At 33.0% G+C, this 68,292-nt stretch overlaps 13 protein-coding genes across 19 annotated transcripts in view; 6 read left to right on the forward strand and 7 right to left on the reverse strand.

The window, feature by feature from the left end:
* Positions 1–8,295: 8,295 nt before the first annotated feature.
* Positions 8,296–9,325, reverse strand: LOC116338826 (exosome complex component RRP46). The gene is made up of 3 exons (XM_031764324.1): positions 9,076–9,325; positions 8,781–9,016; positions 8,296–8,707 (listed from the first exon to the last, which is right to left on the reverse strand). The coding sequence occupies exons 1-3, from the start codon at positions 9,182–9,184 to the stop codon at positions 8,339–8,341; spliced, it is 714 nt and encodes a 237-aa protein (XP_031620184.1). The 5' UTR covers positions 9,185–9,325; the 3' UTR covers positions 8,296–8,338.
* A 187-nt stretch (positions 9,326–9,512) lies between these two features.
* LOC116338825 (E3 ubiquitin-protein ligase RNF4-like) lies at positions 9,513–11,778 on the forward strand. Its single transcript, XM_031764323.1, has 5 exons — positions 9,513–9,832; positions 9,935–10,060; positions 10,707–10,835; positions 10,907–11,107; positions 11,198–11,778. Exons 1-5 carry the CDS (start codon positions 9,706–9,708, stop codon positions 11,650–11,652), a joined length of 1,038 nt encoding a protein of 345 aa, XP_031620183.1. The 5' UTR covers positions 9,513–9,705; the 3' UTR covers positions 11,653–11,778.
* Positions 11,779–12,491: 713 nt separating this feature from the next.
* Positions 12,492–15,277, forward strand: LOC116338699 (L-threonine dehydratase catabolic TdcB). The gene is made up of 16 exons (XM_031764115.1): positions 12,492–12,775; positions 12,854–12,921; positions 13,104–13,317; positions 13,384–13,438; positions 13,507–13,620; positions 13,682–13,749; positions 13,815–13,863; positions 13,931–13,987; positions 14,050–14,160; positions 14,245–14,256; positions 14,359–14,394; positions 14,465–14,492; positions 14,564–14,656; positions 14,725–14,854; positions 14,920–15,054; positions 15,115–15,277. The coding sequence occupies exons 1-15, from the start codon at positions 12,623–12,625 to the stop codon at positions 15,052–15,054; spliced, it is 1,323 nt and encodes a 440-aa protein (XP_031619975.1). The 5' UTR covers positions 12,492–12,622; the 3' UTR covers positions 15,115–15,277.
* A 144-nt stretch (positions 15,278–15,421) lies between these two features.
* On the forward strand, positions 15,422–20,352 carry LOC116338700. Of its 2 annotated transcripts, none has more exons than XM_031764116.1 (7): positions 15,422–16,454; positions 18,092–18,472; positions 18,547–18,735; positions 18,799–18,983; positions 19,055–19,282; positions 19,637–19,896; positions 19,956–20,352. In XM_031764116.1, exons 1-5 carry the CDS (start codon positions 16,304–16,306, stop codon positions 19,106–19,108), a joined length of 960 nt encoding a protein of 319 aa, XP_031619976.1. In that variant the 5' UTR covers positions 15,422–16,303; the 3' UTR covers positions 19,109–19,282; positions 19,637–19,896; positions 19,956–20,352. The 2 variants fall into 2 exon arrangements, with proteins under 2 accessions (XP_031619976.1, XP_031619977.1); XM_031764117.1 differs by having other exon boundaries at positions 15,426–16,454; positions 18,116–18,472.
* A 484-nt stretch (positions 20,353–20,836) lies between these two features.
* Positions 20,837–23,254, forward strand: LOC116338633 (myoneurin). The gene is made up of 8 exons (XM_031764028.1): positions 20,837–21,461; positions 21,561–21,719; positions 21,815–22,048; positions 22,123–22,399; positions 22,498–22,610; positions 22,690–22,810; positions 22,873–23,123; positions 23,206–23,254. The coding sequence occupies exons 1-8, from the start codon at positions 21,282–21,284 to the stop codon at positions 23,209–23,211; spliced, it is 1,341 nt and encodes a 446-aa protein (XP_031619888.1). The 5' UTR covers positions 20,837–21,281; the 3' UTR covers positions 23,212–23,254.
* A 783-nt stretch (positions 23,255–24,037) lies between these two features.
* On the reverse strand, positions 24,038–25,868 carry LOC116338637 (electron transfer flavoprotein subunit alpha, mitochondrial). The gene is made up of 6 exons (XM_031764037.1): positions 25,737–25,868; positions 25,339–25,482; positions 25,007–25,271; positions 24,723–24,935; positions 24,510–24,661; positions 24,038–24,416 (listed from the first exon to the last, which is right to left on the reverse strand). Exons 1-6 carry the CDS (start codon positions 25,773–25,775, stop codon positions 24,240–24,242), a joined length of 990 nt encoding a protein of 329 aa, XP_031619897.1. The 5' UTR covers positions 25,776–25,868; the 3' UTR covers positions 24,038–24,239.
* Positions 25,869–26,131: 263 nt separating this feature from the next.
* Positions 26,132–27,471, forward strand: LOC116338638. Its single transcript, XM_031764038.1, has 2 exons — positions 26,132–26,617; positions 26,701–27,471. The coding sequence occupies exons 1-2, from the start codon at positions 26,355–26,357 to the stop codon at positions 26,861–26,863; spliced, it is 426 nt and encodes a 141-aa protein (XP_031619898.1). The 5' UTR covers positions 26,132–26,354; the 3' UTR covers positions 26,864–27,471.
* A 672-nt stretch (positions 27,472–28,143) lies between these two features.
* On the reverse strand, positions 28,144–32,621 carry LOC116338632 (mediator of RNA polymerase II transcription subunit 24). The gene is made up of 8 exons (XM_031764027.1): positions 32,225–32,621; positions 31,601–32,048; positions 31,283–31,527; positions 30,550–31,214; positions 29,238–30,484; positions 29,033–29,145; positions 28,459–28,950; positions 28,144–28,390 (listed from the first exon to the last, which is right to left on the reverse strand). The coding sequence occupies exons 2-8, from the start codon at positions 31,736–31,738 to the stop codon at positions 28,288–28,290; spliced, it is 3,003 nt and encodes a 1,000-aa protein (XP_031619887.1). The 5' UTR covers positions 31,739–32,048; positions 32,225–32,621; the 3' UTR covers positions 28,144–28,287.
* Positions 32,486–46,020, forward strand: LOC116338634 (zinc transporter 1). Of its 4 annotated transcripts, none has more exons than XM_031764032.1 (10): positions 32,486–32,715; positions 38,238–38,536; positions 38,653–38,777; positions 44,237–44,334; positions 44,430–44,542; positions 44,627–44,905; positions 44,989–45,229; positions 45,336–45,448; positions 45,631–45,715; positions 45,790–46,020. In XM_031764032.1, exons 2-10 carry the CDS (start codon positions 38,360–38,362, stop codon positions 45,870–45,872), a joined length of 1,314 nt encoding a protein of 437 aa, XP_031619892.1. In that variant the 5' UTR covers positions 32,486–32,715; positions 38,238–38,359; the 3' UTR covers positions 45,873–46,020. The 4 variants fall into 4 exon arrangements, with proteins under 4 accessions (XP_031619892.1, XP_031619889.1, XP_031619891.1 ...); XM_031764029.1 differs by lacking the exon at positions 32,486–32,715 and adding an exon at positions 32,727–33,349; XM_031764031.1 differs by lacking the exon at positions 32,486–32,715 and adding an exon at positions 36,908–37,028.
* LOC116338636 (MAP kinase-activated protein kinase 2) lies at positions 39,240–43,972 on the reverse strand. 3 transcript variants are annotated; one of them, XM_031764033.1, is made up of 8 exons: positions 43,567–43,972; positions 41,651–41,763; positions 41,223–41,589; positions 40,899–40,966; positions 40,498–40,780; positions 40,199–40,409; positions 40,000–40,128; positions 39,240–39,930 (listed from the first exon to the last, which is right to left on the reverse strand). In XM_031764033.1, exons 3-8 carry the CDS (start codon positions 41,516–41,518, stop codon positions 39,850–39,852), a joined length of 1,068 nt encoding a protein of 355 aa, XP_031619893.1. In that variant the 5' UTR covers positions 41,519–41,589; positions 41,651–41,763; positions 43,567–43,972; the 3' UTR covers positions 39,240–39,849. The 3 variants fall into 3 exon arrangements, with proteins under 3 accessions (XP_031619893.1, XP_031619896.1, XP_031619895.1); XM_031764036.1 differs by lacking the exon at positions 43,567–43,972 and adding an exon at positions 43,417–43,527; XM_031764035.1 differs by lacking the exon at positions 43,567–43,972 and adding an exon at positions 41,906–42,219.
* A 1,763-nt stretch (positions 46,021–47,783) lies between the features above and the next one.
* LOC116338645 (cohesin subunit SA-1) lies at positions 47,784–52,781 on the reverse strand. The gene is made up of 15 exons (XM_031764048.1): positions 52,604–52,781; positions 52,370–52,456; positions 52,055–52,290; positions 51,837–51,961; positions 51,590–51,760; positions 50,953–51,507; positions 50,700–50,878; positions 50,179–50,623; positions 49,925–50,107; positions 49,281–49,850; positions 49,060–49,216; positions 48,863–48,993; positions 48,620–48,796; positions 48,210–48,421; positions 47,784–48,137 (listed from the first exon to the last, which is right to left on the reverse strand). Exons 1-15 carry the CDS (start codon positions 52,606–52,608, stop codon positions 47,912–47,914), a joined length of 3,459 nt encoding a protein of 1,152 aa, XP_031619908.1. The 5' UTR covers positions 52,609–52,781; the 3' UTR covers positions 47,784–47,911.
* A 1,038-nt stretch (positions 52,782–53,819) lies between these two features.
* LOC116338661 (histone-lysine N-methyltransferase SETMAR-like) lies at positions 53,820–54,812 on the reverse strand. The gene is made up of 2 exons (XM_031764071.1): positions 54,308–54,812; positions 53,820–54,079 (listed from the first exon to the last, which is right to left on the reverse strand). Exons 1-2 carry the CDS (start codon positions 54,810–54,812, stop codon positions 53,820–53,822), a joined length of 765 nt encoding a protein of 254 aa, XP_031619931.1.
* A 6,785-nt stretch (positions 54,813–61,597) lies between these two features.
* The window catches only part of LOC116338831 (paired box protein Pax-1), an 11,992-nt gene continuing 5,297 nt past the window's right edge, over positions 61,598–68,292 (reverse strand). The window contains exons 2-4 of the mRNA XM_031764338.1: positions 67,279–67,583; positions 63,046–63,526; positions 61,598–62,976 (exon numbers count right to left, since the gene is read on the reverse strand). Coding sequence (XP_031620198.1) covers positions 62,933–62,976; positions 63,046–63,526; positions 67,279–67,583 — 830 coding nt within the window. The 3' untranslated portion in view covers positions 61,598–62,932. The remainder of the gene's footprint in view (positions 62,977–63,045; positions 63,527–67,278; positions 67,584–68,292) is intronic.

Raw genomic sequence — 68,292 nt, forward strand, 5'->3', positions numbered from 1 at the left:
AAATAATGGGAAGAATGATATTGTGTTGGAAATTTGTTCTCTTTTAAAATGAATATGAATTATTTGGGTTCACACAGGCTAAAGGAAAATGCAAATTATATTTTTGTATAACAATAAACAATGTTTGTGTGCAAACGTATTTTTTTTCTTGTAACAAAGGATGTCTCTTTTTTTTTGAATGGATAGACTAAAGTCGTTAAATCGAATGAAAATGGTCTAATAACAGTTACAATAATAAAGAAAAATACTTCCTTAATAGGTTTTCGCTTGTTGATACGCAATGTGTATGTGTGTGCGCGCAAAATTGAAAGCCGTTTTTTGCCATTTTCTTCGTCTCTTTAGATCTATTGCATGTGTCAATATAAACTTTTAGTGCGGATGGATTCGTTTTTGTGATCCATTTTTATTCGTTTATTTCCTCTTCGACTATAGTTGTAGATGTAATCACAATTTGTGATTGCAATCGCTAGCTGCACATAAATATTGCCGAAAAATTAGACCAAATATGCATTTGCTTGGTATTCAATTTAATAGCTATTGAAATTTTGGCTCGTTTGCATGTTTATACATCTTAACATTATGATCTCTAGACCGGGTGAGATGTGCCATAACGGTAATGTTTATTGCACATCATCATTTCATACGGGCTGATTTTATGGAGCGTGATAGATATGAGCGTGAGTTGCTTCAATACCTTCCGTTAAATACCTACATTTTATTGAGTTCTATGTGTCTTTCTTCGCCACATTACCGCCCAAGTCATGAAGTGTCAAATGAAAATTACTCATGCACAGCAACACGACACACACACAAAAAAACACAAACACACCAACATCGTTGAAATTGATGTTCGGCATTGATTGTTTGAAAGAGAGAAAACCCATTATAGGGCGGTTTGGGGGTGATTCATATGTTAGCGTGTGAGAAAACACAACGATATTTTATGCGCAATGCCGATTTGAGTACTCAATGAACAATGTTTATTGCCACATTAAAAAATGGCTCTCTCTATCTTTATCTCCATCTCTTGTTTGCTCGTGCAAAATCAGGCAAAAAAATTTCATGTTATTTCCAACATTAAAAATTACATGCAAAATTAATTCCCGCTCAAATATGATCATTTTTGAAAAGAACTAATAAATGAAACATTTCCATGTTTTTATTCGAAAAAAAGAAGAGAAGACAACAACAACAAAAATGTGATTTCATCATCACAATAGAAATGCGAGGGAAAAAAGCAAAAACCGTATGATTGGAATGTGAATGAAAAGTTGAATACACTTGAATCCATGCCATATCATTTCATGAAAAATCAACATGCAAAATAAAATGAAACGGAAATTTATTGGTGACGGTACAAAGGAGTTTTGTGAGGGAGAGAAACCACATGCCATGGCTACTTTCCGAGTGTGTGAATCTAAATGTAGTCGAGATGCCGAGACGGATATTAAACATATCGAATAAAATTTCATTTTGAAATGAGCTTATCGGAGCTTCAAATGATTGGTTTTGGCTGCTTTTCGCATGGATATTTCTTTGTTGTGTGGTATGCTTTGTGATTTGACATACAAGGAAATAATATCATTTTTCCTTTGTGTTTTTGTTTTAAAAATAATAATAATAGTAAAAAAAACATATCGAGTTTTGTGCATTCATCTGAAATGGACATGGTTTCACAAAATGTGCTTAGCATTCGCTTTTATTTGGTCTGGTTTTCCTCTCTTCAGATTTTCAATTGGCTACGGATGAAAATAAAGAAACCCAAAGCCATTTTTTAATCGCCTATTGTTAAAAGAAAAACAACAACATAAAACGGTAGCTGTTACGTGTTTGTTTTATTCCATTCACAGTCTATGTGAATGTGTGGGGAAAAACTGCTGTGCACAGAGAAAGACAAAAAAAATACTGATGCGACTAGGCATCGTGCATACGTGTGCATAAATGAAAAGTGTCATTTCACCGTCTGTATTTTATTGATGCCACTTTTCATTGAAAGTGAATTGTTTTAGTGTTAGAATGATATACAAGATCCACTTTTCATATTCAGATTTATCGGCTTTTTCTTGGGCAAATATTAAATTATTTTCTTGTGCATTCGCTATTTTCACCTGATGTTGTGTTATGAGAATTGCCATTTTCATTCGGTTTTCATATTGTGTCAATGGAATGGAACTGTTATTCAATTTTTGTTTTTGTTATTATTGCTGTTTACTTTCTGCATGTCTAACTTTCCACAAAGCCAGCTTTCTTTTATATCCGTTTCCGGTTTTCGCCACATATCACAGGATATTCATATAACACACATTCATTCTACTTTTACGTATCACATCTTTACTCGTTCGATTACTCTCTTTCTCTAACTTTGTCGCAACCAGTCGATTAACAATATTTTAAATCCCATGTATATGGTATGGCGCCAGATTTGTCTGAAGTACTGCATCAATACCTTTTAATTTTTCATGGATGTCTTTTTTATGTTTTCATCAGACAGTGTGTATTTTTTATTCGTTTGTTTCTTCAGCGTGAAAAATAAGTTTTCGATAAAAACTTGGAAATGGGATTTGCTTTGTGAACAGTTGACATTTTTTTTATTGTAATCAATTTATTTATTTTAAATTGATGTTATATATTGCATAGAAGCATAAAATGGTAACAGTTAGGCAATCTTGTCTAAAATATTTCAATAAGAATATTGTTTGTGTTTCTTTTTGTTAAATGTCATTAGAATCAAATCCATAGAATTATGACTGCACGTGAAAATGAATGATATTCATATCGATCAATTGACTTTATTGGCACTAAATATAATATTATGGCCGAATCGAGTATGCATTTTGTTTATTAGACTCCGATAAATGCACTCAAGAGAACACAAAAAATACATTTCCATTTTGACTGATTTTGTATTAATTTTAGCTGTACGTACGTGTGCCGTTTTCTTCTCTCTCCTTTCGCTTTCTCTCGCTCTCTCTCTCTCTATCTTTCTCTTCATCTGTTTCATCGTCCTTTTTGACATCTCGTTCGTTCAAGTGCATTGCTTCCCATGCCAGTCTAAAAAGAGACTTGCATATGTCGTTCTTATGTTGTTGTTTTTTGTGTACGATTGCCAACAAACTGATCCAGCCAATCAAAATATCGACGAAAACAATCAAATTAAATTGTATGTTTTGAAGCGTAAAAGTAAAAAAAAAAATGTATATATAGTTTTCATTTCGCTTATCGTTGTTTTTACGCTGGCCGTTGTTTTGCCTCGCTGTGCGAATCGTTCTCTTCTCGAGTTTGACTGTAATTTCCTTCGGAATTATTTGCTTTGAGCTGTTTGTTACAAGATGAAAGTCCATATGAAATGAAATAATAACACAACAACAACAACAACGAAAAACGCCAGCAACAACAACATCGACCATGCCTTTAAATACCATTTTAAACGATGATCGAGTTGTTGTGTTCTGTTGTGTGTGTAGTTTTTTTTTTATTTCATTTTTTCCATTTCTGTTTTCCTCTTTGGTTCGGTTTTCTGTGGATATTTAATATCCGTTTAAGGTGTGGCCATTTCATTGGATTTAAGCGAGCAAAAAAAAAAAAAACAACTAAAACAGCGAATTATTCATGTTCACTTGCACACACTTATAAGTCTATAGACATATACATAGGATCAAAAATAATAGGAAAATTCAAACGAACAGGAATTGCAGGGAAACAAATATACAATATACAATTTTTTCTCTTTCTGCCAAATAACATATGATTATTATGATGTGGTAGCGTTCGTATGTTCGCGCTAAGTTAGCATAATAAAAACGGTTCGATGTAGAAGTACATTGTATTGAGATTGAAGCTGTTGGTGTTCGGCGATCGTTTGCCGTGCAATGCACCATGATCAGAGCAGCAACAATACTAAGTAAAGACCGATTTGATAAGAACGTGCATCGGAATGCAATCGGTGAATGATATTGCACTGAATCTCTCTCAATTCTCCATCGCTCTATCTATCTCTCGCTCTTTTATTCTTTCTTCCATTTTTCGCTATCGCAACCATACATTCACTATTCATATATCCTATAATTTTGTGTTTAACGTAAATACAGATTCCGCTCACTTAATTACATATTATTTACCACTTGAATTTCTCTTTGTTGTGGTTGCCATTTCAGTGTTTCCCCTTTTTTTTATAACTTAGTTCAATGCTATTATTTTTGTCTGTTTTACTTCGATGCATTCACCAATGCCATAGGCCTTTAGTTTGTACCAATCAGCCGATTGGTTTCATTTACAGTATTCGCGGGCCCACTATTATTGTTATTATCATCACCCGAAATTAGCAATTGCAGGTTACTCAAACGTTTTATAATTTTATGTTTCTTTCATTTTGTAGCTCGTTGTATTTCGTCTTTCTTTCTCTCTCTTCATATTCGTCTTTGTTTTCAGTGTTTTGTTCTAATATCACTGTGAATGTGGACGGGTGATGATGAAAAGTTGTCTTAAATAAAATAAAACAAAAAAATTATCAAAATGTTTCGATATTGCTGCTAATATTGTCTTGCGAAACAAACAACGACAAACAAAAACCGATGAAAAGAGAAACAACAAAGGAGGTGCACAAAATGCACATGGCACCAAGTTCAATGTTCAATGGTTTGCCACATTTCGTATGAAAAAGAAACGAAATTGCGACAATACATATTTTATTGTGATATCAACTGTTAAGAATTATTAAACAGTTTAAACAGTTTCGTTTTGTTTGTGTTCACTCAATGGTTAGTTTGCCATGTGGTTAGTTTCCTTCGCACGAATTTGATGAATGAATGAATTTTCACTGAATGCAATCACCTTCCATGGTTATGTGATATATAATTTGATTTTTTTTTTTTTTGATGGACATGTGTCCATCAAATATGAGCAAATTGTAATTTAAAATCACTTTAACCAATGAAATTAACTTGATTCTTTCAAGCAAAACACAATTATATGCACAGACCATTGCAGGTCTTAAATTGCTGCCATCATTATGGCATCACCACAATTCAAGTGAATCGTACTCATTCATAATTTTTTTGGCTTTTTTTTACAACGCATTGTATTGCAATTTGACAATAAAATTGTTGAATGAATTTAAAATAATAATAAAAATATATAAACATATACATTGTAACAAATTTAAATTACACTATGCAAAATTTACAGTTGATTTTGCTGTTATGCGCACAACTTATTATATATAGATTGAGCGGATTTTTTTTATGACGAACCAAAAAAAGCATCAATGATACAAGCTTGGAATCGATTCATAATAAAACCATTCTTTTCTAACGAAAGCAAAGTAAAAGTAGAACAATTTCCGAACACGAATTGGAAATAAGGCAAATCCATAAAGCTTTATCGAATCACTGACTATATCAATGCATTGTACGATTTTTTTTTCTTAATATTTCCAGTTCAAATAGTAAATTGAGAGATTACCATTCTCTATGATTATTTTATTAATTTTCTTAGCGAATCAAATAGTTACACAACAGTTTATTCCTTTGTTTTTGAAGATGACGAAAAAAGAGGATCATGAACACATTATAGAAGATTTGTCATGAATGAAAAATTGTCCTTTGTTTTTCGTCTTGATAAAGTTACGTAAACTTAACATTCATTTAACATAAGCTCATAAAAAAGAATTGAAAGAAAAAAACAAATGAATAAAAATGAAGTAATATATGCAAGACGGAAATGTTACGTATGAAATTTGAATCTGGCATCGTTTTGGAATCATGATGATTCAAATAAACGAAAATCGCTCGAAGGATGTGACTAGTCTTCATTAAAGCAAATGCACAACCTACACAAAACTCAATCAAAAACTTGAAAAAAAGAGAAAAAAATTGAAAACAAAAAAATTCACAAGAATAAAGACCATAACGAAATTGCACGAAAAGCAGGTAAGAAGCACGAGGAGAAGATAACACAATGCAACGAAATGAGAGAGATAGAGAGAGAAACCACATCGAAAATGAAATCGCCGTGTAATCAAATGAACAGGAATTCGATATGTGAGTGCATTTTGAATACATATTATATTTATTTTTCGCTCATTTTACGGTGGACTAAAATACGAATGCACTATAGAACGTAACAGAATCATAGCGTCGATTTAGCAATATCTGTTATCCTCGAACGATGCACACGAGTTATTTATGAACGCACACCAATGAATTTTCCCAATAGAAACAGATAAACGCGACTACATGCTTAAGTAATATTCACCCGAAAAAATAAGAAATGCAAATTGCAAAATTGGTTTTTCTCTCTTTCTCTGATAGAGGCACTATGCTCGCTTCATTTTGTTGATATTTTGTGCATATTGCTGGTGCCCATATTAGCAGCCGATATCAAGAATTTCACAAATTATACGACACACGATGTCTGCGGGATATCATGAAATAAATGCATCGAAATAAAATTAGTTCCAACGCAATTACTGCATTTCAATAAATTGTTCCGTTGATAATTTATTGATAAATATTCTTGCTGATTGTTATTTTGTTTGCCTCAATTTTATTCTGAATGATTGTTTCTTCGTTGTTGTTGTTTTTTTTTTGTTCCCGTGCCTTTTTTCTCTCTTTCGCTCGGCATTGGCCGTTCAGAATTTGTCGGCTTAAAAGCTATTTTCTGGGCCGTTCTTTGGGCCGCTCATTCTTTCAACAGAGTCAATTATTCTATTGAGACGGAGTCACCTTTTTGAATGCAAAACGTTGAATGTACATTGGCATAATGTAATATCGAACGTCCAAATCACAAATTTGTTTTAGATCTATCGATATAATCGGCAGTTTGTTGTATTGAAAATGTTCTGTTCCGAAATGTGCATGTGGAAATGCGGCGTAGAAAATTCCTTCATTCAATTTGCACACGATTTTAATTCGACATTTACATCATAAGCTCATCAAATGTCGAATCCGATTGTGCAACCAATGAGCGACAAACAGCATAAGAAATGTGTCTATCGTGGCAGGCGTGTCTCTCATTAATATACCATATTATGTTGTCCGTTCACTCTGGCTATTCTCGACTCGTTGAACGGTTTTTTTTTTCTCGTCTTCTTCTATACATTTTTTTCTCCTCTTTTCTGCGTCATGGTAAGATGAATGGTTTAAAAAGGACAAACAACGAATCAAACATGCAAAACAGTGGAAACTTAAATTGTGGAAACCACCGGGCGACATGACAAAATCAGCAACGGCAGCACTGACCAAAATGTAAAGACTGGCAAGTAAACATGCAATTACATTTACACGTTAATACTTGCACATTCGCTGTTCGTCTTTGGTACGCATTCATTTCATTCGTCGCTCAACGTTCAAATGGTTTCTTTTTTATTCTCTATTGTGTTGCACTCTTCATTTTCTATATTTTCTCTCCCTCTCTATCTTCGCCTTCTCTTTTTATTTCTTCTTGTTTGTGTGTTGGCTGCTTGTTTTCTTCCTTTTTTTTTAGATGAGTGTGCGGTGAAACGAAGCAGAACCTATTCGCGTGTTTAGTTGTCGGGTATCAATTTGCACGTAAAACGAATCGCGTAGGTCAGCCTATGTCCATGCATAAATTGGTATTTAGCACAGCGCAATTGCATTTGTTTTTTGTTGTTGTTGTTGTTCGTTTCTATTTTATTTTTACTCGCTTTCTTCACGTTCAAAGAAAATGGTATAGCTAATGATTGGTGCAATACATAATCTGCCATTTCACTATACACCACAGCATTTCATTTGGTGAATATATCCGTTGAATTGGCCCAAGCTGCGCACACAACCATTTTAAAGTCGATGTGTGATGTGTACATGAGTAATTGCGTGCCTATTTGATGATGGCCGCATGACAAATAAAGTATGAAGCCATCGCCGACCGACAACCACGACGACGACGACGGAAGAAACAAATGGAAATAATTTTTTGACGGCCATACATTTCATAAAGAACAAAAACGAACACTTTAGTTGGGGCTTATGCAATTCATTCGCCGGTCGCTCGTTGTATAGCGTGCAATGGATTTATAATTATTACCTCAACACAACAAATTATGCATACCAACCAATTCTTCTGTTGAAAATCTACAAAAAAAAGTGCATGACAATAACCAAACAGAAATGTAACATTTGAATCATATTTCTTGGTGCTTGGCATATTACGCACGTCATAACTACTTAAAGTAATAGTATTGGACTTTCTCTTCCTTTTTCCCGCTTTGTAACACAGTCAGTCCATATGCTCTTGCAAAAGAAAAAATGAAAAAAAGAAAAAAAAAGTTGAACGAAATGGTTTTCCTCCAAAAAGGTCAATTTAAATTATTATTCAACGTTCAGGCTTGACATATAATAGGATTTTCTGAATCGATTTTTGTATTCGTCGCATGAGTTGCAAATTTTTGGATTATTTCTCTGTAAAACTTAAAAATTATATCGCTGGCATGTCGACATTTTATCACTGCATCATTATATTGACCGATTGTAAATCGTCCGGTTGTGTAAACGGCAACGACATTCCGATTTATGCTTTCAAATACAAATGTTAGACTTGCAACAGCATGTTCGCAAACTAATTGATCGGGATCCAATACTAGTTCATTGTCGCTATTAATTGCACAATGTACACCAGCCAAAAGTGATTTCATTGATAATCCACTATTTAAAAGTGCCAAACAGGAAGCATTCACCGCACAGGCAAGCAACTGCAATAAGAAAGTAGCCAAATATAGGTTAGAATATTATTTCTTCAAAATCACTTAATAAAATATCACTTACACCGCCAGCATTTTCCATTTCATGGATTTGCAAAAATATCGATGATCTTGGATAGAGTACAGTGAGGAGCGCCGATTCACAAGTGTCTCGGATGATTTTTTCGCGTAACTTATCGGCAATACTGGGTAGACCGGATTTTGAGCGATAGTACACCTCCACATGAGCCTTGTCAATTTGTAGATTGTGCAATTTCACTTCCATGGGACCGCTTACAGTTACTGTCACCGCCGTATCCCCTAAAATAATTTTGAAATAGCTCATTTCTCCTCGGTATTTTATGATTAAAATAGTTTACCTTGTGTTAGCATTGCTGAACCATCGGATCGTGTATGAGGATTTAATCGGCAATTCATAGGACGTAATAAAACATCACTATATTCGGTTGGGTTCGTATCTATTTCCATAGTCACTTTTATTGTTTGTCTTTTTTGTTTCGAATACCGCCGAATAGAATATTATTGGCAATTTGTTCTTTTCTATACGTTAGCATCAAAAGATACAAGTAAATAAAGCATGTTTATTGAATTGAATTGTCACAATGAAACTTCAGAATTCGAAGCGAATTCATGGCGAATTTACACTACCGCCACAACGTAAAGCTCCGAAAATATATATTGAATGAATTAAACAGTGCCATCTGTTAATCGATAACCATATCTTTATATCGGTTGTTCGGTGAAAACAAAACAAAATACGATGGTGGATTGACAGATTAAAACATGCACTGACATTTCACAACACGACTGTTCAACAACAAAGAGTAAGCAACAACCGAATTCGCAGAAACACCGATACAATTTTCGGTGTGCACAATAAACAATTTCACAAATTTATTAAATATCATCGATTCGTTTTATTGATTTGGTTTCACGTTGAGTTTCGTTTGGTTATTTTTTTTTGCGGGTGCAAAAAAGAAATAGATAATATGAATACACGTAAACGTAATCGGAAAATGAATGTCACAGAAATAGCAAGTACGCAACAAATTGAGTCAAAAATTTGTAGAACCAATGAAACTACACACACAGATGCGTTGGACACAGACAATTCAAGTAAGACGTTTTTTATTTCATTAGCAACTAAACGAATCGGTTGAATGGTTTTCTTAGAATATTCCGTTAAATTTCTTTGTATTTTGATAATTTACTTATTAGATGAAGATAAAATTGACACAAGCGTTGAAATAATGAACGTCGATGAAAATGATTTAGCGACTGGTTCTGCCGAACAAGTGAATGATGATGCTATGGTTAATTCCCCGGAATTAGAACAAAATTCTAGTGAGTATAATGTTTTGACATCAATTATTGATATAGATCATGAGTTTTAAAAATTATTATTGCGTAAATGAAGTTAAAATCTCAGCCATATATTATCTGGACAGAGAATGACTAATCGATTTTACTTGTTTGCATGTTTGTTTTCGAATTATGTACAAAAAATTCAATTGATATGGATTTTTCTGATCGGACGGAAAATGATGAAATATTTACCGTTTGTACGTTAAATAGTTTATTGTTTAAAAAGAATTTGACATACAATGCAAAGCACTGTTTATACATCTCAGTGTATGGTATTGGTTACTTATCCAATCAAAGTAACACTTCAATATTCGGCATCGACTTGCTGCTCTGTGCCACAATAAACCCATTGAAAAAATGTTTGGGAAGAAAATAAAGAAGAGGAATTTTCATCTCAATATTTAATTGAATGCATAGAAATTGTTTGGAAAATCTTTAACAAATATCACATAACCTTAAATATGAATTTCTCATTTGATTTATGTGTTTTTCCTTTTGTTCTTTTCAATAATCAAATTGCTTATAATCATAAAAAAACAACATTGGATTTCAAAATTCACATCGATAAATTAAAAAAAATAAATTTGATTAACATTCTGTGTACTCTATCGTTTTCTATTTATAGACTCGGGCGATCAATTGTGTCAAGAAGAAAATACTAACAGAGACGAAGAAACAGACAGACTGCAACGCGAAGTTGATATTTTGCTTGCGGCAATTTCCGAATCACAACGTCCAAGAAATGCCAATATCCGTAAATATTTAGTTACATAGATCTAAATAATTTCAATGTAACTAATTTATCATTTGCTTTATTGTTTTTAGATGACAGTGTCAGCGAAAATGTTAATGACAGCGATGCCACCATCATTATTGATACAATTGATTTTGAACACCGTTATGCTGCTTCTGCCACTGCCCAGAGAGAAGCCACAGAAGTGGCAAGTAATATTGCACCTACAGCCAGTACATCGGCACAAGCCGCAGCCAATGAGCTGCAAGCTTCAGCCAACAACAATGTCGATGGTAAAAATATTTTTGATAAAAATAAAAATCACAAAATGCTGTTATTGGCCAAATAAAATAAAATTAATCATATTGATGTTGAAATTACAGATAGCGTAGTGCTGATTGATGACACAAGTCCACGTACAGTTCGACCCACTGCAAATGATGACGAAGAAGATGTAATTTTTGTGACCGAGTCACGTGGTTCACAACGATTTCGTACGATTGCAACAATTGATTTGTGCGATACACCAGATACTTCATACACACGCCCACCAGATGCCAATCAATTGAATGAACCCGAAACGTCGTCGTCGTCGTCGTCGAACAATCAATCAAATGCCGTTGCCGCTGTCGCCGATGCTCCAGCAGCACCCAGTCACAAAACAAAGTGCCCAATTTGCTTGGAAACATATGGTTTCGATGAAATTCTCTCTACAATGTGTGGTCACTTGTACTGTGGTCCATGCATTCGAAACGTGATCAAAACGCGCAAGAAATGTCCAATGTGCAATCGAGCGCTGAAACAGAATCAAGTTCATCGACTTTTTTTCGAACCATAAAAATTGAAAACTCTCAAATGTAAATGTTAAGTAATACACTCATCCGAATGAAAGCGAACAAATCTATACAACAGAATCACTTTCTAGTTTCCTTCTGATATCAAAAAAAAAAAAAAACATTGAATAAATATTAAGTTTTGCAAAACCAAATAATGTCAGTATTAAATGATTTAATTGAAAGAAAAAAAAACATTCTGTTTCTTGAGGAGGTTGTGTCTTTATTGGAATCATTAACATTTTGATTTTGTTTCAGAATTCTGAAAAGTATGGCTATTGTATAGTTCAATTTGTTTTATGCACTCTTGTGTCATAATATCAGTGTCAATGGTTGTAATTAATTAAAATGTCAATAATAATAATAAATTCGGTCATAAAATTGGAATTATTTTCAATGTAAAATATTCAGACGCTGGTAATTAGTAAAAATGAACATAAACGTCAAACGTATGCAAAAAAAAACCGTTGAAGATATTTGAAAAATGTGCACGAATCAAAACGTATTTGATGTTTTATGTTTTCTTATAAAATAGTAATGTTCTTCGTGCATTTTTATTTGAATATAATTTCTTGACTATATACAATATTAATATTGAGAACGTCCAAGAACAAACGTAATCAGATTCGTCGTAGATAGCTCAGCTTACTTTAAATTTTTATTTTTGTTAATATACCGATTGAACTGAATATGGTATTGGTAATACATTGTCTGAGTTTTATCAGTAACTGTATGGTCGTCTCAAGCATATATAACTTACTTCGTAATATGGATCGATAACGATTTTGAGATAATTAAAAAAAAATTATCACAAAATTTGCAGCGATTAAAATGAAGAGTGGTCGCCAGACTGACCGACATTCAGTGAATTCCTCTGGCACAAATAATATCGTTTGACAGAAGCTGATCGTGGCATATTTTTTATTTATTTAAATTTATTTTTGGATGAATTAAAAATTTTAAAGAACGAAAAAAATGGCTGATTCTCAGGATACGGTAAAATGTAATGGTGACATTGAAGTTGTTGATCCAAATTGTGTGGCCGAAAAACCAGTGAAAATTACATTTCAAGATATCACATCCGCTTCTTATCTGATTAAATCAGGAATTGAATACACACCATGCACGGTAATAATAGATTTAACACAGTTCCATACATCTATTTAAAGTTCTTCAATTTAAAAAAAAATCGGATTTTTTCTATAGAAATCTAGAGCATCGTACAACAACATGGATTTATATTTGAAAAAAGATCTCCTCCAATTTACTGGAAGGTAAAACGATTATACTTTTATTTGGATTTGATTTTGATTTCTTGAGTCATAATAAACGATGCAACAACATTTTATAGTTTTTTTTAAATCAATATTTCATAAAGTAAAGTTCATTATTTCGAAATATGGCCGATTGGCTACATTCCACTTGATATTATCGATAATTCGAAATTGATTTGTAGTTTCAAAGAGCGCGGTGCACGCTATGCCTTGTTAAAATTGAGTGATGAAGAAAGGAAGAATGGAGTTATATCGGCATCATTGGGTAATCATGCACAAGGTTTGAGTTATCATGCTTATAAATTGGGTATTGCATGCACTGTGGTGATGCCAGTAACAGCGCCCATCATGAAAATTCAAAAATGTCGTAATTTCAAAGCAGAAGTCCTTGTTAATGTATGTATCAAAGACAAACCATTTGGATGATCGATTGCAATTTTATTGTATTGATTTGTATTTAAGGGAGCATCAATGGCAGAGGCAAAACGTTATGCATTATCAATATCAAAAGAGCGTGGTATGATTTATACATCGCATTTTGCTATTTCTGGTACAAATATAAATAGTTTTTCGTAATTTGAATAGGACTCACTTACATAAATGGATATGATCATCCCCACATCATATCCGGTCAAGGTACTATCGGACTGGAGATATGTGAACAAGTTCCGTATCCCGATGCTGTCGTCATTCCTGTTGGTTTGTATAGACAAATTGAACTTCATTGATTCATAATCATTGATCAAAAATCATATAACAGGAGGTGGTGGTTTGATCGCTGGAGTCGCAACTGCAGTCAAATCAATGAGTCCAACAACTAAAATTATTGTAAATATTCATTCTCTTTCAATTGCATGTCTGTTTGAAATTAACTTTGAATATTCATCATTTAGGGCGTTGAATCCGAGAAATGTCCAAGTTTTTCGAAAGCATTGGAGCGCGGTTTGGATAAAAAATAATCTCACTAGCAATTGAATAGCTTCTCGAATTTCACAATTCCTTTTTTTAGGTCAACCAATTGGTGTTAAAATTGAACCAACATTGGCCGATGGATTGGCTGTTCCAAGTAAATTTCATAAATTAATGGACAATGGAGTGAGAAATGTCTAAATATTTATTGAATTTCAGTGGTTGGATTTAACAGTTTCAAAACGGCTCGTTCATTGATAGACAAAATGATTGTTGTGAAAGAAGAGTGGATTGCTTTAGCTATACTTCGTCTTGTGGAGCAAGAAAAAAGTAATTTTATTTTGTCTCAGCATATGTAAAATGTACATTTATGGATATTGATTTATTTTCAAAACAAAAAATCTTTATTTTCAGTGGTCGTGGAAGGTGCAGTACATGAAGTTGAACATTATCACTTCACATATCTACTCTGAGTGTTCACAAATTGTTTTTACTTGAAAAATATTCTGTTGTTTTTTTCTTAAATAGGCGCTGGGGCAGCCGGTTTAGCTGCAATATTGGCAGGTAAAAATATTAGCCATAAATTAAAATATTTCAAATAAAATCGTTATTCTTTTTTTTTTTTACTTTGCAGGCGAGTTGAACGAATTCGAAAATAAAAAGTAATTAAAAATTATTCGAATTCATGGCATTTGATATAATCTTATTGTGCTTTGTTTATTTCATAATTTAGAGTTGTGTTGCTTTTGTGTGGTGGAAATATTGATACCACAACATTTGGGCGATGTCTAGAACGAGGCCTAGCATCTGAAGGTCGTCTTCTGAGGTTTGGCAACTTTCTCCAAACGAAATTCAAATATCAAAATACTCGGTTTTTTTTTAATTGTCCAACAGATTCAACGTTACATTGGATGATTGTCCGGGTGGCATAGCACAATTGTGTAGACTCTTGGCAAATATTGGTGTAACGATTAAAGATATAATGCACGAACGGGCTTGGCTCAAAGATATTTACAGCGTTGAGGTAATAAGTCTTTGCGTTTTTTTTTAAATTAAGAATTGAAGATTTTATTGGGAGGCTATTTGCAGGTTAAAGTAGTATGCGAAACAAGAGATTGGGCACATGCACAAGAACTTCGAAGTGTTTTGCATGAGAATTATCGATTCGTTGTTTTCAATGATACTCCATTGGCTTTATCAAGTGAAACAGCAACACCGCAATAAGTTCACATTGCACCATTTTATATCGAAATTTTTATATATATATTTATATTTTTTTCGTAGAATAAACCTTGATTTCCTCTGGAAAACAGTAAACAAAATCAACCAAATATATATATGATATGTATAACCGTTGTGCAATTTACCTTGAATTAATTAGTTAATAATGCGGATAGATAACAATTCCAAAAGCTGTTACAAAAAATAAACACCTTTTTTCTCCTTTGTCATTTGTTTACAGCTACCATTTTATATCGATTCGTAGCGGTATTTGATTTTTTATGATCATTTTAGTAGCCGCATTTCAAAAAAGTCGCGTAAAATGCACGTGTCTTATTATTATAATTTTTAATTGTTTTGCTATCGTTGAAAAGCAGAACAGTAACAAAAATAAATGGTATTTTATTTTAAATAGCTAAATAGTTTGAAAAACGAATTTATCGCCGCAGTGTATGAGATAGGAAGGAATGAACATGAATTCAAACGCATTCAACAATGCACGCATATTTCTGAAACTGGCGAACGTCTTCATGATGGCAATTATTGAAATCAAAATCCAGATGACCTCCAACTCTAGCCAAGCACATGTTACACATATGTATACTCAATACATGGTGTTGAAGCGTTGCCGTTCAGCATTTTCACAAGTTACAGCACTTTACGTGCACACAACCAACGAAACCACACCAATTTCGAATGAATGAAAGAGATTATTGGCGTCTGTTTGTGCGCTGCTCACATATGCTCAGTGCCCATTCACACATACAAATTACCACTGGTTTGCATTGTAATAAACATCGAAACTGAAGAGCGACCAACATGATCATTGTTTGATGCCTGTTGTTTCATATAATATAAATCGGATTTTTTTTGTCGTTCATTCTCATTTTGCATTTTGAGTAGTAAAAATGCTTTGGACGGAATATGTCGCATGTAACTGTGTCACATATTTATGTTTTTGTTATTGCTAGTGCAACATTCGAAGCGATCACATCATGATTCGTGGCTCTTCTTTCTAAAATCCAATTAATCATGGTGGCAAATGGAAAAGTTCAAAATTCGGAAAAAAATCAACTAAAAACTCACTAAGTGATTTCAATGAACGAAAAAACAAGCAAAAAATATCCAAAATTATATCAGAGTTTTTTTTTCTCATGTGTGGCGAACATTAAAAATATATACGAAAAAATCCCAAATAAATATTCATAATTGTGCATTGATCAATTCTAAATCGATCAATTTCGAACTGAAAATGAAAGTCTTTTTTAAAGTGTTTTGTATATTAGTTGCTATTAATGGCAATGGCATTTCGGGTGATAATATTCAAAAAGAGCTGACTATTCGTTCAATTGAAACAAATTCAAAATCAAACAGTGATCAACCGTTTCGAGTTAATTTAACGTGTAAGTAGTTTATATGTTCATATCATCAAATCTAGGTTAAATTGATAAAGGGTTCTGCTCAATTGTGACTGCCAAACTATTACTATTTCAAGAGTTCGTTGTGAAGAAACAAAAACAATATTGCAAAAAATTTGCTTCGATGTTACGATTGCGATGAGTGTGAACATTGAAATAAACACACACACAAATGTTATATAATAATGAATGAATAACCCGGTCACAAACTACTGCCCAAACAAATTCAAACAGCCAAAGTATATTTTGGCAAATTTGTGTATGTGGATAAAACGACTTGAATGCGCCATTTAATTTGAATGTAATCGATATTTGAATGCTTATACTTCTTTAACAATCATGTACATCTGTTTGCATAAACTATATTCGGTCGTTGTTGTTGAAGGTAAGCATTTGGCAATCTCTATCACTCTCTTTTCTCTTTCTCTATTGAGGTGCTTGCAGTCGATAAACATTCATAATAAATTATGCCAAATTACAACTGTGACTTTATTTTTTTTTTAAATGTATACACACTGCCCAAATGAAATAAATCTTGATATTTTAACAAAATTATGAATAAAAATTATGCAGTCAACTTCTGTGTATCACTCTCGATCATATGAATCCAAAAGGTCAAACTTCGTTGTGACGGAATAAAACAGAGTGTGTTTGAATGTGAGTGTATTTGTGTCAGAGCGAAAGAAGGTGTGCGGTTTGATTGCAAGTTAGTGAATTTAACACCTTTCTTTGACTACCATTTTTTTCTTTGCAGCCAATTGGTTAAATTAATATGAAGTAAGAGACAAGTGTATGGAGTTGAAATGTGGTTGGTCCAATTGTTGCATTTTATCGTTCGATAAATTTGGTTTCAAACTCAAATTTTTTTGCAATCTTTTTCTTAAATCCAAAGAACAAATACTATCAATAATATAAATGCGTAAATAATATTTACTAAATATGTTAAGGTCCAGACTTTGGTTCTAAGATGACAAGGTGATACATGAAGCCTTTAAAATTCACTATTACATGATCTACTTTTGTTTTCGAAGTGGAAATTTACAATCAGACTTTGTACACATGTGCAAGGTCGCGTGAAAGTGATATTGTGATTTAATTCGGCTTAAAATCGAACTCATAAAAACATGTTTTTTTTGTTATGACGTTTTTCTGAGTATGCTCAATCAACTGATAGAATACAATGGTATTTAAAAAATACTAATTTGACCATTTAACCCTTTTGTGAACATCAATCAACATTCGATTGTGTGTGTGTGTTTTTTTTTTTAAAAAAAGGTCAATGATATTTTTTTTGCAAGTCACGTCAAGACACATTTATTTTCTGCGACGCGGTGTTTTACTTTGCCCGTATTGGGAATTTACTACGTACATATGTGTCGTTGCATTTGCTTTCACAATCAGTAGATGATTCGTCCATTCTCTAATGCAGCTGAATCTCGTACAAATTGAGAAGAGCGTACAGCAGTTACAAAATGCACAAACTTATGTATTTGGGGCAAACGATTGATCAATTGACCAATAGATTTTTTATATGATCTTTTTTTGTTGATTAGCTTTTGCTAATTCATATTTTTGTATATATCATTTTGTCACAAGCAGACTTTTTTCTATAATAATTTTAGCCTTTTTAAATTATTATCAACTAGCACTGAATGTTTTACCGATCGAAACGAAGACAACACTTGAAGATAAGGTGTCGAATGACGCAAATATTAAAGTGATCGGTGATGTCATTGAATCATCGTCACAAACATCATCACAAAAATCGTCAAATATTCAAGCGGCTGGAAAATTAACGACAACACCAGCACCAAAAGTGCGAAAAGAAAAATCAGATCCATATGAATGCCCAAATACATCGGAATTTGCATTTTTTCCACACTATTGTTCGAGGCACGCGAATTGTGTAAGCATTGGTAAAGAATACCGCTGTTGCAGACAATTCAATAGCAAACGATGTGTCAAAGGTGTACCGAAGCCATTGAAAGAGCAACGCCATGAACGTAAGTCATTGATGATTCTTTCATATCTTTTTGTTTCTACATTAAATGTGATTCAATTTAATAAATATTTTCAGCGATACTCGGTCTGATTCCAAGAAAATGTCCTAAAGAACCATTGGCCGAATTATTTTGGGAATTGAAAACATGTAATTCGGATCATGATTGTTGGCCCCGCATTTGCTGTCCCGATGGTCTGAACAAGTATTGCCGTACATCACGTCCAGAGCTAGATACTTTGCCCGTTGGAAAACAACTAGCATATCGTAAGCATTAAATGTGATATCACATGTGATCGCATCAGTAATAATTAAATTTGATTTTTTTAGCCATCGATATGCTGTCGAGCTATTTACAATGTACACCAGCACCGCCAACCGTTTACGATTTATATCCAAAACCTTGTAACAATACATTGGACTGCTTTCCAAATGTGTGTTGCCAAGAAGCCGGCAAAAAATATTGCCGACCACCAAAACGATCGTTGCTGGCATTTATTACCACCTTTGCTCAGGTATCCTGATATGTTTACCATACATTTATAATCGACTATTGCTAACTATCCAAATGTTGGTCTATTTTTAGCGATTCAATACCGGCGTTGTTCGACAGTGGACCGATAACATTGTTTTCAATTGATAGAAAACATGTACAATATGTTACAATTCAAGTCAAACCGGAACAAAACTCTTTGAGATATAAATGTGATATAATTTTTTAGATGTTGGCATTGTTTTTGTGGATTTTCAATAGTTATTTGTTAAGTTTTTTCAAATGTTTTATTTTTAAGTAAGCATTAGCCGAAACCCCATTGTGAGTTTTTTTTTTTTTCGAAATAAAATTATAATGTTATTTCAATGGGACCACACAACGTTTTTTTATTCAATTATTATTCAATTTTATTAACTAATTTTTTGGTTGATTAAAGAATAACAGCTATCGTTCAATATCGGCTGTAATACCAAGTATTTATTATCGTCTAAATATTTTGAAATATTTTACGCATATTTCAGGCACACGCGTATTCGTGTATTAAGCAATGTTATTCGCAAACTACGTAATAACGTTTCTAATTGTTTCTATCCTGCAATATTGAAGAAATATGAAAACATCTATATTACTTATGAAAATATTCCAAAAAATAAAAAAAATTGAATTTATCTTCAGTTGAATAAATAATTGCTGTCTCGAAAACAACACGTGGAGTATTGGATTGTTTGTATAGTTCGGCACATGGAGTGTTGGATTCACCGTAAAAAGCATATATAAACTCCATTCGATGAAAATGATCATTAAGCAGTGAGGTTTTCAATATTGAAGTCACATTTTTTTTTTTGACGAAATTCCCCAAATTAAAATCTATCTTTTTAAAGATGTTGAATCGAAACATTTTTGTTCTACTTTTCATTGGAGTCATCGTTTGCCAGGTATACATGTATTTTAGATAAATAAAAAAGGATTTTTTTCTTATTTATATTTTTAACAGGCAATTTCTAACGTTGGAGCAGCCCCCAAACCCAAAGGCAATGGAAAAAAACTTGACAGATCAACTTCAATGATATCTTGGGAAAAAGTTAAGAAAGCTTATGAGGTAGCTAAGAAGTACATTTGGATTTCAGAGGAAGATGTAGAGAAAATCAATGCAGAAAAACCGGTGAATCAAGAAGATGTCCAATATTTCATCGAAAAGTTCCACAATTGGATGGGACCGGAATTGGATTATGATACCTTCGATCATGGCCAGAGTAGCAAAAAATGAATAACAAAAAAGTCAATAATGACAATTGCTGAATTAAATTTACAATGTGTATACGATTCACACAGTTGAATAAACACCTGTTTGTGCAAAAGAAAAACAGAATTGTTTTTAACATTTTATCATAGTTTTTTTTTCGTTTTTATTCCAATATTTTATCATCCTACGCTTGTATCTTCAAAACTGTGTCAACCAGCCCCCAATTCATCGATATTCAAAGTCTTTTGGTTTGCTAGTTCAACCATTTTATTATTTGTTAACTAAATTATCTAACTCATAAATGATATCAAATGAAAAAAGAATGTATATTTAAAAGGTGAAATATGATAATCAATTCAAAACACTTTGTTGTTGATTTTTTTTGTTGTTGTTATATGCATAAAATGCGAAAACAAAAGCACATTAAATATCCTCACATAACGAAACATTTAAAAAAAAATCCGAGTTAAAATTGTTGGCGTCACCATCTAAACCAATGTTAAACACTTAAATATGTCGGCAACACTGTAGATAGAAGTGAACAGCAGCAAGCGGCGTCTAAATGTTGCGCGATAAAGAGAATAAAATCTGGGTGGCGGCGCCCTTTAGTTTTTTATTTCTAATCCAAATAATCAACAAAGCCGGACTGTATCGAAAGGAATTTGACTTTCTTTTCATTATTAAATTCCTTACCTGAACATGAATTGTTCAGGAAGAAAAAAAATTCAAAGCGATAATAAATGTGTTATGAACTTTTGAAAAAAGTAAATTGTTTTCAATTTGTGTGCTATCAGTTTTAAAGATTCATATGTGTGGTACGTTATCATCATTTAGTTGGGGTGATGCAAAATATTGATTTTTCCCATTCATACTCTTGTCGAACGAAAGATAGAATAACTATACAGACTATGAATAACTAGTGTGATGGCAAAAAATCTTTCGAGTGCTAAAACTGTCTATAATGACTAAAACATTTCGATTAAGTTTGATAAAATTGTGTGTGTGTGTGTGTTTATGTGATATTTAAAACAAAACCAAACCAAGCAAAACAAACGAATTTAAAGAAAATTTCAAAAAATGGCGGTCATGCTAAACAATACACAAACAGACAGCGATGCAAATGAGATGAATTTTACCGCTTTCACCGATCTATGTCGATTCTGTTCATTAAGACACGGAGCCAAAATTAATTTATTTGAAAAAGAAGCCGAACAACGACAAATACTCTACAAAGTGCGCTCATTTCTTCCAATAGCGGTAAATACTATATAAATATCAGATATAATAAATAGAAACCATCCGATATGTCTGACTTATGTTAGCAATGTCAAATGATTGATATATAATCATTTGTAGATATCCAAAGACGACTTTCTTCCGAAGAAAATTTGCGAACGATGCGTTTTGCGATTGGAACAGTTTTATGAATGGAAAGCGATATGTGTACAGAGTGATACAGTGCTTCGAAACTATTCGGAATCAATGCGAGCCGTTACAGCAACAATTAATTTTACGGTAACTTCTATTTTGTTTTATACTCAATACATTTCTATAATTCGACGATGATTGACAATTTATACTTTTTGTACAAACAAATTTACTGATACCAGAACGGAACTGTTAACGTTGAGAAAATGACTACAGAGCAAAAAAATTCATACTTAGAAGCGCATATGGAAGTTCAACAGCACATGCATCATGTATCAATACAATTGAATAAGCATGCACAAAACCATTCCACAGCCAACAATCAAAGTATGGTGAATAATCAAAATCACAGCGGATCACATCCAAGCAATTCGGTTAATATTTCAAATCCATATTTAAATACGAATCCAATAAAGGTACGATTGAAAATTTTGTTTTTGGTGAAATTGTTTGGGTGCATTGAAATAACGTCGATGTTTTATTAAATTAGGGACCACAAATACCAACACCAACAACTGCATCGTCCGTTGTAGAGAACACATTTACCGTTCCTGATGATGTTGGAATGGGCTATGAAAGTGGAGTTCGGGTCTTACAAAGTCTGGGCAATTGGTCGCCCTCTGACATTCCGCCGAATGTTCCGCGACCGAATCTAATACCGTTCATTGAACCATATATCGAAGGCGGTTCGATGCATCCAGCCAGCCGACTTAAGGCACTACAACAAGTTCAACAAGCATCACAAAATACACGAAAACCAGCCAAAAGTTAGTGTAGATTGGCACAATTCCGATTTTCTTTAATGAGATAATTTGATATAGTAGTAAAAATCGAACAAAATCCAAAAATTAACCTTTATTTACAGCATCATCAACGAAAGCTTTTGAGTGTACAGTGTGTGGCAAAGCGTTAGCTAGAAAAGATAAATTGACAATTCACATGCGAATTCACACCGGAGAGAAGCCCTATATTTGCGAGGTTTGTGTTATCAATTTGTAGTGAATTTGTTACATTTCACATCAAACGTTTATTACTTTTGATTTTTTTTTTGTTTCAGGTTTGCGATAAGGCTTTCGCTCGTCGGGATAAATTAGTTATTCACATGAACAAATTCAAACATGTCACACCGACAAATATAGCTCCGCTAGGAAAAAGACTGAATAATTTGAATTCAGAAGGTAAAAAATCTCAATAAGTTTTGTTTTACCGTCAAAATATCGTTCAAAAATGTTTTTCTTAGATGTAAAAAAGAAACCTGGAAATAATGAAAATAAACAGAATTTAATGCATACACATTTGCATCAAGAATCGGCATCAAATAATCTTCTTCATGGAGGCATGCACAATCAGCAACCGATAAACCAACAAAGTAGTAATGCCTCAATTCAAAATCATGGCACGAATCAGCCGCTATCATGGTCATGTGAACTATGTGGAAGGATGTTTGCGACACGAGACGAATGGTCGATTCACGCAAAGAGCCATTTGGAGGTTTGTATTTGCATATCGTCCACATGTTTGTTTTTGTATTTCATTTGATTAAATTACATTTTTTTTTTCATTCCAATTCCAGTATTGACATGAGGGAAAAAGTAGCTTGTCGATAGCAGAAGCTACGAAGTCAAAAACAGCATCAAACATTAAATGTGAATTTAGTGCATCGGACGATGCACGAGAACATCCACAGGTAAACAATTAGGCAAAAATGTTTAATTTTTGAAGGAATTTTAAGTCATGGATATAAATGAATATGAAAAAAACTTGTTTTATTGCAGACACCATCTTCAGCGGCTGGTTCGAATAATTCTCAGTCACAAAATATTTCACTTATTCCACTGAATACAACCAACTACTGTTTCATATGTCAGAAAAATTTCTCAACTAGTTCAGAGTTCATCGTTCATATTCGCAGTCATTTTATAACCGATCGAGTTGGAAATTTGGTGGGTGAAGAATTGACCTCATCGGAATTATTCAATCGCAATTCAATGGATTGCACCTCTGAAGAGCTGTGGACCTAAAAGCGTACATCGTCATCATTTTAATTTTTATTTCAATGGTAGTCATGTAAACGTACTAATACGATATATGTCACGATAACGAATCTTCTTTTTTTTTTGATAAGAATATCAGTGAACAAAAAAAAAAACAAATTGTCTGTGTGTAATAAAAATGCGATTATATACTGAATGTCGATTATCGACGCAAAAAACAGTAAAAAGTAAAACAAAACTTGAAAAATTATTATACTTTTGATGTGATCTTTACTCGTTCCCCCATTGACAATGTCAATATGAATTTTTAATTGATGGAAATGATTAGAATTTAAGACAATTTCTGAATATTCTTCTCTGTAATCAATTGCAATGGACGATGATTTTTCCCACGATGTATTTAAATAATCATTATTATTGAACGAATTTCATTCGTATTTTTTTTATTGAAAATATATAGCAATGTGCTTACAAAACATCTTTGATTTTATGCAAGTATCTAAATTTTCAAGCCATTTCTTTGTATTGGAAATGTAAAACAATAAAAAAGAACTCAATTTAATTAAGAATTAACGTTGTTTTAAACAAAATAATTTTAGCTCCATTGATTGATTTACAATTTTTCAGTGAGCTCTGGAACAGCTTTGAACAAATCGGCAACAAGCCCGTGATCAGACACTTGGAAAATTGGTGCTTCTGGATCTTTGTTTATAGCTACAATGGTCTTTGAGTCTTTCATACCAGCCAAATGTTGGATTGCACCCGAAATACCGACAGCGATGTATAGGTCCTTGAATTCAATTGGGATATATTTTTTTTAATTACAATTAAATATTCAATTCGGAAATGTGTTCGATAGCACGGAATCGAGAATTGTACATACCGGTGCAACAATTTTTCCAGTTTGTCCAATTTGTAAGTCATTTGGTACGTAGCCCGCATCAACGGCGGCACGTGAAGCACCAACAGCAGCACCAAATTTATCAGCCAAGTCATACAACAATTTAAAGTTGTCACCGGATTTGAGGCCACGACCTATTCGATTATTTGGTTAAAATCTCTTCGATAGATTATTGTAGAATTACACAAAAAATACCTCCAGAAATGATGACTTTGGCGCTTGTCAATTCCGGTCGATCGGATTTGGAAATTTCTTGGCCGAGGAAAGTCGATAGACCTTCGGTTACTTTAATTTCTGGTGCATTTTCAACCGCAGCATTACCACCATCGGCAGCTGCCTCAAAATTTGTTCCACGAATTGTCAACACTTTAACTGCATCTTTGGCTTTGAGTGTTTGAATCGCATTTCCTATGTCATCAAAAAAATATAAAACATTTAAATCACTGAAATGTGACGATGCAAAATATTTGTGATTTTACCAGCATAAATTGTCCGCACGAATGTATCCTGCGATTTAACGCCGATGATATCAGAGATAGGTGATACATCAAGCTTGGCCGCAATTCGTGGTGTTACATTTTTACCAAATGCCGATGCACCCGCCAAAATATGTGTAAATTTCAATTGATTTTGCAGCGATACTACTGCATCGGTAACGGTTTCAGCCGTATGCCCCTTGAATGCTGCATTCTGAGCCAATAGCACCTTTGATACTCCCTTTAACTTTGACACTTGTTCGGCCACCTGAGACACAGACAATTTTTCCGATCAAAATAAAAAAGATCATAAATGAATTCAATTGGTAACATACCGCTGCACAATCAGTGCCAGCAACTAAAACTGTGACATCGCCACCGATTTTTTGCGCCGCTGTGACAGCATTTTGCGTAATTGCTGTTAGATTCTTTTCATTATGCTCAGCAATAACGAGTGTACTTTGGAAGCGACGGTTTAACTAAATATATTGAGAGAGAAAAAAGAAATAAATTGATTTTATAATATGAAATGCACATCGCTGAATTCGAAATTATTTTTAATCGAGAAGATCTACATTTTATGGACTTTGATCTGGAGATGAGATACATTTAAAAAATATAATGAACATCAAGATTTTTCTCAAAGTCATTGATTATCAATTTCATTGAAATAAAAAACAAATTTCGAAAGGAAAATTTTCCAAATTATTGTTTTTCATTTAATTTTATTTACCCGGTTGGCTCCAATTAAAAGATTTTTTGATTTGAACATTTTTCTAGTTGAATAGATAAGCCCGACTGTATGTGTTAGCAAATATTTTGTTCACATTGAACCTTATACACTTGTGACAGTTCTGTCACATATAGCATAATGGCGAAGAGTTCGTTTATTGCACATTTCTTTCCATTGATATGAAACCAACCATAATCATTCAATAATAATTTGATAATCTCTTGAAGAAATTCAAAACCATATGTTGTATGGAATTTTCTTGAAAATCGAATAAAATTTTCCACATTTATTAATTGTGAAAAGTTATTAAACGGCTTTTTTATCGACTTGCGGCAACTTTTCGAACTAACAATCAAAACAACACAAACATAATGAATACGTAGTTGTATCGAATACGTCTGTTTATTTCATTTGTGATTCAGTGATTTAACAAAGTCAAGATAATAAAGACCTAGATAAAGACGTAGAAAACAAAACATGAAGATTAAATTCATAAGGAAAAGCAAAAATGTCCAGAAGATCATGATTCGATTTGTCAAATTTGCTTGGATATGGTGAAACAGGAGCGCGACCAATTGTGCAGCAATGAAACTCAACCAAATCTAAAAACTGGAAATCATGTTATCGGTATGTGGTCAAATGCCGTCGCTAAGTGATGGATGTTCGGCTATTGTTTTATCGTATTTCAATGAAGTCTACGATCATCTTAAAGACAATTTGAATACGGAAAATATTTGTCATATGGCTGGCGTTTGTGTTGCACAATTTCATCAACACGAGGATGATATTGAGGTGATTGAAGATTCACAAATTGAATTCATTGATCATGTAAGCGATGACGTTCCATGCGATCTCTGCAAACAACTCGTTGTGCATTTGAGGTAAGCCATTTCATTTAATTATGCATTTTTCAGTATTAACGGTAATATGATTTTTTTTCATTTATTTTGTTAATTGGACACAGAAATTTACTGGTTGCCAATACGACCGAAGCCGAATTTGAGAATGTACTTGAAGGCATTTGTAAACAAACGAAATCATTCAAGTCAGAATGTTTGAGTTTTGATCCGGATGGATCCGGATCCGGATGGTGCTTGTTTCATGATTGGCATCTGTCCAAAGGGTAAATTGACACAAGAGCCACAGCATTCGTATGAAGTCATGCCATTCATACCAAATGATCAATTACTTGTGAAGAAGAAAATTTTTGGCGTAAACGAACCGATACTATGAGCACAAGATATTCAAAGTTTCCAATTGCGGAACACACTTTTTTGTACCACACACAGTGGCGTGCGGGGAACGCATCGAATCAACATATGGGCAGCAATGCTGGACAGACGCTGCGAATATCTAGCACTATTCAGACAGCAAAAAACCATCACTGTTCATTTACACGTTTTGAGATGCATTTACACGTATTGACACTTATTTTGTACATTTATTCGTATTTAGAAGCTAGTTGACAACTTCCTAGCTCCTTACATGAGACAACAAATAAAACCTTCGGCGTCAAATAATTTGAAAATGTTAATTGAGCATTTTGAGATGTGGTGAATGTAAACCGTTCGGTTTTACAAAACATTATCGTTAATAAAATAATTACTTTTTACACACATAATTGAAAGTAAACCTAAAATCAAGAACAACATACAGATACACACATTTTTTTGTAATAATCAGAAATAAAGTTCTTCTATCATGAGCAGTCAAACCAATTATTTGTCGCTTCAATTTGTCCAACTGTTATCAACTAATTTTCGTTTATTGAATTTTTTGTTTTGTTTAAATGAAAAACAATTTTTTTGATTAACATAATATTTAATGCGATTTTATGTATCTTTTTTTTTAAATGCGCTACCGGGCCTCAGAGACCCGACCTGCCCGGTTAAGGGTTAATAAAAATAAAAAGCAAATAATTTTTACCATTAATATGATAAATTACCAATTGAGATAAAATTCATGAATTAAAGACCAGTCAACATTTAGAAACTTATTAAAGAAGCGATAAGATTACTGCCTAAAATGATTTCCACTTAGTCCGTTGCAACGGAAAACAAGTTTGCATAGAATGCAGCGCCAACTATATGTGAATTTTATTTTTCATCGTTTTAGGCAATATATCTATGGTTTTCTTATGGCTTCTTTTTGTCTATGACATGGAAAAATTTATATCTGTAAAAAAAAAATAATTTGAATAAAAACTAAAATGTATATTTATTCAATGCGAAGACTTCATGATACATTTGAATAACTTATTTGCTTTTGTATTTTCTTTTTTCGTTCCAATTGCATTTTCCACAACACTGCCTGGCACTTTTCCATCGGGAATTTATTCATTAGAGCATCATGGAATGAATATTTGTAGATTCACAGACAATAGTTTGTTGAATAAATTTTCAGTCAATTTAAATAAATGAATGAACATACCATACCATTTGCATGGTGATAAACAAAAATTTAATCATAAATTCTATATAAATTTTACATGAGACATTTTCTGCAATCGCAGTATCGCTATTGATAAAAATAAATCACCGTTTACAATCAATTAGAACTGGATTCTATTCTGTGTTTGGTGTTGAATTGATTGAACGACATTCAGATCGGCAATGGCATTCTGTCTTCCAGTCTCTAGACTCGTATCGTACATTCTGAACAGAGAAAAAGAAATGTATTTATTTCGATGGCAACATTGAAGGCAATATTAAAAATGCATTACCTCAATACAAAGTCATAGTTGTAATGACTTCCATTTGTAATTTTGAGTAGATTCCTCATTAATCCACTTGGAATCAGATTCAAAACTGACATAATTGTTTCGCCACTACAGCGATGTAAGTAGGTAAGAAATTGATGAACAAATAAGACCTTCGGCGTCAAATCGTTTGAAAATGTTAATTTGTATAGGGTTTGGAATAGATCTTGTAAGCATGCTTTCAGCGGTTCATTTATTCGAGATGAAGATGAACTGGTTGAATTTGAATCGTTGTCACCATTTGTTACATTTTCTGCCCTCTCTTGACCATCAGATAAAATTTCCAATAACGAATCATCTAATTTACGCACTTTTGATGCACGTTCATCGCTTGTATCACTTCCATTGAATGGTCTCTTGGACTTGATCGTCGCATTCTTCTCAAGTGACGACATGATACAATAAACGCATAATCGAGCCAACACCGACAATTGAGGTTCGATTAATTCAAATTTTCTGGTGAACGAAATGGATGATTTAAAATTATAATTTGTATTTTGATGACGAGAAATATGAAATGAGTAGAAGAATTACTTACTGTGTTTTATTCAATAAAATCATTGGAAGTAGATCAGAGAGCAATGTTATTGTACATTTTTGAATATTCAGATGCATAACGGCAAATACGATGTCCATTGATTTGCTGATATCCTATTAAGAAGAGAAATGAATGAGGGAATGAATGTGTCAATCAACATGGGTATGCTGCCTGTCAAAGTGGTAGCCCGTGGAAAATTACTTACCCTTGAAAATTTACAATAAAGAACTTCGTTGACCATTTTTGAAACGAGCCAATATGGGCCGCATGATTGAAGTAAATTGTCTAGTACTTGGGCTGCTTTAATCGAAAGCCATCCGCGACTCGAAACCGTTCTCCAAACTTCATGAAATTGCTCTTCCAACGGTTGATTCGATACAATGTTCAATATTGGCGATCGTACATTTTGATTTTGATGTGCATCTGTTTGCATTTTTCGTATAATTTGGCTGGTCAAATTGAGTCGTTCGCGAAAATTGTTGGTCGCTTTAAGTTCATCACTAATGGTGGTGAGTGTCATCAATTGTTGAACCATATTCAATGGTTTCAATAATTCATCGTCACGCACAATTTGCATGTATGAACACAACCATGAAGCGGCACAAATCGAATACGTGCACAATTTACTCTTGATATTATCTAAATGAACTTTTACATCGGCCGCTGATATTGTATCATTCTCCCATGCAACCAATAATTGGTACAAAACACCGGGCAATATTAAACAGACTTCATGCCATCGCAAATTGGACATTTTTGTCATTGATGCATCATTTGAGCTGATACTTGTTAGAAATTCATCGACCTTATTCTGTTCACATTGATGCACCATATTCATGGCTGATTTATTTTTTGTTTTTTCAATCATAAAATCGCGAACCCATTTCTCGAAGAATGATTCGCCATTACCGTCCAATACAACATGTGAACCATACATTTGTACAATGAATGTTAACATCAAAAATGTAACGTCAAACAATGCGGATGTTGTATCATTTGCTTCGGCAATGGCCTGCTTTGATTTCTCATTCCATCGTATCAATCGCGTAACAAATGTCTTGAGTTGACCTTCCATTGTGGCTACGGATAGAATTAATTCGAAATTGTTGCCGGATAATAGGCCACATAACATGCCCAACATTCCTTGCTCTTGCATTTTATTATAATCATTGTCCAACGCTTTAAGTATTCCATTTAGTGGTGATTCAGCCTTTTTCAATTGCTCTATTATCGATGATGGTTGATGATTTAAATCAAGTTTTGACAATGACACCATCACCGGATCACGTTGTGATGCAAATTGTTGCACATGTTGGGCACTGATCAAATTGTGTTTATTCAATTCTTTTAGCAAATACTCGATGGTATTGCATGTGCATGTTGTGTCCAAATAGTCCAATGTTGGATCATCGATTAATGTTTCTAGTGCTTTTACCACATCCGGTGAATTTTCTGAAAATAATAAATGTTTTAATCTTTATATGACACTTTTTTTTATAAATTAAATCATAGCTTACCATTTTTCGAATGGAGTTGTTTGATAATGTGCGGCACCCGTATAAATGTGAATGCATACCACATTGATTCTTGACAAATATCATTGTCTTTGCTAACATTTTGCAACGAAATCAATGCCGATCGAATTAATTCGCTGTACACACGTGACATGGGATAATTCTTCAACTGCTGCACCATTTTCAAATGTGATGCATATTTTTGTGTACTACAATTTGGATGCAGCAGCACATTAACCGCAATGTATGGCTGTAAACAGTATGTTATCGTTTCGATTTTTTCATCAAGTAATGCGTTATTTCTCTCGAGAATTTCACCATCCAATTTAACGCCAATCAATTTATTGAGCAATCTTTCGATGGTGTTTACTTTAGGCAGGGCAGCACACTTTTGATTATTCACAAGGTTTTTCAATTGAATTGTTTTTTCATGTAATTTCTTCATAAATTCCGAATCATCTTGTTTGGCAACATAAATATTTGCCACCACAAATTGATTGGCAACGATTTTTTCGAGTAATTTTGTCAAAATGTTTAGAATCTCTTGATGCTGTGGTGTGATAAATTCGCTTTTGAATTGAGCCTCCAACACCGATGAAAATACTTGTGCCAACCAATGCAGCAATTCTAACAGTGAACCTGGAAGTGTGGTTTCCTCTTTTTTTGTTCTGAAGATAAAACAATCACAAATAATTAAAATGTCAAAATTCAATGAAATAAAAACTTTATCGCCTACCGACACGTTACACCATTCATGATTGAATCAACAAAATCCAGAAGTGCAATTATACAATATGGTCGATCGAAGCCATCAAACTTTGCGATTCGTTTGATAACAGCAGAATGTGAAATTTGTCGCGAACACAGCGAATGACGAAGATAAGATAATACCAATTTGTTGGCATCCGAACCAATGACGGCTTGTTGCAAGATATTGTCAGCCAAATCATAGGCATCACCTGATACACCTTTTGGCAGAACCTGTTTCATAAATTATTCGTTATTATTTTGTTTTCAAGATAAAATGGAATTTTATGTATGTGTTGCTGCCTACCGATTTGATGTATGTACCCCACTGTGCATCATCCCATCGCTCTCGCCACGCTCGTAATATCATTGCATTGATTAAACTAGTTTTATTTGCATTGTCCATTGTAGTGGTTGAATTGCTTGAACCAGGCAGACTAGGCATTCCGATGCTAGTACACAATGTCCAAGAACAATTTTTTTTTTTTGAGTTGAATTGAATCACTTCCAAATAGGCTACACTATTTTACCTTTGAATTGTACGGTATTTTATTGTATGTGTATTGATTGATAAATTAAAAACCAAATGACCATTTAAATATGATCATTATTGAATAAAATGTACGATATAATTTACGTATCGTTTCAATTTTCTTCGAATTGTTTGATTGCCGGCAGTACGAATGTATCTCAAACAATATTTGCATCGTTTTGACAGTTTTCAAAGTTTTAATGTTGTTGAATTTCCATTATGGCTGTGATACACACATACACAAATGCACAACTTAGTACACACACATTTAGTACAAAAGTAAAATGTCAAAATTGGCTATTGTAGATTTTACACAATATTCAAGCAAATAATAAATTTAATTATACATTGAACTGTAAAGTGAGCATGAAATGATAAAAGAAACATACACACACATACCTTGTGTGTGAAACAAAGCAATTGACTTATTGGCCAAAGCTGTCAGTTTAAAATGAAACTGATAAAAACAATGAAATAAAAAGAAGACGATCTTTGTGTTGAACTAGTGTGAAGTTGTCCTGGTTAATAATTTTACACAATACATGCCAACAATACTGGGGCATCGTGCTCTTTCTCCGTCTCATTTTCTCTCCATCTCTCTCTCCCCCACACACGCATATTATTGATACGGATAGCATTCAGTAGTCATCAAGTGGAAAAGGCAATTAGAAAACAGAACTGATATACCGTGCAAATAGTGTACACACATATAAACAGTCTGGTCTTTACGTTTTTTGTATGAAAATTTGTAAAACAAACGTTTCCACACTCATTCGAACCATGCTCTTGTATATGCATTGACAAACAAAATTCAGTGCCGATACATGTGCTGGTGAATTTTCCTTTGCTGCAAATTTTATTGGGCACTTCTGACCGCTCCGAAACACAAAGTAACGAATTTGTTCGCGTTGGTTTTTTTTTTCTTTGGCGAAATTCGATTTTATAAGAAAATAAAGAAACAAACAAAAAATGTTGATTTTAGTATAGTGAAAATTCAAACACATATAGAATACCGTCACACAGAGATCCATCGACTGTCAAAAAGAATTTAGGTTTTTTTTTCTTGTGTGTGTTTTGTTTTGGTTACATTTTCTCGGTCGATGTTTTGTTTTCGTTGATTTTTCTTTATCACGATTTCCTTTTATTGAGTGTGTAAAGTCGACCAGAATTCGAACGAGAAACTTCAGTATTAATCACAACCGATCGACACGACATTGTACACAAAATATTTGTGCAAAAAAAATTTTATAAATATTCACGGGCATTGTGTATAATTTAAAATCAAGATATCATTGGTTATCGTCATTGTTTTTTTTTTTATTTCGTTGTCATTCTGAAATCAACGTTATTTAAGTTTTTTTCGCGTTAAGCATCTTTAATTGTTTTCTTGTGATTACAAATAAAAAGTGTGTGTATTTGCATACGACTACAGTGTATTCGGAGTGTGTGTGTGTATGTATTTGAAAAGTGAAGCAAAAAGCAGGAAAATTGACCATTCGTCATCAATCATTGTGCTTTGAAAATGTGAGTTCTACATTCATTCAGTTGTATAAGATAAAAAAAGTGACACAGAAAATTCCTAATGGCTTTAAATGAGAAATCACTTATTATTAATTTTTAGATAGTCAGAATTAATGATATGGATATGTGTGAAACTTTAACATTGCACACTCAGACACAATTTCTGTCTCAATTTTGTTAATGCTGTGTTCGTTAAAGTCAATGTTTGATTTAAACTCAACAACATTTCATTTGAAATTCGAGCTAAATTTGCGAATGAGCTCTTTTCAAATTCAAATGTTATTCATCAAATCATATGAGATACGCATTGTGGTTGCAAATTATTCAATTGTATATCGTCTTCAAAATGCTTTTGTGTAAAAATGAAATTGAAAGCAATATCGATTCGTAAAATGTTCGAGTATAATATTCATAAATCAAATTTTTGGGCGTTCATGATGATGATGATGATGGGTGCAAGGACGCACCACATACATATACTATACATACATGCCATTATCAGACAAAATAAAAACGAAACTTATTGTTAATAAAATCTCATTGTTGTCAAGTTATTATCATTCGTCGTGCGCGCGTTACAATTACGGCTTGGCATTAAGTATATCTGTTAGTTTTTTTTTTATTATTATTTCTATACTCTGTCATTCTTTGCACAGTCGCACGTGGTCATGTTGTAATCTAATAATTTTCGTGCTAAATACATATTATCAATTATTTAATTACATTTTTTAATGTTTCAATGTCTTTATTTTTAAAATTGCACACACACAAATACACCGAATTGTGTGAATACCCTGGAGTTTTTGTTTTAGTTTTTTTTCATTCGTTGGACCTTACGTTTTTCGCGCACAATAAAATTGGTCGTTGTCACATATGACTTTGAGCAAGATAAACGCGATTAAATACAACCGTCTTTATCTCTTCGGTGTTTTTTTTTTGTTACATTGAATTGTGCCGAATTGTGCAAAGATGTTTCCCTGTTTTAAATTTCGGCAGGTGAAAACAAAATGATTTTGTAACATATTCGATTGCGATTTACTGATTGGCATGCTTGTTTTATGTGTCAGTTTCTTTTTGACCAAATGCAGATAACAAGTTTGATATTTCTTAAGAATTCAAAAAAAAAAAAATAACTCAATAGAATCATCACTTCTCCGAATTTATTTCTTTGCATTTGAAATGAATCAGATTTGCCGTTTGGTTTCAATTTTTGTTTTGCCAAACGAATCGAAAAATAAGGAAGAGGTCATATATAACATCTTCTTGGAATTCAAAATGCACAGTTGATGTAATTTCATTTGTATTCACGACCACAATCAATAAAAATTGATCGGTGCGCGGAATTGTCAACGTATTTGGAAAGAAGCAAAAAAAAAACACACACGAATGACCATTGAATTTATTTGACTTCCATTGTAAATCGAAAATTATGCAATGCTCAATTAAACGTGGATAACATTTATTATTCATCCGAAACTAGTCAATTATTTTATCAACGTCAAAGCAAATGAATCCAAGGTATAAATAGATGAACAACAACTGGCAATCGTCTTAACAATCAAACATAGATAATTTTTATGCCATTGTACGTGACAAATGTATACATGTATTTAAATATTAAAACGGATGGAATGGAACAGATTGACCGACGAATATTGCGAGTGACCAATACAAAGTATTATCCGTGGTCTAGGTTAATCATACCTAATGTTTTGCATTTTGCACATCGATGCCATTGTCTGATGTGCATAGTATGCACTGCCATACACCTACAAAAATAAATAAATTCGATTCACGTTATATTTAACACAAAGATTACAAATGTAAACTTTGGCTTTCACTTTTGTGCGTGTGCATGATGTTTGATTTGTCTCGTCTCTTGCACTTTGTCCAACATTAGTTGCTATGGGCAATGTGCACATTGATGCCAAAAACCTTTGCCACGTTTTACATCGCAACCGCCCTTTCCTCTCCGAATCTAAAGTTCATACCTTGACAATGTTTTTCGAAAAATTTATGACCACATGCATTCTACCTGCATGCCATCACACTCATAAATACATCGAACCATTGAACAATTGTCACAGACCAAATGACATGCCAATTGCAGATATGAAATAAATAATTAACCAACCACAATTTCTGAAATTGCTTCGATTTCTTTTGAAAATAAAATACGATATTCATACAAAAACAATGGTAGCAGCGTAAGAAATATTATAGATTGTAACAAAGGACATGTAGACCATACTCTACAACACAAGAAAGATGAGAAAGTATAGAGAGATCCATACAGAATTGTTCATCAATTAATATGCATCGCTGGTTCATACAAGCCGCATTTGCATTATCAAGATGCGCAATAGAATCTCAAAAGGCGGTTCTATCTCTTTCACACTTTGGACCGACTAACGATAAAAATATTATTTGGAGCGTTATTTGTAGATACAATGTATATATAGTGTCGATACAATTGAAATAAAGGCCCAACATGTACACAGCGCCTTGAATGTATCTTGCTATAATAATAATTATTTTTTTTTATCTTCAATTCATATACACAATCAAATACAAGCATACAATATAAAACATTCTTTCAAATTCTCTGATTCAGTTTTGTTTTCGTGGAATTGAACAAAATTCCATATGATTTCAATTAGTCAGCATTTAAATTGTTGTGCACGCGTTGCACAAATCATTGTTTTGATTTTCACTTTATTTCCTTTTTCTTTTCGTTCTCGGAGTTTCTCTGTCGATTGCTGCTATTATAGTAGCCAACTACTATTATAATTCATCTGAAAACAGTGTATGTCGTTGTATATGTATTTTCTCTTTCAATACTCATTTGCATTGTTTGCAAACGAACGATGAAACTTTTATCTGGCTAAAGTCAATTCGTGTGCACTATAAGACAAAGTTTTAGTTAAAATATTTTGAATAAATTAAAAAAAAAAAATGAATTAATACAGTAATTGTCACAAATTCAAATTGAGAGTAAGAGAAAGAGAAGGAAGAAAAACACTAACAACAATAACGAAAACGAAAAAAAGCAAAATCAGTTTTTATTTATCTTTGAAGCGATATTTGCAGTTAGATAAGCAATTAAAAATGCATTTCTCTATAGTATTCGTTATTTAAATCCAGACAGGGCCGCAGGCTCATGCAATTATGATGGAATATCTTTTTGACTTTTAATTGTATATGATTCTTTTCCCCTTCTCTTTGGGGCAGAAATATGTCAATTTTTTTTTTATTTTGTGTCAATGACCTCTTCCACGAATTCGATCATTTAGTTCCAAAGTATAAAATTTCAAGTCAAAGATTATATGTCGTCTCGAACTCTGTTCAACCCTAGTCAAGAAAACAAAACAAAACAGAAACGCCGGCATTTACTGTTTATTTATCAATCGCTTCAAAACACTATTTGTTTGGTCGAACTTGTCTCATATTGATTTATGTGGTTCATTTAGCATTTCGAAAATTATTCGGTATGAAGTGGATATGTTTTATACTATTGAAATAAAATAAATACAATCTGTGTGAACGATTCAGTGAAAACTAATGAGGTCAATTTTAAATGGCAAAACAAAATAGAATTTCGTAAAATCATTAATTAACAACCATTCATATCGTGTGTCAGCCACATTTTAGACCTAAATATACATCTGGTGTCGGTATTTCTGTGAGTCATACATTTATTTATATAAAATATAAAATGTGTCATTCTGTGAAAGAATAAATTTTGATAGGACACTCCAAGCGTTCGATATTCATCACGATGGACGCTTCAATGGAAATGAAAACAAAATCAATTTGATTTCGTTGAATTTTCAATTGTAAATAAAATACACAAAACCAAAAAAGAAACGAACCGATTTCGATCAAGGTATAATCATAGTTGAGAATTGAGAGTGTAGTTATACACATTGCAACTGTAATTTAATCAATAAATATAGAACTACTAAACCATTTTATCGCAGCAATATTTTAAATTACACCATAATTCGTTTTAATTGACTTTAATATAACAGGGTTTGGCACTTTTATTTGCTTGCATATTAAATTGTGATCGCATTTTGCGTATGCAATACAACATAAAATGTTTCTAATGATACATGTGTCAAAACAAATGCCGTTTCATTTGAGATATGCGTAACTAACATAACAATTAATTAATTTTAATTTAACATAGTGACCGAGCGCGATGCAAAGCGTATCAATTTCCATTGGTGTGTACGACGCAAAAACAAAAATATGAGAATGCAACACCAAATTCATTTGAATACGAAATTTATTTTTGTTATCAAAGTGCGATGTATTCATAAATTTTTACAAAATTTAACGATGATTATCATCTCGAAAAACATTCGAATGTACGACACATTTTCCACCACAAAGTTCAAGGATACAACGGGGAAACACATGAGCTCATTGATGCACGTGCATTTCAAACACGCGCTGAGCACATTTGTTTCACTTTAAAATACGAATAAATTGTGTTTGAAATTATCGAACGAAATATTATCGTTGGAATTTTTTTCCCCGTACTTTTAACTAATCGATTAAAAATGAATGTGAAGTGGTTTTAAGCTTAAAAAAAAACATGAATTTCATCCATTAATCAGTTGTATATGAATCATATGACGACTTTTTTAGAATTAATTTTATGTAATAATTATCTGTATTATGATAAAAAAATGTAGACCTCGTAATGGGTTTGATAGTAATAAATCAATTACAATGAAATAATGCGAAATTTTTTTTAAAGAAAATCATTTAAAGGGGAAAAAATGAACTTGAATTTTCTTATTATACACCGTTAATAAAAAAAAACTAATTTTTAAGGCATTTAACGAACAAACATCTCATGCTTTTTTGAATCCCTTTCCAGACTCCCGACTGCTTTAATACGCGACATTGAACGACTGAGATTTAATAAATCGCAACAGCAAATAACGATTTACAGCCAAAAACTAAGAAAACAAATAATCAAACACAAACTAGGCCATCAAAATGGGTCGATTTTCAGGGAAAAAATGTCGCCTTCTCAGTATGATGGTGTTAACTGGATTTTTCTTCTTTGTCGAAATCATAGTCGGCTATGTTACAAATTCAATGGCATTGGTGGCGGACAGTTTTCACATGCTGGGTGATATAGCGGCGCTGGTCATATCGTTTTTATCTGTAAAGGTAAGTGTGTAACGTCCAAATCTTTATTTGTCATTTAGAAATTGTTTATGTGTTGTTGTTTTTTTTTTGTAAAAGTTCGTAACATTATCTTCTTCTTTTTTCTCAAATGATTGCAGATGTCACCAAAGAAATGGTCAAAAAATACGTTCGGATGGGCTCGTGCGGAAGTATTGGGTGCTTTGGTGAATGCCGTATTCTTAGTAGCACTATGTTTCAGCATTACGATTGAAGCGTGTAAAAGGTAATTTTGATCCTTCTTTTTTATTTGATTCCTTTCCACGCACATATATGCATGAATTAAAATGCTCTATGAACAAAAGAAAAAATCACCATCGGAAGGTATTGTTACTGCAATAATTGCAATTTGTTCGTCAATTTTTATTGATTTAAAATAGTTTTGTTTGTCTCGCAACGCAATTAACAAATTATTAATAATAAATGGTACTACAATGTTTTTCAAAAATCTTCCAAAAATCCACTCAAACTATATTATTGAAGAAGAGTAAAAAGAGAAACTCTTTGATTTTGATTTTTAAGATAGAAGGAAGTCCGAAATTTTCGATTTTTAAATGAACATATAATATGGAACAGTACAATTTCTAAGCTAGTCAAATCCTATTTTATACACATATATATATTCTTTGTCCTTCATCTATTTGTTTCTCACGCGACGAATCGCTCTAAAAAAAATTGTGATCTTCCATTTCGAGTCTTAATAACGACGAAAAATTACGCCGCGCTGATTTGTTTAATTATGAGAATTTAACGGATGTGGTTATAGTTTTTGTGACTGTTTTTTTTTGTTGTTTTTCGTCTATTGACACTGCACTAACTTAAACATAAATAGGTTTTTTTTGGAAATGAATTGTGTTTGCCCTTTTTTCTTTTGCCTTACTCTCGCCGAAAGAGAAAGAGGCGTATCTACCCAATATCTTGAATCACAATGTCAATTTTATATATTGGTATAATCTTGATACAAACAAAATGTATGCAGGCCAACAATATAAACATCGTATTCTAATTTACACGTACATTGTACACGTTAGGTTTCTGAAATATTCTTATTTTCTTTTTGTTTTTGTTCAATTTTATCCGAAATCTAAAAAAATATTATCATAATTTGACACATTTGATTGAAGCATCCAAAATTTAACAATGACATTTTTCTGTAAATGTTAATGTCCGAACGCAATTGGTATCTCTAATTAAACGGATTATTGAAATATGAAATGTAATTTAAGTACGTTTAGTGTCAAGCTAAAAGAGAAAGAGTGCCTTAAAATTCTATGCGGGTTCCATTGATGTTAAATTGTTCATTTTGCCTGTTCTTCGGCACGTTTGCGACGTTTGTTAAGTAATGGATTGTTTGAATTGTCAAGCGTCTTGATGTGCATCTGAAAAGATAAACGACAATCATTAAAAATGTCATATTGTGGTCGAAAAGTTCAATTGCTCAAATTAACCTGATCATAGTCGACTCGCATGGTAGCCAATGATCGGGTCATTTCTTCTTGGACTTCAGGCCAAATGTCTTCGCCCTCTCGTAGAACGCGACCAGTATGCAATGGTGTTTGTGGCACAGCAGTATATTGCTAAAACAAAATGTGAATAAAACGAAATGAGCCATCAATTTGTCGAAAATTTGATGTTAAATTAACTTACAGCAATCCATTGGTTTCTCATCACTTGATCGATAGTTAGCCGTTTGCTTGGATCAACATTCAGCATTCCCTGTATGAGTTTTTTCGCTTGATCGCTTACATTTTGCCATTCTGGATTCGGAAAATCGAATTGTCCTAATCGAATACGTTTTTTCATGCCTGGTGAAATGGCGAGGCCATGATTACTGTAAAATGGCGGAAAACCGCATAATCTAAAAAATTGGATAACATGACAAGGTAGAAAGCATATCGTTTTAGTAATCATTCTAAACAATTTCAATCGCATGCAATAACACATACAGAATGTACATAATAACACCAAGTGACCAAATATCACAGCTTTTGTCATATTTTTCTGGGCCCAGTACTTCGGGTGCAACATAATATGGTGTATAACAGGGCGTTTGTAACGTATCTTTTGTAAATGTCTCCTTTGCAAAACCAAAATCAGTCAATTTTAATACAGCATTTGCTGCTGGTGATGTATATAGTAGATTCTCCGGTTTTAAATCACGATGTGCCATATTTAAATCGTGCAAGTATTTCACAGCCACACAAATTTCATGCATAATTTGAGCTGCCTCTGTTGCGCGCGCGAGAGAGAGAGAGAGAAGAAGAAGTGTAAGAAAATGGTAAACAAACAAGATAAGTTTTGTTTCTTTTTTGCACTTGACAATAGAGTTGAAATTAGATGAATTTACCTCGTTCGGTGAAGGGCCCCTCGTCTTGGCGATCTTGAATTCGCTGAAATAATTCTCCACCTTCCATGCTGCGCGCAAAAATAATAATAATAATAATAATTCATTATTATTCTCATAAATTGAATGTGACATGTGCGAAAAAAAAAAACCACTCTCTACACTTCACACATTCATACGGTTTAATTTGGAAAAAAATTAGCAAGTCATCATCATATGATATTTTCATATTTTCAAAGTGAAAAAAAAAATTTCACAATATCTTCAGTCCGGTAAAATATCTTTAGGTATATGGTGTGATCATTATGATTGATTTTTTGTACTTACCATTCCATAACAACTAGTAAACATGATTTACCACTGTACGTATTTTCAAATACATCAACAATATTCACAATATGACGACATCCGCTGGCCGCCCAATGCAAATCAACTTCACGTCTTGCTTTCGGATTGTCATGCAGAACTTTGAGCGCATATTTTTGGCCAGTGGCACGGCTCGTACATTGAACGACTTTACCATTGATGCCAAGGCCGAGGACTGTATTCGAAATGTCGTATGTGTCTGTGATTGGGGTTGTCTTCGGTTGGCGTGGAGAGTCTTTCGATGTATTTGATTGCATTTTCGTTCAATAAAATGGAATTCCAGATGCGCTCCAAAAATGGAATTCCAGATAATTTCTGTTTGGATATCCTAAAATTTGAAATCGTATTTTAGTTGATTTAAATCGTTAACCAAATTATATAAATAATACCTGTGACTCAAGCAGGATGTGAAATAAGTATGAGTAAAATACCGAATTATTTACTGCCGTCTGACTCAGTTGATTTTTCACGCTTGTAATATCAGAATGCCGTGTAAAAATTACTAGAAAAAATATGGACAGAGATTTAATTGGGAATAAATTAGTAGTGTGTCTTTTTTCATTTTTCACTTCGTTTAAATTTTTATTCAACGGCGATGCAATTTCTTATACGGTCTCATTATTTATTCAAGCAAACGCACAAACCCCGCAAAATATTCCCTCTATGGACTGACAATCACACATAAATGTAACAGTTTTTTTTAATAATGCAATTTAATAGACTGCATGGAATGTCAATTAAAATCAAAATCAATTTGCCACGGTATAAAATCTCGTGACATGTTTTCAACAACGAAACATGACAGAAACAAAACACTCTACCATGCGAAAGAAACTCTTAATTCAATGAGATTGACAAGACATTTTTCATAACCATTCTTCGTTAGTTATTCAAATATAAACTCACATACACACACGCGACCACGTCAATGAATTGTATATTTGTGACCGTATCAATGTGTATACGGATGACGTAGTACATTACCAAGAAGAGAAAAAAACAACGACAACAACAACAATAATGTTAGTGTTTTGGCATTGTAACATATGGACTATTCTATGAATTTCGTAAAGTGAAGAAATTCCCATCCAATGAGCGTCATGAAGTAATATTGAAAAAAAAAAAATAGATATTACATGCTACTCTTTATCAACACTACATGACAAACAAAAGATTCGGTCGGCTTTGATTTGGGTGCTAGCGCGTATCCAAAAATATTATTCATGTTCTCAGACACACCTTGTTGAATGTTCAACATTTAAATTCAATAAAACAATGTCTCTTTTTTTATTCAATTATTTGATTTTCGACCAATGAAACGAATCACACAATATCAACACATGATTTAGTTTAATCACAATTTGTTTTTTTTTTTTTGTCAAAACACATCGTATTCTATCGAGGTATTTGACGATCTTTAATCGTACATTTCCATGAAATTCACTCAATTATAAGAGATGAACGATACGAAAATAATGAAATAGAATACAGAAAATACAATTCATTTTAAGATGATCATAAATTACGTATATTTTTCTGTTGATTTCAATGCACTGAGCGAAACAAATACATCAATCAAAAATTCAAAACAGTGAATTCTATTTTTGATATAATATTGAATTGGATGAGATTGTGCTTATTATACGCATACACGGACATAAACAATAGCACACCGACTAGCGTTTCGTTGGAAATAACAAAATATTTACGTTTAGCATATACGAACGACTGTAATCTGTCGAATTGCAAATAATTTGCTTTGGAAATTGAACATATTCTTTTCGCGAATGCATTCGCAGCAATGATTGATTTAATCGCATATGTAAGTTTTTTCTCTTCAATTGAACAGTAGATGTTATTCATCCTTTTTCTGCGACTATGCTTTTCAAATCACACCAGCACACATTGTTGACTTTTCATTCGATATATCCGCAACTGGCGTACGCTTCTCTTTTATTTTCATCAATTCATTCTATTCGCGTTTTTTTTGTTCGGTCGCTTGTTGTGTTTTTTTTTCAGTTCGGTCATGAATGTATATATTTATCGCATGCCGCTAGTCCAAATCGTTCGCCATATATTTGCAAACACAACACGCTCACGCATATTTACACCATTATAATTATAATAAAAAGAAAATAATAATAACTGCACATACACAATGACCCTTTCCTCTCTCTCTATCCCCCCTTCTCTCTCTCTCACTCTCTCTACCGAAACTATTCATCATTGGGAAATATTATGAATAAAATGATGAAATGCAGAATGGCAAAATTATGAACGAGTGAGGGTAAAATTACAATCGAACCTTATCTGTGTAACAAGCTAGTGTTGACAAAAAAGACAAACAATTGACAATGAAGAAGATTGCAAAGAAGCACACAAATTATCCGTACGATGAACGATTCTCAATTTGGAATATATGTAGTTGTCACAACAAAATAAAAAAAATATTAATTAAAACTGAATTAGGATGTCGTTTCATATGAAACAGTCAAGTATGTACGCAACAATTCAACGATTTTAAACTATTCGAGCGCACAGAATGAAAATAAAAAAAACGCGCACACACACAGAATAACTGATCAACAAAACAGAGAATTCGAAATTGAATTTCAACTATAAAAACTTAAGCAACATATTTCAACAAATTGGTATCAATCTGTTATCTGTTGCACGATGTTGCTTGTTGTTTTTCCAATGTTGAACTGAGGTGAAGTTACTGCCACCCGATAAAATCAACCCATTGAATATGTCATACTCCGTTTAACAGTGTAGTACTAATAAGTGTTGAGTTCACACATGCCAATGTTGACAACTGAACTATGAGTTATATGTACACTGATCACAATCTGTTTCCATGGTGAATTATTATGTCATAGAGTTTCATTTATTCACCACTCATTTTACAAATTTGTTTATTATTAATATTTGAATGAAACTTTTCACTATTTTCTTTCGGTTTTTTTATTGCCTAGATTTATTGAAGAGAAAATAATTGAGAAACCAGAATTATTATTATTCGTTGGCGTAATCGGCCTTCTAGTCAATTTAATTGGTTTGGTTTTGCTTTACGGTAAGTATATTTTATACCGATTTTATTTGACCGATTTTATTGTGAAACATTAAATTTTTAAAGCCAATTAAACAAACCACTTATTACTAATTTAGAGCATGGTGGTCACCATGGTCATTCACACGGCATCACACGATCGAATAATAAGCTGTCACAACTAGCCAACACCGATGACAATGAAAACAATTCATTTGTTTACTCGGAGGAGGTAAATATCGTTGATTTTCAAATATTTTTAAGCGTTGTGCATTCGTAATGATTTATTTATTCGTTTTATTTTTTTTCAACATAGACACAGAAACAAGAAAAGAAATCAAATGGTCACAATCATTCACACAATGCGACGCATATGAATATGCGTGGTGCATTTTTGCATGTTCTCAGCGATGCACTTGGCAGCATCATTGTCATAATTAGCGCTTTAGTTGTTTGGCTGAGCGATTCGCAATATAAAAACTACATAGATCCAGCATTATCAATTCTACTTGTGATTCTTATTCTACATTCAGTGTGGCCACTTTTGCGGGAAAGTGCATTGATTTTGCTACAAACAGTTCCAACACATATTCAGGTTTGAACATCTCATTTTCAATGGATTTATTATGTATTTACACAAACACACAAATTGGTTTTCGTGAATTTCGGTATCAATAGGTCGATGCCATTCAAAAGCGGCTACTTGAAAAGGTAGACGGTGTATTAGCCGTTCACGAATTCCACGTATGGCAATTAGCCGGTGATCGTATCATTGCATCTGCTCATATTAGATGTAGAAATTTATCCGAATATATGAAAATAGCTGAAAAAGTTAAAGAATTCTTTCATAACGAAGGCATTCATTCAACAACCATTCAACCAGAATTTTTGGAAATTGAAACAATGTACAATACCACTGGTGCGTACATTTTTCAACTTTTTTACTTTCACATTTTTATTCAATTTTGATTCAAAAATTTTGAAAGAACCAAAAAAAAAAAAAAAATTCTTTCTTCAAAATTTAGATGGTATCTCAACATGTTTAAATGTGAATGGTTCTCAGGACGGTTGTGCACTTGATTGTCCAACCACCGAAGAAGGATGTGTCAAAGCCACATGCTGCCAAACAAATAATAAGGTATATCCAATAAAAATGTCTCGCTGATAATGAAAATGACTAAAAAACTATCTCCTGTTACCACCACTTATCTATGTTTCTGTATGAGAGTGCAAGAGATTCAATAAGTCATTTTCGATCTCAGCCATACAAATATTGAGTTATAATATCTTGATTTATCACATTCTCAATAAAAATTACAGAATCAACAGCCATCACCATCGGCATCTCCATTTTTGGTTCGTCAAAGAAACTCCAATTCACGAAATGAAAATGACATTGAGACAGGTATATTAAAATATTAAACAATTTAAATCATGATGACGACTAATTTTCATGGTATTTCCATCACATCCCCATAGGATCATTGTTGAAGTCCACAAACAAGACGGCACCGACAATAGTACCATCTCAAAACACTGACCACCAACATCTGTCAGTTTGACGAACAAAACCAAACAACAGTGATAATTCAGATTACACCACGTAGACTTAGCTAAAAAAATGAGTTTTTAGTAAATAATTTGTTTTGTACTGTTAAATAAAAAAAAGAGAAAATAATTTGAAAAAAATTAACAAAAAAAAATAGATCGAAAAAATAGAAAATTCAAAGAAGACAAACAAAATGAAACATTACAACAAAAATGAGAGATATAACAAATGCAATCAAATGCCTTCAATTGCTTTATTAAAAAAAACAGAGCGAAATAACAACAAAAGAGTAATTAAAATCTAATTGATGTAACATGCAATTGCAATATTTACCATTTATTGTTTACGACAGATGATATAATTGTAGTTTGAAATGTTTTGTTTTTCTTCAGCAATCATATCGTGATCGCTGCTGGTTTGATGCTAAAATATGAATATATTTATCAATAGAAAAGTTCATTGAATTGAAAATGAAGATGAAACCGAATGAAACAAAAGGGAAATATGACGTAATTCGATCATTTAAAAGACTTTAATTAGTGTACATTTTTGGACAAATAGACAAATTAAGACGTTTGAAAGCAAAGCAAAATGTCTTTCATTCGTATTATTTTCATTTTAAGCTTTGATCAAATTAATATTATTCAAGAACAAACATACAAAATATACAAAAAAAAAACCGATAAATTTCAATCTCTCTCTATGTCCCATTCACTGAACGAATTTCCATTTCGAACTGTTTATGGTGAGTACTGAGTAGGCTGTGTTGTTCACTCTATCTTAATAGAATTTACTAATTATTATCACACCAAAAATAAATCTGACCGTATTTTAAACCGCATATTAACAAAAATGATGTGCAAGAGATCGTCTCACAGAAAAAAAAAGAAAAACTTAGTTCCATATACAAATAATTTAGATTCGTCAATTGTTTGAAGAAAATGTGAAATAATCTATAGAAAAAATAACTTAGAAATACAAAGTCGAACTAAGTTAAAATGTTCATATTCAATCGAATTTTGCAAATTATACAATTAATAATTACTACTTCAAATACAGCATTTAATTATGTACAAAAGAAAGAGAAGAAAAAGAGAGATAGAGTAATTTAAAAACCATCATTTTTGGAATCAATCTGGAATGTTATCGTTTTCGACCTTTGAATACATACATTTTGTTCAATGTTAAACTGTTTACATGCATACTAAAAGAAACAGGTCAATGGATTCAATATAGAGTGATAATTTAAGTCTGATGTTTTTTTTACCTTTCCCTAAGCCTAGTATTCAATATCGATGTTTTTCATTTTTACCTTCAAATATATGATCAGTTTTACATTGTGCAGACTAAATGTTTTATTTCAAATGGACGTTAACTTGAAATTCGAGTTTCATAGCGAGATTATCACATAAAATCGATACATACATAGAAATTCGTTTTCGCTCGAATCACTTCATTAAATACATATGTGACAGAAATTTCATTTAAAAAAAATTGAAATTTATTTATCAGAATGGCATTAAATAGTTGCAATCTAATTCGATATTAAGGTGAGTGAGTTAAAACAAAGAAAAAAAAACTGCTTATACAAAACGTTGTCTTGTACACCGATCTTGTTATCGGTCTTACATTATCGGTCACCCCGGATATAGGTGATTTAGATAAGCAACGATGTGTGCATGTCGCCACTTGAACATAAAAAGAAAACCGAAATCTTCCGATAATTCGGAGTACAAAGTTGTTATTGTATTTTGTCCAAGTCGTGTGTGTGTGTGTGTGTATTTTTTGAGTTGTATTCGTTCATATCATGTCGAATTATAATGCAATTCAACATGCCAACACTCTCATATGTCTGTTGCAGACATAAAAAAAAATAATGGATTAAAGTTGTGATCAATATTTACAAATAAAAATGAAGAAAATATAATCGCCGCTCGATTTTAATTTTGCTTATTCTTTATTGGCTTATTTTGGCTATGGTTTCTAAATTAATGTGACATTGAGATTTTTATTTCTTAAATTTCGTTTCACAAAAGCAAAATGTGTTTTCTTCTATCCTCTAAAATCTGGATCGGCATCGGAATTCTCATTCTCTTCGTCATCTTCTTCGTTTGCATCCTGCTCCTTTCGACGCTTTGTATATGCTCGTTTTGATGTGACTGGAGCTTGATCAGTTTCACCGTGCATCAATGCGTTTTTATAATTTTGTAACGGTTGCCAGTCTTCTGCTCGACTCGATGGCATTCCCGGTGATACGCGTCGTTCCAAGAAGTTCAATCTATTTTTGAAATCGTTAAAATCGTCGTTATCATCAAATCAACTTTTGACATCCATTCAAATTGATACTTACACAACTTTCTTATCTTGTTTCAACAATTTGTTTGTGAATTCATTCAAAATCTCAAGGAATAGCAAGCATGGTGGTGGTGCTGACGGATCATCAAAGGCATCGCTATTGCTTTGCACAGCAAATAATATACCAGCTCGATGTAATGAAATGATGGCCTCCCGATTTTTCACCGCATCCAAACCGAATGAAAGTGCAAATCGTTTTGCCAATTCCTAAAAAAATACATTTCAATTTGGATTCTTGACAAATTCTTTAATGTCCGACATACAGAGAACTGTTATAGGCACTTATTTTTTGTAAGTACTGCTCTTTCTTGTATTCGGGTGCAGCACTTCAAAAATGTTTTATGGAATAAGTGCGCGTGCTATAGTGAGTGCCAATAACAGCTCTGCCAATATAATCGATCCTACCTTTAAATCTGTGAATGCTTGTGCATTTTTCGATACATAAATCGAATCGTTGACCTTTTGTATTTCCTTGTATGTGGTAATCAGACTCATACACATTGTGAGTGCACAATTGATTTTGTTGATTTCACGTGCTTTTCCCATTGTTGCTTTTATTATGTCTCCGTATTCATTGTAACACTGGCAGAAGATAAACTAAAAATCAGATTCTCTACTCACACACAAACGGATCTGTTCAAAACTTACGCGCAGATAATGCTTAAAAATATCCGCAGCTGACTTGATCGGGATTACATTGTACACTATCAATTTGCAGTAGGCGGCCAAATAGTTTCGCTTTTTGTGCAATTCTTCGATGCGTGTTTCATCATGGCTCTCTACAAATTCATGAAAAATGAACATGAAATAACTGTGCAAACATTTGAAGAGGATGAATAACAAACCTTCTTCTTGTGTAGCAAATACATAATGCTGAACAAATCCATTCAGCACAGCTTGCTGTTCGGCCGTTGAAATAAAATGAAGTTTCTTATAAACGGGATTTATCGAAGCCAGTACGTCCGAGAAAATGATCAAGAGGTCACAAATTGATTTGAAAGCCTAAAAAAAATGAGTTAATCATCAAACTGAACTACATCTCTAAACGATTGGCTGCTATACTTACTGCTTCTCGAATTTCAATAACTTTACTCGATCGCACTAGTTCAGTGCAGACGTTCATAAATTTGAAGAGATTTCGTTGCAGAATTAACGACGCCTCTTCTTGATTTTGTGGTTCGCATGTATTTTCCAAAAAGTGTTGTCCCCATGTTATTGCGAAATAGCATGATTCGATGCAATAAACCAATGCCTCGTTTGGAAGTGCCTTGCCTTCTGCTGTCCGTGATTGGCACTCATCAAGATCCTCGTACAATGAATCGAAAATGCCCCATGGATTTAAATTGTGACACGAATACAAAATGGACACTTTCTTCAAGCTGACAATGATGTTGAATATTTCGTCTTCGTTTGGTACCTCTTCACCGGCAATCAAATTACGCCAATCGTCGATGGCCTCTTTGTAACGATTTACACATTGATCGATGATATTTGATCGTGCAATATCACATTTTGTGAAAATGCCACTGCCTTCTGTACACAAGAATTCCAATGTTTTTGAACACGTTTCGAGCACATCACGATCGTTGTGCATAAGCATTATGCTGCCCATTTTATCCAAAAATGCTTGTAAATTCTGATTTTGAACACGAAAATAAAATTATAATTATGCAACGAAAGTTTGTCATTTTTTGCCCAAATATAACTTACAGCCTCTTGTCGGGAATTGGTATAAACCACCAAATCGAAATATTGTGGAATGGCCATCAAATTGGCTAGTTTCTCAGCATCGGCACCGTACCGTTGCAACAATGTTGGTAATGTTTGTATGAAATGTTCAGTCATCTTTTGTTTGTCTTCTTGCACTTGTTTCACCTCTTTGGACGTTTGTGTCTGAATTATTGGGTTAACATGGTTAATTATCATTTAAGTTGTGTTATATGAGTGATTCAAGGTAAATATACCATTTTGCGACTTGTGCCGCGTCCAACTGGCGGTTCACCGCTAGAACACTGTCGAACAGCGCTAACCATAATCTCAATCAATGTTGACTCTTGCTTATTGTCCAATTGTTCTTCGTTCGGTCCGGGCTCTTCCATCAATAGATCGGTCATACATTCCCAGTCTTTCACCATTGGATTGTTATCAATGAATGAATCCACCAAATATGCGCCGTGCTCGTGTAATTCAGATTCAATGAAAAATTGTACCAAATCCCGAATCAATGGTGTATTCGGCAAACGTTTTTTGCCACGTTTCGTCTTAACAACATCGATTGAATCTTCATCCAAATGGAAAAGTCGTACATTCAAGAATTCAGCGGCCGCCTGAGCAACACCACGATGTGACGAATACACCAATTCATAAACGATTTCACAATCTTTGTCCGTTAGAATGTCTGGATGGATTCTTGATTTTTCAAATTAAAAAAAACGGATTCAATGACATTGAATATAACATAAGATCCATTTTAAAATGTGCTTACTTGAGAATGCTGATCACCAATTTAACCGCAATGACAGCCACATCAAATTCCTTATCCAATGTCATGGCAACAATACGATCTTTAAATTTGGATGTGAACAATTCCAGTTTGCCTTTGAGATCTTCAGATGCGTACAGTGGCAATAAAGCCTGTAAGCACCGCAAACGAACATCGCCAACCTGTTACAAATCGAAAATAGTCACGTTTCGTGTTTATTTGTTATTCTTATTGGAATGTTGTTTGACAAATATACCTTGTCATGTAGGGTCCAACCGATGTATTTGAGGTAGGAATCATCCAGGAAATTTACTGGAAATTTAATCATCCATACACCAATCTCACTCATGCATATGCCCCGAATCTCGGGCAATGTGTCTCGATATCTGTGCACAAACACCGATTTGAACATGTAAGTCAACATGTTTTTGATTTCTTCCATGTTCTCTTCCAATTCAGTGCGTTTTGTCAATAACGATTCCAATCGATCATTGGCACGTTTATCTCGTGTTTTTAATCGTTCAGTTTCATATTGACGTGCTGCATTGTCAAAATTAACCGATACCAAGAGTGCAACGTCAACCAAAGCCGTCATAAGTTTCATGGCCGCCAATGTGGCCGTATGACGAAAAGCACGAACTTGTGAATCCGATAAACCGGTTAGCAATGAAATCAAATGGTCCATTAGAAATTGATCGAAAATAATTGAATACTGGCATTGTTTGACGAGCGTTTGCACAAAATCGCAAAAGTTTACTTTGAACTTTTTCCATTGTTGACCTGGCATTATCAATGGATATTCACCACTTTCCTGTTTGAAAAAAAAATAAGATCACATTTGTAGAATTGTTTAAAATCAATAAACAAATTCGTCACGATGCGAAAATACTAACTTCATCGAATTCTTCTGTCATTTTTCGAATGATAACGGTGTGTTCCATAAATGATATTTCAGGTGTAATGCGACCTTTACAACCACTTGCATTGATGAAAAACTGCATTAAAACCATGAGTGCAAGGTCTCTGTCCTGCTTATAACTCTCAATCCATTCATCAACGATGCTCTACAGGCGAAAAAACAACCACAATCAATTATATTTTTCATGCTTATCAAGAAACAATGCTTCTTATTCTTCATACCGCTATCGCTGATTTTGAGTTTCGAATGATGTAGTATAAACTGTTTTCATCCTCTGTTACATCTCGTTCATTATCACGACGATTGTCATGATGAACAACTGGTGGTTTCTCCACAATCGGTTTTTCTATTAAAAAAAAAAACATCAACAGAAAGTTAAAATGTATACCATAAGAGATAGATTTAAAATTGCGATTTTGAAAAATGTCCATTAACGCACCAACTCGTTCCACAACTTTTTCGACAACTAGCCGAGGTGGACGTCCTGCTTTGCGCTTACGGGTTGATTGTGTCGGTGGTGTCGCACGAAATATTTCCTCATCGTCATCATCAATAATTGGCGGCCGATCACGTATACCACCCCTAGCCCTCAATCTAGTCATGCGACCACCTTTAACTGGTGATTCTCCATCGCCTTGATCTGAATAACTTTCATTCAAATGATCACTACTGCCACTAAAACATAAAATATACAGATTAATTTTGTGAATCTTCATTGGTGCGCAATTTGATTTGTTTCTCACTAAATACATACCCAACACCGCCACGATACATATCTTCTTCATATTCCATCGGAACAGGATCATCCATTCGGATGCGTTTGCCACCTCGTCTTGGCATCCTATAGGAAAAAGACGAAAATCAACAATCGCACATAACATTACCGCTCAACATTCCATTAGTTTATATTGTAAACAAGCCTTCGTATACACGGAATGAGGCGTATTCGTGGTATAATTTGGTTTCATCAAAAATACTTGTTACTTACATCATTTTGAAGGTTTTCTTCTTATTATTATTCACCGTATCAAAATAATTCAATTGTATTCACTATTTTTATGAATTTTTTTTTTTCATTTAAACAAAATATTTGGTGTAAATGTCGTTTGTTGTTTGTGCATTATGGAGTGGTTTCCATCTTTAATTTAGAAACGCATCTGTCATATTGTTTGGCTTTTTCTTTTAGTACACACATTTAGTACTAGTTTTGACGTATCATATAAACAGACACAATACCGAATTGTATTCAACGCAAACGGATTCTGATTTTATTTGTCTGTTTTCGAAAATAGTTTTTCTATTCTATAACACAATAAGAATAAAACCATCTCATATGGGAAAAACAATTATCTTTACAATGTTATTCAGCTAACTTTGAATTCATAGTAGTTTTTCAATTTTATTTCAGCTGAATGTGAAATATTTTTGAAATTACAATTATTCAAAAACAATTAAAATGAATGTGACTAAACTATTCTATTGTTGCTATGTGGTTGATCTTCACACAATACTGAATCTAACGAGGATCATAGTTCTCTGAGTGGCCAAAGTCATGACGAATATCCCGCTTACATACTAATATTTTTATACTATTATGTATTTTTCATTTTTAGTGTTAGAATTGCTTTAACAATTGCTTAGTGGTTTAATATTAGAAAATTTATATTTTTAAACTGAAATGAAACTGATGTTCCAAAGAAAAAAAAGTACATCAAGTTTTTCAAACGCCTGAATATAAGAAAGAGCACCACTTAGAAGAAAAGTGGCTGCACCTCGATGGTGCCTATAACAGATCTGTTTGGAAGAAGATTGCTATCTGAAAATATCCGACTTCAAATAAAAATCTATCAAATTGATTCAAAAAAATACGTTATTTATTATTTTATGATTCTTCATTCAATCATCCTGAAAAAAGAAAAATCGTTTCTCATTGATCTGCTTATCAAACAATATAGTTAAAATGGAAATTCGTCAAAATGTCGGTGAATTCATTATGTCCATAAAATTGATACCGTCAATAATTTATACTCGATTCATTTTTGGTCACTTTCGCACTTAACTTATATGTTTAACCGAATTAATATGAAACCTGGTTTTCAGATATTTAATGTTTTGGTAATCAGAAAAGTACGCTTCAGGAAGACTTATATAGTAAATGTTAGAAAAAATTAACATTAAGTTTTCATTTTGATGAAAATGTACATTTAATCATCGACATAATCACCTTCCGATTCAATACATTTGGTCCAGCGGCTCTCTAACATATTTATACCTTCTTCATAATATTCAGAAACGAATCTATCGAAATATGCGTTTGTTTCGGTGATAAGTTCATCTTTTGAATAGAATTTCTTTCCACTAAACCATTTTTTCAAGTTCGGTAACAAATGATAATTGCTGGGGGCCAAGTCCGGTGCATTGTTTGGATGTGGAAGCACTTCAAAATGCAGTTGATTCAATTTTTCTGTAAAGTGTTTGTTATTATCATGATGAAATAGAACTACTTTCTGTGGACGTTTTTCTTTAATTTCGTTATTTAATCTGTCTAACAACGAGGCGTAATATTTAGTCGTTCTCTTTTGCTCGCTTTCAATATAATCAACAAATATGACTCCAAATGCGTCCCAAAAAATTGTCATTCTCATCATACACGATTTTTTTGGCCGCTTCGCTGTATTTGCGCCGTGTTTACCTTCCGAGTCAAAGTAATGTATCCACATCTCATCAACTGTTATAAATCGAGTCAAAAATTCTTTTGGATTCAATTTAAATCGTTTCAAATTTTGCTGGGCAATATTGGCGCGTTCCTCTTTTTGGTCCAGATTAAGCGTCTGCGGTACCCAATGTGCGAATAGCTTTTTCAATTTCAAATGCTCATGCAAAATTTTAAACACTGAACCATGCGATATACCGGTTGTCTCAGCAATTTCACGTACTTTTAGCTTCGGATCGCCAAGTACCAGGTTATGTAATTTTTTAACCGTCTCATCAATAACTACCTCTTTTGGCCGACCTGGACTCGGTACGGTGCTGGTACTCGTGCGACCGCATTTGAATTCAGTAAACCACTTATGGATCGTTGCAGTTGCTGGTGCAGAGTCCGGATAATGCTTATCGAGTGCATTTTTCGTTTCGGTAATGGTTTTTTTGCGCAAAAAGTAATGTTTAATTAAGACACGAAATTCATCCTTTTCCATTGTAATATGAAATAAATGGTCGATTGAGTGATTTCAATTGCCAAAACTCGGGAACAAATTTACGATTCGGTACAATTTTGACAGTAGTCCTTTAAAGATGTTTATTTGTCACTGAAATTGTCAAAAACGAAATGAATTCTGTACTGGTGGAGCCACCTGTTATAATTTTCAGGTCAATATTGATCGACATAGTTGCAAATAATCGAAAAAGAAGATTTTTTTCCCAGATAAAACAGTAATTGGTATTTCAAATGATGGAAATTTTGAAAACGCATGGAACTAATGAATATTGAAGCTTACATCCTTGATCATCATTTAATAAATGTATCGTTTATCGCAAGCTCAATTAAAAATTGTACGCTTTATGATATGGTGTGTGCACTGTTGTTTCCAATAAAATGTGACGATTTTAAATTATGGATGATACGGAAATTGCGTCATTGGTAATATAAATGAGTGTATTTATTTAAATTTTAAATTCTGTCTGACATTCCGCAGAGTTTATTGTGTCGCATTGAATCAGAGAGAAAAGTGATATTTTAAAATATAACAACCGAAAGCCGCTTTTTTCTCTCATTTTTTTTTAACAACCGTAAAATTTTTGCACGAGTCATTTTGGCTGCTTCAGTAAGTCATAGAGTCATACGATTCTCTAAAATGCATAAAATATTTTTTTTCCGTTACTTTGGTGTGCCGATGCATGCTCACCAAATCATTATCGGAATAGTGGAAAACTTAAATCAACAACAAAAAAAAACAGTCAAAATAATTAAACGGAACAAATTTGTACCAGTAATTACATGTCAGAATGTCATTTTTCTTTTGAACATTTTGAGACGATGAAAATTAATTGGAAGCTGAGTCATTTGCATGAACCATTCACTCCAAATCTGTCACAAATGAAACGCGTCTACAATCATCGGCTTGAACTTTATATACCACAAAACGCGCACAGAAAGAAAAAAAGAATAAAAAAAAGTTCATTGGAAGCGCGCAGCCCATTAAGAGCAGTAAAATTAAAAAAAAATCTAATGAAAATACAATTTGGAAAAAGACAACCCACCATAGTTAAGGTCCAGAACCGTTAACAATTTTGACTTGATGAAGAAGCAGCACCGTTTCACATAAACAACGATAGAAGAGACATATTATAGCCAACGAAATTTTTTTGAAGGGAATGCCGAAAAAGGGACACACTCACAAATAAATTCGATAGAAATATGATCGAGAGTGCGTAAGAGAGAAATGGAGTTAGAGGGAGAGTGAAAAAAATACATATATAAGAAAATGAACAACAAAAAATAATATAAAAGAAAAGATACCGACAAAGGCCAATTTCACACACATGTGTGTGTTCGTGAACTAATTTCCATATTCTGAAAATTGACAAAGCAGTAAATTCGCTTCACTTTGTTTTGGTACTCTGGGTTGGCGGTTCCGTCTTCATCATGCGAGTGTCACATTGCGTAACTAATAAATAACATTTTCGGTATGGAAAAAAAAGTGTTTCCTTTGAAAAAATATTAACATTACGACCATAAATAAATATAGATATTTTCTTGTGAGCCATGCGAGCGGGTTCGATTTCAGATTTGTTCGGAATGATTTCAGAACCGACTGAATATATGATAAATTGGCTGACATTATTGGATATTAACATCTTTTATGCCATCTGATCTTTGGTTTGTTTCTGTGCGATGAGGCGCGCATTGAATCACAAAATAAAGGCTCAACATCGTTATGCTGCAATGAACACATTGCCCTGCCAAACAGCAGCTACTTCAATTGTGGTGGCCTTGTGCCTCTTGTCTCTTATTTTGGTCTTTCATTTATTTTATGTGTGAAGTAATCTTGTGTATGCGTGTGTGTATTTCCTTAATCTTTTTCGGTAGCAAACCGTAACTAGAAATTTGAGACAAACTATCCATTTCGAAATTGTCCATGTGATGCAAATCGAGTTTCACACTCATGCATTTTTGTTGCATTCAAACACTTTCTACAAATGTTCTCGATGTTGTTGTTTTCTTTTTCTCCTTTAACTTGTTACATTATATTTCATTTAAATCGTCTGATGTTTTACCGAATGGCGATGGAGGATGTATAAACGTAGCAACATGAATCAACTTGAGAAAAAAAAAGAAGAAACACTTCACTACCGCTCTATTTCGATCAGCATCACAATGCCACTAATAATGAATTAAGTTGTAATTTCTGTATTAAATACATTTGCTTCGCTCACTTATTATTATTTTTGAGATGCAAAACGTTGCATTGTTTCTATTGATTGGAGTATGTTCAATAGGTAAATATCCGGTACGATCGTAACACTTTATATGTGATACATTTGAAATGATTGGCTTTGTTATGGGATTAGTCACGTTCTATTGGAAAAACACATAAATACATGCAAAATCGACTGCGATAACACCAAAACCATTTGTTCTTGAAACATATATTTATGTTCTATATTTTTGTTTCTAGTACACAAAACAAGAAGAAAAAAGTGTGTGATTTTTGCAATAAAATATTACTACCGAAACCACAACACTTGTTCCATTTCTATTTCTTTATTTTGTTGCACTATATTTGATATTTTGGCGCATACATATTTGCTTTAATCATTTTGGACTAGTTAAACGATCGTTGTTTTTCATTTTGTAATTACATTGTCATCATAACATATCCAAAAGGCATGCAAATCTCTCTACGACTCGAAACAACTGTTTGCTGTTGCATACTTTGTTCGATATATTTCTTTTCTTTGCATTCGATTCTACCCGTAGCCATGAACGATCATAAAAATTGGATTATCGCATCTTTTGTTTTCCATGCCAAATCACTTTTTTTCACTTTCATACAATTTTATGCCATGCGCGATGTTTACTTTGAAATATGAGCACAAAGTTATTACACAAAGTGTTTGTAACACTCTTTTTCACTCTGCTAGTTGACCCAAATTTGCCAAATGCTTCATTTCTATCGGGCATTATTTGGCTTACTCATATTATTTCCAAAAAAGGATAATGAAACGGGTCACAACTGAGATATATTAGAAATTGGAACCAAATAATAATAATTTTTTTTGGAGATGAGGCCAAAATCAATTTACATTTTTTCCACCTGGACTTTTCGATCTTGCACATTTATGATAGCAATGCTGATAATTTCAATAACTTTAAGCTTACATTTAAGTATTCAACTTTGTTTTTTTACCACCTATAAAGTATCAGTTCGTAAAACTTTATGATTATTTGTGGTGAAATTGGCATACGTAAATAATGTAACAAGTCGATAAGAAAACGGAAAAATATATAAAATTTGAATGCATTCAGAATAAAGATTCAATTTTAATGTACTCTTGGCGTTTGATGAAAGTACTCTTTTTGTTTGTTTTATTCAAATTTAATTTTAATCCGTGAATGTCAATTTCTATTCTTTTAGCGTAGCTTTTTTCAATGAAATAATTCAATTACATCACAATTATTATCGGATTTAATAGTCTCGACGTCGATCGGCTTCGGAGTTGAAAAATTGCCTCCGTTGTGAACTTTGCTAAAAACTAAATCTGGTTCCGATTTCTTTTAAATAGTGAGTGCATTTGATAAAGAACCGATCATAATCGGACAAGCTAATAATTTTTTTTCGCAAGCTAATCATTAAATACTGAAACTATTCTCAGAAATGCTTTCGTCGTCAACATCTTTGGACGAAAGCAAATGACACATTTCAAGCTACTGTTTGCCACGAGAAAATTTGAGCATTTAAACTATGTGCATGAGTTGCGGTTTTTTTCGAAAACTGTCTTCTTCAACGATTGAAACTGTCAAAAAATGACATGATGCGTCAATCCGTTTAGCTAATGAAGGGATCACATTTCGTTCCTTTGAGCATATGCTTTTAATCATACATTTTCAAAATAAATATGTTTTGAGTGGATTTATTTTGAATAAAATCGATGAATTATCGCCAATAAAGTTCTACTGGAATAATATGCAGCCATTTAAAAAGAATGGTTTGAAAAATCGTATCTGTGATATTTTTTTTTATCAAAGAATCATTAATCGCTGTTAAACTATCAGTTAATTTTTCACCAACTTTTCATAATATTCGTTCAAATTTGACATCGGAATGCGTCGATCCTTCAACATTTGACAAATCGAGAAAATATTGCAACATGCGAGTCATTAAATCTTTGGTTAAATTAATTTGCTGACGGAAAATTGTTTTTAAAATTACCAATTATTCATCAATGGCACACATAACTTGCCAAAAGTGTACGATACAAAATTAGCACATGTTCTGTTGGTCTTTTTTACTGAAACATTTTTATCGATTATTTACCAATGGATTCAAATTGTAATTGTCGTAAGTATAATTGCCATATTTCATAGTGAAAATAAAGGCAAAGTGCTTGATTGACTCGACAAATCAATGCCATGCACCAATAGATAGCAAGAGCATTCGCTGCATTGAAATCAATCATTTCGTGTGGTTGCGTATCGTTAACAAATTTCACCTCTTCATACATTTACGACAAAAATCACAATTTGAATTGCGCGTATATGTGAAACATGTGTAGCATCCAAATGTGTTCGGAACGACAGTCTATTACAAATTAAATCAAAGCATGTCTTGAAAACATTTAAGTAAAACACGTGTTTGTCGCATTTTCAACATTTCCTTGGTATTTTGATTTGGCCTTTTTTTTCCTCTTACATGCACATTCTACAAATGGAGAAGAAAGCAATGTTCCATCAGCGCTCACTCTTTCTTTCTACAGTAGCTATGATGCGCCCCATACAACCACCATATTTCGTTTCGAATGCAATTTTTATGTTAATGTTATGAAAATGTGTGTTGACAAAAAAAATAACAAAAATTTAATTTTCACCACACACAAAAAACAAAAAACAAACAATTTTATTCTTCTTCCATTTATTTGGTTCTTTTTTGTGATGTTCCGCCTTCTTTTTTCCACTTCGTTCGTTAAAAATATGAACATTAGCCGTCATGATTAATTTATATCATTTTTATGGCTTGCAATATAGAGGAGTGCAGCCAATTTGTAAACTAAATACGAATGCATACATAATGAACCAATGTCAGCATTGTGTAGATATGTGAAGAATATACTGTAAAATATGATAGCAATCTGTTTAATTCTTTATACATGATGAACAATTTTCAGTTGTGATGTGAATGAAAAATCAGAGCCTGAGGAGAAATAACAAACGCAACGCAAAATAATACACACAAACTATCAATTGGAACCTAGGGGAAAATCAATTCTAATTTATAACTGGAATTAATATAGATTCTTAACATATATGCAAATATTCATTGACATACCATTTATGCCTGTTAAACGGTCAAAATAAAATTTAACTGAAACAAAAAAAAAAAAATAAACAAAGAGAAGTTACGACTGTCCAGACTTGCATCGAATAGAAAAAAAGTCCCAAAAGTATTCGAAGAAATATTTACTCATTAATACGAAAATTATTTAAAATATCTCGCATTCCCATTTCCAAGTGAAAATTGTTAAATTTTGTTACTATGTGCAGTCGACTGTTATTTTTCGATTTTCCTCGCTGCTCTCCATCTCGAATGTTTCATGTATGATTCCGTAAAGACAAAAAGTCAACCAAAACAGCAATTTAATTTAACATGTATGCTGAATGTTCAGGAAAAATCCAGTGCTATATTTGAGGCGAGACGTTCTCTCGCCAGCGAAAAAATCATACACAAATCCGTTGAAAGAAGGATCTTTTGTGTGTAGACATATTTTGCAAAAACATACATATTACGGAACCACATCCAATAATAAATTCGTTTGTACATAGCTTCACAATTTTTATCACGCTCATTTTGTCTTTGTTTTCATGCGTGCTCTCGCGACTACGTTTTATTTGAGTGTGTTGCTTTTTTTATTGTGAGAGAACGAACGCACATTTTTTGGTCTAAAATTACGATGCAACAAGTTTTTTTTTTGCCTTCTCTCTCCATTTGATGTAGAGCTCCATGTCGGTAATAATAGTATTAATATGGTTGTTTCTGTTAACAGTTTATCACAGAGATTTTGTCAATCGACTGCTTTTATTTCGGTCGGCAAATGATAAAAGTAAATGACTCTACTCCGAGATGATACGAATAAATAAATTTCATAGTTTTTTTTCCAAGTGCTTATAATAATAATAACAAAAAACACTTTTTTCCGATTGTGTATCAAACAAGGAGTTTTTTATTGGTAATTTGTCTTAATATCTAAATAAATAGATTATCTTACAATTATGATTTATTTTCTGAGCAGTTTCATTGTGGTAAAAAAAAATTATTCAAACCATATTCATGAGCAAATACATCAGAATTACTGGGAGGTGGTTGGTTCATCAAAATCTATTACAACAAATTCTTTTCTTCCTAATTAAATATAAAAAAGACACTTAAACTTGAACTATCAAAATCATTCAGATTAATAATATTGTTGACATTTGTGCTCTTCAGAACACATTTTTTCGGCAATTTTGTGGTGCACACAGTGTGCGTTGCTTGCCATTTACAAAACAAGCTAATAATAATGGCTTGTTGTTGTTTTTTTTTCTTCTTCATTTTTATAATACTTTTTTCAAAAGTTAACTTAATAGAGATTCTAAACTGTATTCAGAAGTTCATTTAATTTTGCACCAAAGAGCATACACTATCACTTATATTAACGAATCCCATGTATGAGCAGTAAAGCTTTTATTTGTTTTTCCATCAATGAAGTTATTAGCGCTTAAATATGTTTTTTTTTTTTCTCATCAAATCCCTTCGAAATTCTCGAACACATTTTCTTGTTTGTTGTTTTATAATATCGTAATCGATTGACAAAGCATCATTCTTCGAATTATTAATACGACTAGTATGCACATGATTTAAATAAAAACATGGTGTACTATTTCACCTTTTTGAATAGAGTCGACATTAAAATTAAATCACGCACTAAGATATATTGATTGATCAATTCAAGAACGATGGTTAAAGTAAAACAACATTTTTTTTGTTGTGTTTGATTCATCTTTCTCATTACTGCATATTCATTTTTGCTCATTGTCAACTGTTGATTAAAATAGCAAAGATCATTCACTGGTATTTCCAACTAAGAATGCAGATTAGCAAGAATTTGTTCGTTGAAAACGCAATTTGAATGGATTTTTCATATTTGTCGCATAGCATTTTTCATTTTCACTCAAATCTGTTTTTAGTATCGTTTTGGATGGAATCAAACGATTGTCACATGTGCGTGACGATGTATTTCATTAGCAAGTCTTGATTTCTTGCTATATGACATGTGTGATGCGCAAAATGGCTCTTTGACCTGAAAAGTCAACCATTTTTAAATGCGATTCAATCGCTCACCTACGCTTCAATATGTAAATTTACAAAAAAAAAAAAAGAGAATGAAACTTTAAATTGGCATAGCATTGCAAAATAAATCATCTTAAATATACTCAGCGAAAAAGTGGATGTGTTTAATTTTTGTGTACTTTCGTAGGACCGTTTTTTTTCTTCTCATTTCTTTGTCGTCTTTTTTCAATTATAATGCTGTTCGCAGTTATAAAAATGTACACTTCATTTGATTTCTTTCAGGTAAATCGAACACATGATTTTTGCTCTAGTTTTTTATTAATGTTTCACGTTTTTTCGTTTGAGTATGTGTTAACTGTCTGACAATGAGTGACCATTCGCGTATACGACACTATATTCTCTGCAATTTTACATTTAGTTATACCAATTTATAATATAAAGCCTATTACACAATTCTAAAACGAAACTGGCCGGTATCTATGTACAATTTGGCTTAATAAAAACCTAGAACGATATATTTAAGATTTGTAGATGGCAAAATGAAAAAGGTAAATATTTTTTATATATATATTTTTTTTTTACTTGTCAAACTCAGTATATCTACTGATAATCGAGACAAACATTTTATAGATTCGTTTATACGGCATAAGAAATATTTTAAATCAGTGAGTTATAAATATAAAAAAGAAATGTTACATTTTCACTTTTTCATACCAAAAATATCGAATCATGATTTCAATGATATAGTTTGAGAGTTTTCTCCATTCATTCATCTATATTGGTTTGTTGACGGTCATTGATGGTGAAATGGAGTGAACTGAAGTAGATTTTATTTATTTAAGATGGATAAACTCTGTTTATATGTTACTAGGAGTTTTGAGATTACCATGTCCATGATGTAATGGTATGCCATTGTTTTGCATGTACATATGATGATACGTATTGTAGGATACTTGTTGTGTCGATTGAATTTGATCGTTGGCCACAACAGCCGACGGTATTTGATGTTGTGTTGTTGTTGGTACTGTTTGTAAAATGGTCGGACATGTGCCACATAGCAAAGCGGCTGGATGATGAACACTGGCTAAAATATCGTTGACCGAATGTGATGATGGCCAACAGTATGCATTTGGTACGGCTGATGATTGAGGCGGTGATGGGCTATTGCATGCGTTTGTTGTTGATTTTAACGATGTATACGGATACGATGAATAAATCGAACTATATAAATGTGAATGATGATTGGTTGCATGGCTTGAATGATTCACCGTTCCCAATTTATTGCGTAATATTCGTGATATCGAACTAACACTTGGCACATTATTTTTATCACAAACCCCTTCGGTAAGTAGGCGATCGCGTATCTCCTAAAAAAAATTATCAATAGAAATAAAAATAAATAAAGAAAGGAGATATTCATGCAATTTTTAGTTTCAAAAAAAAATTCTAGTTTTTATAGTGCGTGAAATTGGCCCTTCATATACAATGTGTATGCATTTTTTTTACTGAGAACCAACTTCACGCACTACTGTGCTAGTTGCTGCTAGTTTCACTAGTTTTTCTAGTATGAATATCCTCTTGGATAGTGGTGTCAACGAACGTTCGTTTTCGTTCGCGTTCGTCACGAAAACGAACGAACGAGAAACAAAATTTTCCTTTTGCGAATGAACACGCTCGTTCGTAGTGGCTATCCTTGCGAAGTGCGAACCAGACATTATATTGAGATTTTTTCAGCCAGATATCATCAGGCGCTGAAATTGAGTGAAAACAATAGAAGTGATGGTTATGATTACACTTTCGTTGCTACAATCACTTTTATTGTTTTAACTCCATTTCAGCTCCTGACGACATCTGGCTGAAAATATCTCAATATAATGTCTGTTACGAACACGTACAAATGCGAATAACAATTTCCACTCTACGAACAAACGTGTTCGTTCGTAGTGCGGGTCTTTACGAACGCAAGCGAACGCGAACCAAAAAAAAATATACGAACGAACATTTCTTTCTACGAACGCGTTCGTTGACATATCTCTATATCTCTATCAGTGATAGAACTGTCCTCAGTATAAAACTCAGATATTTAATACTTATACTAGTATGAATCTTTTGTTGCACTGACATTACATTTCTTCCCAAATTTTGTATGTTTGTTCAAGTTTGATGGCTAAGAAAATAGTTTTCTACAATTGGGAAATTCCGGTAGGATTTTCTTCAAATGTTTGTCAAAGAAATGACTTCTCAACAGAGCTGTGAAATATGTAATCTGCAATATATCTTTTAATTTTCCACTTGACCAATTCAATTTTTATTTGTCCTTCCATTTCCATTAAATGGCGCAATGTGAACAAGGGTTTACAAAATCTGACAAATTGAAGAAAAGAGAAGTTCATTTGGATCGAAAGGTACGAAAAAAAACTTATCGATTCGAAAGATAATTACATTAAGAACATCTTTGTGAGTCTTGATATCATTCTTTTTGCTAACGGTACAACAACTAGGCGGAAAGCAACATTTTCTATGAATATATTTTATTATATTAATAAAGAGGGCGAGTGTAAAGTGTTTCCCATATAACTCATTTGCGGAGCAATTTTGTTGATGGCGGGACTGTGCGGAGTTCGGCGGAGATAGCATGCAAATGCTGTGTGTACGAGTGCAACAGCATTCTTTGCTGTTCATAGATTTATTTTGTCCAAACGAACATCTTAGTAGTCGTACACACAGCTAAGTTACTAATCATCTGCTTAAGAATGATACACATACATAGAAGTGCTATTACCCTCGTACACACAGAGTTTGTATGTCATCTCCGCCAAACTCCGCACAGTCCCGCCATCGTCAAAATTACTCCGCAAATGAATTATATGGGTTGTGTATGAAACAAAAAAGCGTAATTCCGAAACGTGAACAAATAAAAATCGACGATGAAGCCGTTGAATGCAGACAATTTAAAAAGGCAAATGACAATCAAGGAATCATTGACGGGTTATAAACGGGTGAAATATGAGCAACATACAAGCACGCAACCGAACAGCGATACACCGGCCGATATACATTTTTATTCGACACCAAAATTGTTGAAATTTAAACTGAAGAAGGACAAAATCCTAAACCAAAGAGGTTTGAAACTCCACGAAAGGTTGAAAATAACATTTCGGGATCGATATACGTCAACACCGACTGCATCAATGGTTGAACGCGCGGACGGTAATTTTTCTAATTTTTTATTTATTTTAAAAAGAGTAATTAAATAAAATTCACAGAGAAAGATACAACAACAACAACAACAGCAACTACAGACAAAGATATTTATGGAAGAATGAAGTATACCGGCAGTAGCGACTGTCATACAAATGTGAAAAATGCGCGAACCGTTATACTACGAAACCAAGTTTGTATAACCACATCCGAACGGCCCACAACAACGCAAATACAAAAAATAGGTGCACCAAATGCGACAAAGACTGCACTACCAAAAAATTATTGAAGTGAGTTTAAAAAGTGAACTTAACCGAAAACAATATTTCACGAGACACATGGGTTCACACCACAGCAACACAGCATACAAATGTGATGTTTGTAACAAAGAATTCAAAATGCAAAGCAGCCTAACACTGCATAAGCTCAGCCACAAGGTTGAAAATCAAAAAGAGAAGAATTCGCACGATGATGATGACGATGTTTACGATCGTGATGACAATGATCGGCAATTGTTTTGTCCATTTGACATAAAACGACATGCGAAGTGATGCATCAATGGATGCTTTGGTATGGTGTTTTTGGTGTATTTTAATGACATAGGTTATTTGTGTTTGTTTTAAATTTACAGAGCGCACCAAGGGGCGAAGCAGTACTAGATTCAATTCTTTCAATTCCATTCAATTCCACTGAACTCTGTTCAATTCCAAATTAAATTCTAGTCCGTGTGTTTTAACTCATTTATTACTAAAATCGTAAAAAATGACAAAAAAAATAAATAATTTTTTTTTTAATTCTCAAATGCTGGTCAATTTTTTGTATCGACTGGTTCAATCAGAATCAAAAAATTCCCATTCTTTATCATCCAAATCACACATGGCGAATAATACACGCAAGTGTCATCAATCATATCTATTGAATATATCAAGAAGAGAGTATGTTATTCAGCGCTTATGGCTGAGTAATGTCTGAATTTAAACATACTCTCCTCTCGATATTTTGAATAGATATGAAACTCTCCTTTTAATACCTAAATTTTACCCCCCCTGTGATTTGGATGAGACAAATTTTTTCGTGAAAATTATTCGAATTTCGCGAAAAAAGTGAAGACCTTTTTTTTTTTAGCTCATCAATGTAGAAAATTGAGGAGAATTCTTTCAATTTGCTAGGGTTTTTGGTTCCGAGTGATTTCTTTCCGATTTGCTAGGGTTTTTCGCGGAGAAAATTCTTTCGATTTGCTAGGGATTTTCGCCTCAAAAAGTGACTTCCAAAAAAAAAAAAAAAAAAGAAAATTTGTCTGATTTGCTAGAGAATTTTTTGTTTTTGAAACTGTAAAATGTAGCTCGCACATAACTGATTTATATCTTTTTGTTTATATTTTGCTGAAAGTAAATCTTTTTTAAAATATTGAACTCATTCATATCATTCTCAATATGATAAAGACCAAAATAAGGTTAAGTTAAGTTCAAAAACGAGCAAAAAGTCTTAAATTTATAGAAAGTGATTCTATTTTATACTACTGGTTAACTATTTTATTATTTTAACTGATTAAAGATCGTTGAATTTTGAAGATCAAACGAACATTATTCTATAACCTGTTTTTCTTTTCTTAAAAACTCCCCACAGGTTAGATTTGTTAAAGGTCTGTACTATTTTCATTAACAATCAAACTAAACATACAAAATTCGATGAAGATTTTCCCATTTTCATGAATCATATTGGGAATATAGTGAATGGTTTACTCATTACAGGGTGCGTTAATTGAAGTGTTACATAAATATAATTCAATAATTTTTGAATTCGTAAACAGATTCTTTTGATCCAAAATACGAAACGTAGCTAAATGTTCCACCTTTATGAAACGCACCCTGTAGATAAAACATTACTGTAATAGAAATATACGTATAAAATTTTATACCCAAGCGAAGATCCCTTGGTCCTTTTGCTTCAATTCTCGTATGTAGCTAACGACTTTTGGTGTTGTGACTCGTGGCTTTGAACCGCCAATTGCACCTGGTAAAATCGAACCGGTTTCGTGATATCGGGCTAGTATTTTTGATACACAGCCATGACTGACACGTAACTGTCGTGATATATCACATGGACGAATTCCCAAACGAGCCAACTCGACAATGCGTAGCCGCGTTTGATTTGGCAGCGGTCGACCGTTCACAAACACACCACCCAATTGATTTACTTCACCATATTGCTGTGACTGGGATTCTGCGAGGAAAAAGAGAAAATTGAAGAGAAAAAAAAGAAAGAAAAGAACGCATATCGTGAAAACATAAAGAAAAGCGAATTAACGATTTAATGGCTGAAGTTCAACAAATAACAATTAATCAGCAAAATGTTACAGAACCAAACAAAAAAACCACAATTTTCTCGTGAATAAAGTTAGTAATAAAAACTATTAATTTTGAATTACAATGGACCGTTGACACCGAGAATTTTAAATATCATGCGAAATTGTTGTATATAGAAATGTGGCACTTCTGTTTGAAGTGGCTGTGATTTTTTTCATTTGTTTTCTCTTTTTACCATACAACAATGCGAAAATTGGCCGTTAATCTTTGTAGCATATAATAAATCACTGCGGCTCTTAACTTTATTGCAACTGGTGCAATGTGAAAATGTGGTCATCAAATGTAGTACATTTTGCATGGAAAATCAATCAAATCAATTACTTACTCTCGATTCAATTCCGTTGGAATCGATATTATTCAGACATTTATTTGTTGCCCGCCACTTGTAGCGTTTTGTAGCGTTTTCATCGTAAATACTCTCATTTCAGTTGGGTGAATATGATTTTCTTGGCTCAAATCAAAAACTAAGGCACACAGTCAAGTCGAGTTGAATATTCGTTCAAAAACGAAAGCGTACATTATCAAATGAGTAACATTTACTGTGAGAGGTTATTCAATGTGTCAGT

The sequence above is a fragment of the Contarinia nasturtii genome, unplaced genomic scaffold (assembly GCF_009176525.2).
Source record: "Contarinia nasturtii isolate CC-2019 unplaced genomic scaffold, AAFC_CNas_1.1 Cnas_scaffold_414, whole genome shotgun sequence".
NCBI classification, from domain to species: Eukaryota; Metazoa; Arthropoda; class Insecta; order Diptera; family Cecidomyiidae; genus Contarinia; species Contarinia nasturtii.

Coding starts and splice junctions, on each gene's coding strand:
- LOC116338826 (XM_031764324.1), bottom strand. CDS start 9,184: ATGGAAATAGATACGAACCCAACCGAATATAGTGATGTTTTATTACGT. Junction 9,017..9,075: donor TTCAGCAATGCTAACACAAG/GTAAACTATTTT, acceptor AAATTATTTTAG/GGGATACGGCGGTGACAGTA. Junction 8,708..8,780: donor AAATGGAAAATGCTGGCGGT/GTAAGTGATATT, acceptor TTCTTATTGCAG/TTGCTTGCCTGTGCGGTGAA.
- LOC116338825 (XM_031764323.1), top strand. CDS start 9,706: ATGAATACACGTAAACGTAATCGGAAAATGAATGTCACAGAAATAGCA. Junction 10,061..10,706: donor GGAATTAGAACAAAATTCTA/GTGAGTATAATG, acceptor TTCTATTTATAG/ACTCGGGCGATCAATTGTGT. Junction 11,108..11,197: donor AGCCAACAACAATGTCGATG/GTAAAAATATTT, acceptor TTGAAATTACAG/ATAGCGTAGTGCTGATTGAT.
- LOC116338699 (XM_031764115.1), top strand. CDS start 12,623: ATGGCTGATTCTCAGGATACGGTAAAATGTAATGGTGACATTGAAGTT. Junction 12,776..12,853: donor TTGAATACACACCATGCACG/GTAATAATAGAT, acceptor TTTTTTCTATAG/AAATCTAGAGCATCGTACAA. Junction 13,864..13,930: donor TTCGAAAGCATTGGAGCGCG/GTTTGGATAAAA, acceptor TCCTTTTTTTAG/GTCAACCAATTGGTGTTAAA.
- LOC116338700 (XM_031764116.1), top strand. CDS start 16,304: ATGAAAGTCTTTTTTAAAGTGTTTTGTATATTAGTTGCTATTAATGGC. Junction 18,473..18,546: donor GAAAGAGCAACGCCATGAAC/GTAAGTCATTGA, acceptor AAATATTTTCAG/CGATACTCGGTCTGATTCCA. Junction 18,736..18,798: donor TGGAAAACAACTAGCATATC/GTAAGCATTAAA, acceptor TGATTTTTTTAG/CCATCGATATGCTGTCGAGC.
- LOC116338633 (XM_031764028.1), top strand. CDS start 21,282: ATGGCGGTCATGCTAAACAATACACAAACAGACAGCGATGCAAATGAG. Junction 21,462..21,560: donor GCTCATTTCTTCCAATAGCG/GTAAATACTATA, acceptor AATCATTTGTAG/ATATCCAAAGACGACTTTCT. Junction 21,720..21,814: donor CAGCAACAATTAATTTTACG/GTAACTTCTATT, acceptor TACTGATACCAG/AACGGAACTGTTAACGTTGA.
- LOC116338637 (XM_031764037.1), bottom strand. CDS start 25,775: ATGTTCAAATCAAAAAATCTTTTAATTGGAGCCAACCGG. Junction 24,936..25,006: donor CGTGCGGACAATTTATGCTG/GTAAAATCACAA, acceptor TTGATGACATAG/GAAATGCGATTCAAACACTC. Junction 24,662..24,722: donor CAAAGTCATCATTTCTGGAG/GTATTTTTTGTG, acceptor ATAATCGAATAG/GTCGTGGCCTCAAATCCGGT.
- LOC116338638 (XM_031764038.1), top strand. CDS start 26,355: ATGTTATCGGTATGTGGTCAAATGCCGTCGCTAAGTGATGGATGTTCG. Junction 26,618..26,700: donor CAACTCGTTGTGCATTTGAG/GTAAGCCATTTC, acceptor AATTGGACACAG/AAATTTACTGGTTGCCAATA.
- LOC116338632 (XM_031764027.1), bottom strand. CDS start 31,738: ATGCCTAGTCTGCCTGGTTCAAGCAATTCAACCACTACAATGGACAAT. Junction 31,215..31,282: donor ATGAATGGTGTAACGTGTCG/GTAGGCGATAAA, acceptor TTTTATCTTCAG/AACAAAAAAAGAGGAAACCA. Junction 28,951..29,032: donor ATTTTATTGAATAAAACACA/GTAAGTAATTCT, acceptor TTCGTTCACCAG/AAAATTTGAATTAATCGAAC.
- LOC116338634 (XM_031764032.1), top strand. CDS start 38,360: ATGGGTCGATTTTCAGGGAAAAAATGTCGCCTTCTCAGTATGATGGTG. Junction 44,543..44,626: donor CATTTGTTTACTCGGAGGAG/GTAAATATCGTT, acceptor TTTTCAACATAG/ACACAGAAACAAGAAAAGAA. Junction 45,716..45,789: donor TGAAAATGACATTGAGACAG/GTATATTAAAAT, acceptor ACATCCCCATAG/GATCATTGTTGAAGTCCACA.
- LOC116338636 (XM_031764033.1), bottom strand. CDS start 41,518: ATGCAATCAAATACATCGAAAGACTCTCCACGCCAACCGAAGACAACC. Junction 40,410..40,497: donor GGTGTTATTATGTACATTCT/GTATGTGTTATT, acceptor CCAATTTTTTAG/ATTATGCGGTTTTCCGCCAT. Junction 39,931..39,999: donor TGCGAGTCGACTATGATCAG/GTTAATTTGAGC, acceptor TTATCTTTTCAG/ATGCACATCAAGACGCTTGA.
- LOC116338645 (XM_031764048.1), bottom strand. Junction 49,217..49,280: donor TTATTGAAATTCGAGAAGCA/GTAAGTATAGCA, acceptor CATTTTTTTTAG/GCTTTCAAATCAATTTGTGA. Junction 48,994..49,059: donor ATTTGCTACACAAGAAGAAG/GTTTGTTATTCA, acceptor ATGAATTTGTAG/AGAGCCATGATGAAACACGC.
- LOC116338661 (XM_031764071.1), bottom strand. CDS start 54,812: ATGGAAAAGGATGAATTTCGTGTCTTAATTAAACATTACTTTTTGCGC. Junction 54,080..54,307: donor ACATTACTTTGACTCGGAAG/GTAAACACGGCG, acceptor AACACTTTACAG/AAAAATTGAATCAACTGCAT.